The sequence below is a fragment of the Mesocricetus auratus genome, unplaced genomic scaffold, assembly GCF_017639785.1.
Source record: "Mesocricetus auratus isolate SY011 unplaced genomic scaffold, BCM_Maur_2.0 Super-Scaffold_2245, whole genome shotgun sequence".
NCBI lineage: Eukaryota > Metazoa > Chordata > Mammalia > Rodentia > Cricetidae > Mesocricetus > Mesocricetus auratus.
Window position 1 is genome coordinate 5,329,749 of NW_024429180.1, and position 71,808 is coordinate 5,401,556.

The window sequence follows — 71,808 nt, forward strand, 5'->3', positions numbered from 1 at the left end:
GGAGATTGGTGAATATGTATATAAACACTTTAACATAACAGATGGTGTGTACTAGGGAGAGAAAGATTAGTCCTTGTGTTGAAAGCTCAAAAATAGCAATATTCTGTTATTGTAGAGATTGCGGCACACAGTATTAACTTAAAACAAGTGGGAAGTGAAACAGACATTAATTATGGCCTCGATGGCAGCCCTGTTGGTTCCTTAGCCAGAGTCCGCATGCCTATGAACTCACTGACCTTTTCTCTTTTACTCTTTGTCCTTTCTTTGAGATTGGAAAATGTTACGCTCCCTATAGACCACATTACATGTGTATTTGAGCCCACAGGAACGGAAAAATACTTTCTTTACTGTCTAAAGGCCAATGTGTAAATGAATCAAGTGTTTGGTTTAGATGTCTTATGCCTTAAGCTTTCAAAACAATGTAGTCAGAAGAATGCTGAAAGTATTACAGAGTACTGTGTCGTCTAACATGGAAAATGTACAGAAAATGAAAATGGACCACATGGGAGATATTTAAAAAGACAAACGTCTTATTTCGACCTAAGACTGTGTAGTCCCAAATAACCTTTGCAGTTAGCCTGCAAAGCGCTTGGGGAATGGTTTCAGCTGAGAAGCAATCCCTTGTTTTCCCTAGGATTTGGCTCGCTGACACTTTCATTTAACTACCCATGACACACCCCTCATAAGTGTGAAAATGAAGTCAGCAAGGAGATAGCCTCTTCTGACTTACTCAGTGTAACGTCTTAATCGCAACTTGTCTATTGCAAAGTGCCCGTTCCTACCACGACAAACACTGGTCAAATGTACAAATTACAAATTCTGCTGGAAGATACCTTGTGTCCCACAACACGTTACTTGTGTGGTATGATTGTGGTCATGGTGGGGGGACAGAGGCTCCCCCACACACTCTCATCCCCACCCCAACCCCCAGTTGTTCCATAGGAGTGAAAAACCAGTTTGGCCAACTGAACGGGAGATTTGCAGGAATACTTCACTTGAGATCCGATTCACCTGCCAAAGAACACAGGCGTGCCTTTCAGCCCAGCTCAGGGACTGTCTAAGCATCACGTACGGTTTCTGTATACATTAGCTCCTTCCTAGAGCCCAGTGAGGCAGCAACGCTGTCAGTCGGCTGGGAAGAAGGGAAGCCCTAAACAAAACGGTGGCGTCTAAACAATGGCTCAGCAACCAGGTATCGCTACAAAGGCACCGGTGCCAAAACTAGTTATTAAAATCGAGATTCTGTGCTCTTCTCCCTGTTGTTAGTCGCTCTCCGTGTCCCGTGCAAGTTCTGTGACATCTGGAGTCTACTTAGTATAAAGAACCACAGGGTGACGAGAGTACCCAGGGGAACGAGCACTTTTATAGATGCTTCGCTATGCACACGAATGTATGTGTGTGTACCTCCATCTACACTCATTTTTTTTTTTACTTTGCTGTAAGTTGTAAGCACAACGGTTGCCTTATTTCACTCTCAACCTCCAAGGGTGAACCCACGCATCAGAATGCTTCCGTGGCCTGCTGAAGGCTGGAGCCTTTACCCTCATACCCCTCTCCAGGCACTCACTTGAAACCCTCCTTCCCAATCACGAGACGCCTTGGGGACATTTGGATTGGAGCGGTTCAGAGCAGAGCACCCTTCCTGCTGGAAATGCCTCTCCCTCTGGGATACTGGAAACCCCAGAGCTTGTAAGGTGGACGGGGGTGTGTTTTGTTGGTCTGTGAGCATCTGCTGGGCTTCAACACAGCCCTCTCACCCAGGATGGGTGCACATTTATGTGAGTGTTTATTCTGAGCAAGCCATTTTATTTTTCTGACTCACAACTGGAAGCTGTGCTTATAGATGGAGATATACAGAGGCGGGGGGGGGGGAATCTTTTAAAAAAAGCTATATATCTAGTTTTATGTTCTCTTCTCTTAAAATTGGATACATGATAAAGTGTGGTGATTCAGCCTCCCTTTAAGGCAGGTGATGTGGAAGATGGAGGACAGATTATGGACATCAGCAGAAAATTCCACCTCTCAATTCATCCTGCCCAGAGTCAGTTCTCTAACTACACAGTGGGGATGAGAATGGTCCATTGACAAGGCTTGTGAAGATTAAACACAATGGACACAGACATCTTGGGGGTGTTGTAGACACAAAAAGCAGATTGTGGTTGATGGGGGGAACGTCCCGTACACGTGCTTATCTTATTGGCTGTTGAATAAAGCACTGTCGGCCAATAGGGAAGCAAGACAGGTGGGACTAGGAGTCGAGGAGGATTCTGGGAAAGAGAGGCCCAGAGTCGCAGTGTAGGACACAGGAGAGGCAGCATGTGGACCCTTCCTCCGGTAAGCGAAGGCCACATGGAAATACTCAGATTAGCAATTATGGGTTTCATACTTAAGTCAGAGCTAGCCAGTAAGAAACCAAGCAAACGGCCAACAGCTTCATAATTAATATAGCATCCTGTGTGTTATTTGGGGGTTCAGACAGCTCAGCAGGGTCCAGGCGGCTGGCGGGAAATTGTATGTTACATGTGGTTGTGGCCATAGGCCCCTGAAGGTGCCTGACCTCTTCTGGATGCTGTTTGGTTTACTCATAGGTTTTCTTTTAATCTCCAAAAGAATATGAGCACATGTTCTGTTAAAATACCGCTTCTTAGATCTGGAGGTGAGGGTCAGTGGGTGTTTGCTGAGCTTGCAAGGATCCCTTGAGTCAACCCCCAGCATCACAAAATACCTGGCACGATGGTCAACTCACCCAGCTGGTCAAAAAAAAAAAACTGGAAAAAGAATTACTGATTAAAAATAAACTGACAGTAAGTGAATGTGGATGAAATCTTTTGGAAAATTTAAAATGGCAACAAGTGTTGGACTGCCAACACAGACAAGGTTAGTGCCAAGGGCTAGAGAAGGAAGAAACCCGAAGCAAGTGGGTGGGGCCAAGTGGGTGGGGCCAACGGAGAGGCCCAGCAAAGTCAGGAGAAGTGAGGTGCAAACTAGTTCAAAGGAGAGTGGGAAATCCTGCGGGTATGAGGCGACCGGAAGAGAGGGGAATCTTCCCGCAGCCCTGGGTTTTCTGTATCATAATTAATTCTTTTGAGATGTGTGTGTGCGCGTGCGCACGCGCACGCGTGTGTGTGTGTGTGTGTGTGTGTAAGAAAGAGAGACAGACAGAGACAAACACACACACACACACACACGTGTTGCTCACAGGTGAGAGTAGCTGGATTCATAGCTCAGTTCCATAGTCTACACGCTTTATTGAAAACTTGCCTCCTACCAAGACAACGCTCCGTGACTCGCATGGAGTGATCCATTCTATACCTACTAAGTGTAAGAGCGAACACACGGAACCCACATCAAGTCAATTCCAGCTAGCTGGGCTTAGACTTACTTTTCATGAGAATCACTTTCCTAAGTAGGAGTATTTGAACAGGTGCCCAGTGTCCCTACTTAATTTCAGCACACTGAGTAGATTATTTTGCAACAGGTGAACTGAAGTTCACTAGAGGACTTCGTCGTGAGATATGCTTCTCTTCTATGTCATAGTTCAGAGTACACACACACACACACACACACACACACACACACCAGAAGTTCTTTCAGCTACTCGGACATCTATGTCTTCCCGCTTTGAGTTCTGGCCACACTCTTGGCTAACACAGCTGACATGAAGGGCGAGGCTCAGCCAGGCAGAATTCAGCAGCCAAAGGTGAGGGAGCCAGACCTTCAGAATGGAGGCCAGGCAAAGAGCCACGTGGCACAATGTCGATCAATAGAAACAGGCGTATTTAAGTGACAAGAGCTAGATGGGAACAAGCCTAAGCTAAGGCCAAGCTTTCGTAACTAATAATAAGTCTCCATGGCATTACTTAGGGGCTCATGGTACAAACAAAGCCTGGCTACAGGGGATTTCCCCCCCCCCAGAGTTTCTCCGTGTAGCCCAGGCTGTCCGGGAACTCACTCTGCAGACCAGGCTGTCCTGGAACTCAGAGACCCGCCTGCCTCTGTCTCCCTCATGACAGGACTAAAGGTGTTTACCAACATACCCCGACTTAAATTTTCACTTGTATTAGCTGACCAAGACATAGAAACGGTTATGCTTAGATGTTAAATGCCAGCTTCCGGTCCCACTTGTTTTTGCTTGTGTCTGGCCACTCGGACCCTTGCAGCTGTCCTAAATGTTCTAGAGGTGTGTGTGCAGGAACCGGCTGATTGAGAAGACAGGCAATTGGAGACTGCCGAGCCACGGGGGAACTGGAGGCAGGGGACTGGCTGGGCAAGAGAGGGCCACGGCATGAAGTTCGTAGACTGGTGGTGACGTCTTGAGGCTGAAGAGGTTGGGATTTTCCTCTCTGCTAGGACGATTAAGAACTTGACTCTATAACCATCCTGGGGCCTTCATCCAGTGACTGATGGAAGCAGAGGCAAACACACAATTAATCGCTGAACTGAACCCGGGGAACCCAGTGACAGAGAGAGAGGAGTGATGAGCAAATTGGCAAAGAATGGGCTGGCAAAACCAGCAGAGACAGCTGATTTGAACAGGGGAGAGCTCTTGGACCCCAGACCGACAGTTGGGAGGCCAGCATGGGACTGATCCAGACCCCCTGAATGTGAGAGTCAGTGAGGAGGCCTGGGCTACCTATGGGGCCCTGGGCAGTGGATCAGTGTTTATCCCTCAAATACTAACAGACATCGTGTGTCCATAACACAAAGAGGGTTGCTCTCTCTGCCTGGACTCTTAGGGAAGTGCCTGGACCCTGCCCTGAGTGAAATGATAGACTCTAGACATCCCTTATGCGGAAGGAATTGGCAATAGGATGGGGGGGATGGCGGGGGGGGGGTGCTGGAGGAGGGGAGGGAGAGGGAACTGGGATAGACATGTAAAACAAGCTATTTAAAATAAAAAATATGAAAAAAAAGAACCGCCAAAGTGGCTGGGCAGTGGTGACACACGCCTTTGATCCCAGCACTCGGGAGGCAAAAGCAGGCGGATCTCTGTGAGTTCGAGACCAGCCTTGGTCTACAGAGCAAGTTCCAGGACAGGCTCCAAAGCCACAGAGAAACCCTGTCTCGAAAAACCAAAAAGAAAAAAAAAAGAAACACTGAAGTTTGTTTCACTCTTGCCCCCCAACTTTTGAAATAGCGTTGGTCATCCATTGAACCAGTCCAAAGTGTGTTTATCGTGTGGGTCTGCCGCTCTAGAATACTTCCACGCCAGGGGCAGGGGAAGCAGACACGCCCCTGCCCAAACGCAGCTCCCATTCCACGGGGGGGGGGGGCAGGTAAAACAAACGTTCCACTATTAGTTCATACATGCCAAAGAGAGGAACATCTGGTGGGGGCAGAGCTATGAAGTATGTGTGTAGAGGAGAGTGTTGGCTGTGGAAGCCATCCCAGGTGACCTTGGTAAAGACCGAAAGGAATGAAGGCCAAGTGTCTGTAGATCTCTTCAGGCAGAGCCTTCTAGGGAGAGGAGCACATCGTACCCGCCTGGGTAACACCGGAGTTGCCACGGGAGGGACCAGGAGAAGTACCACAGAGAGTGAGTGGAGGAGTGGGGGATGGGTGCAGAAGACACAAAATGAGGTGGTGCAGTGTGTGTGTGTGCCTCAGCACACGGTGGTCTACGTGTCTGTGTGTGTGTGTACAAGTACAGGTGGTCTCTGTGTCTGTGTGTGTGTGTACAAGTACAGGTGGTCTCTGTGTCTGTGTGTGTGTGCCTCAGCACACGGTGGTCTACGTGTCTGTGTGTGTGTGTACAAGTACAGGTGGTCTACGTGTCTGTGTGTGTGTGTACAAGTACAGGTGGTCTACGTGTCTGTGTGTGTGTGTACAAGTACAGGTGGTCTACGTGTCTGTGTGTGTGTGCCTCAGCACACGGTGGTCTACGTGTCTGTGTGTGTGTGCCTCAGCACACGGTGGTCTACGTGTCTGTGTGTGTGTGCCTCAGCACACGGTGGTCTACGTGTCTGTGTGTGTGTGCCTCAGCACACGGTGGTCTACGTGTCTGTGTGTGTGTGCCTCAGCACACGGTGGTCTACGTGTCTGTGTGTGTGTGTACAAGTACAGGTGGTCTCTGTGTCTGTGTGTGTGTGCATTAGCACACGGTGGTCTCTGTGTCTGTGTGTGTACAAGCACACGGGTGGTCTCTGTGTCTGTGTCTCTGTGTACAAGCACACGGGTGGTCTACGTGTCTGCGTCTGTGTGCATCAGCACACGGGTGGTCTATGTGTTTCATGTGTACAAGCACGCATCATGTCTGTGCATCTGCATGTATCTATGTACATGGGTCTCCATGTCTGTGTTGTTTACCTTTCTGTCACCACAAGCCTCTGTGCATGTGTTATGTGGTGTCTGCCTGTCTGTCTATGTGTCCATGTCTGTGCATGTGTATGGGAGCCTGCCATCTGTCTGTCTGTCTGTCTGTGTCCATGTATATGGGTGTCTGCCTGTCTGTCTGTGTCCATATGTGTCCATGCGTGTGGGTGTCTGTCTGTGTCCATGTGTGTGGGTGTGTGTATATACAGGTGTTGTTGGTTTTTGTTCTTTTGGCTTTTTTACTCTTTCACTCTCTGGGGAGCCTGCCACCCAGTTCCCAAATGAATCACTTGGATGGAGGCTTAACTTTACTTATAAACACCCAGTTTTCCTTACCTGGAATTATCGCATCTACCTTTTGCCTTTGGCCTTTGCTTTTCTTACTTCTGTATATTTTAATTTCACTCTTACTCCATGGCTGCCCCTCATGTCCTCCTGTTCTCGTTCTATCTTGCTCCTCCCTCTCTTCCAGAGTTCTTCTATTTACTCTCTCTGCCTTCCAGCCCCGCCTATCGTTGCCCCTGCCTTGCTATTGGCCGTTCAGCTCTTTATTAGACCATCAGGTGTTTTAGACAGGCAACGAATCACAGCTTCACAGAGTCAAAACAAATGCAGCGCAAACAAAAGCAGCACACCTTAACATCATTAAACAAATGTTCCAGAACACCAACAAATGAAACACACCTTTAAAATAATTTCCCACAGCACACAGACTTCCCACAGCTTGCACGGAGCCCCATAAACCCTAAACACACCGTTAGCTCTCACTCGGAGTGTGATGGAGACACTTTGACAACTATGGAGACGAGGAGGGGTGTCTGATGTGTTCTGCAACTACCCTAAAAGTTCCCTGAAGGGAGGCAGCACAGACTTAGAGACAGAGGGACAGAGAGCCTGCTGCAATAACCCAGCTAAAACGGATCAGTTGGTTAGTGGCGTGCGGAGATAATGGTCCAATTTTGATTTGGGGTGTGCTTTGAGGGTTAGGGCTGACAAGATGTGCCGAGCAGCTGTGACATTTGAGATGCGTGAAGGAGGACCATAGAGTTTGGTGTCAGCCCTGGGTGGGATGGCACTGCTGGCTAAGGGGGTAAACCCTTTAGAGGAGCAGTCTGGGTGCCATCCTGGGCTGAGCTCCTGACCCGCCGAGCGTGAGATCCCGGGAGACATGAGAGGAAGCGCCAGGAAGCAGGGTGAACCTCCAAGTACAAGGGCACATTTGGGCATGCCTGTGGTCGGTGTGTGAATCCATGGCGAGCCAGACATTCCAGAGCTGGCGGTGAAGCAGAGAAGGGAAGGTCCGTGTCCCTCTCCCAACTCACGGCCGAGGAGACAGGAGGAAACAGCGAGACGGTAAAGTAGCTGGGCAGGGGAAAGGTAGGAATCCTGGGACCACTTGAGGGACAAGGTCTAAGAAGAACCGTGTGGGGCCATGGTTGTGGCCAGCCCCTCGGGGAGAGACCCACAGCTGTGAAAGCAGAGAACCAGATACAGCTCACAACTGACCTTGACTAAAGCTGTCTCAAGAGAGAGGCACCAGGGTGCCCTTTGTGAATAGCTCAGAGAAATAGACCTTGGAGGAGGAGATGGCTCTTTTTAAAGGGAAGAAGTAAAAGATTTGGAGTGTGGCCAGGTGGTGGTGACTGCTCTTAATCCCAGCACTCAGGAGGCACAGGCAGGAAGATCTCTGATTTCAAGGCCAGCCCAGTCGAGAGAGAGAGAGAGAGAGAGAGAGAGAGAGAGAGAGAGAGAGAGAGAGAGAGAGAGAGAGAGACAGAGAGACAGAGAGACAGAGAGACAGAGAGACAGAGAGACAGAGAGACAGAGAGACAGAGAGACAGAGACAGAGACAGAGACAGAGACAGAGACAGAGACACAGAGACAGAGAGAGAGAGATTGAGAGAGAGAGAGAGTTCTAGGACAACCAGAGATATTACGTAGAGAAAACTCTGTCCTGGGGTCATGGAGACTGGGTGTGCATGCGTGCATGCGTGAGTGTGTGTGTCTGGGGGGGGCTTGAAAGAAAATGGCCCCCAGAGGGAGTGACGCACTTGTTGGGAAGTGTAGCCTTGTTGGAGAAAGTGTGTCACGGTGGAGGTGGACTTTGAAGTCTCTTTTGCCTAAGCTTCCCTCTGTGTCACAGTCAATTTCCTGTTGCCTGCAAGACGTAGGACCCTTAACTACCACTCCAGCACCACACCTGTCTGCACGCCACCATGCTCCTGCCGTGTTCCCATCAGGGTGATGGTGGGCTGAAACTCTGAAACTGTAAGCCACCCCAATTGAATGCTTTCCTTCGTAAGAGTTGCCATAGCCATGGTGTCTCTTCACAGCAATAGACACTTAAACTAGGACAGTGTGTGTGTGTGTGTGTGTGTGTGTGTGTGTGTGTGTGAGAGAGAGAGAGAGAGAGAGAGAGAGAGAGAGAGAGAGAGAGAGAGAGGTGAGGACCTTTTGCTATTCAATAATGTCTTTGTAATCATTTTTAAGAGGGTGCCCCTTTGTCTCCTGCCCCAGAGCATATACCTTGGAGACTGGAGGGCAGTCTCCTAAGGGCAGGGACAACAGGTAGCCATGCCTCTGGAACTGTCCCATCTGTCTCCTACAGAGGACTGTGGAAAATGGTTCACAAAATGCTTTTTCTTCTAAACCCTTGTCCACTTAACTTTGCACTAGGATGATTTAATTTGCTGTCATTTAAAAATAAATAAGACATACATTTCATTGTTCTAGAATGCTAGCGGTAGAAAGTACTCTTTATTTCATTTAGTATTTTCTGATGAGGAAACCAGAATCCAAAAGCAACTTATTAATAAACATTGTGTCATAAAATATATACTGAAGCCGGGCGCATGCCTTTAATCTCAGCACTCGGGAGGCAGAGGCAAGAGGCAGGTGAATCTCTGTGAGTTCAAGGCCAGCCTGGTGAACAGCCACCGCTCCGTGGATCAATCAGGTTTCTTTGCTAATATCTGACCCCCGAGCATTATTTATTAATAAAGCAATAAACAAAGCCACAATACTGCCGACTTCCCTTGAGCAGTGATGTGGAAGGGTTAGCCAAATGAAGCCCCAAGTTCCCATGGTCACCTTGGTCAAGGTGTCTCTTCACAGCCTTAATAACCCCAGCTGAGACGGTACCCAAGTCCAAATAGGAGGCGGGATTCCTAGGAGGCTGGGGATCCGCTTATCCTAGCATATGTAGCAGTGAACAGAGACTGTTAAACAGGGTAGGAGGTGAGGGCCTGCACCACGGGTCCCAGGAGGATGCATGGCTCCTTCCTGTGGAGTCAGAGCTGACTTGGTGAATGACTGAACAGTAACTATGAACGGGAAATAACAATATCAATAAAAATAGATAACAGTAGAGAAGAGACACACCTCTCTCTCTCTCTGTGGTTCCGAGCAATGGCTGTTCCTGCGAAGTGTTAAGGGAAACACCTCAAGAGCCAAGGTGGTGTCCTGTTTTTTTTTTTTGTCATGGCGACTATTATGAACACCACAGCTCCAGGACTTTGGGGAATTAGTCCGCCTAACAACAAATATGTCCTGTGCCAGCAACTTCCCGGCAGGACACGCAATTTGTCGGTCTATGTAATCCTCTGTTGTTTACACTGGCTTTTTTTTTTTTGCGCCACTAAGAACACTATATGAAAGATGACATTGTAATTCTTTTGGCGCGGCCAATATAGTGGCCCACAAAAGTTGGTGAAGCAGCATGAATGAAGCAGTCTGTCCTCCAGTTTCTAGAGCTCCCCTACTGTACAGGAGAAAAGCTAAGAACAGAATTCTGCTATGTCACGTCCACTTCCAGTGGAGTAAAAAAAAAATTAAAATATGAATACTACAGAATTTGATAGTCGCTGAGCTTAATTTTATTAATCAAAGGATAAGTGACTTAAATATTGGATGGAGCATTAAGTGTAAACTCTCAAAAAAAAAAAACCTCCTGTAATTGTCTAATCTTTATCCTTTGCAAATAGTCCTCTGTGAACAACCATTTTCAGCTTATAATCTTGTCATGAATACAGTGATTTATCATTTATACCTCAAATATACTCCTAACTCAGAAAGCATGGCTTGTCTTTTTTCTTTTGAAAAATTTTTGCTGACTTCTTGTTTGTTTGTTTGTTTATTGGGGACGTATGTATGACTTGACACACAGAGTGGAGTTCAGATGACAACCTGCGGACCCATTTCTTCCCTTCTGCCATGTGGTCTTTACCGATGGTGGAAATAGCTGGCCATGCTTGGCAGCAAGCATTGTAACCATCTTGGCAGACGGGAAAAGTAACTCGTTCTTTTCCCTCTTTATAGCTCTGTTTTTTGCAACGCGGATCCAGGTCCTAAGCCTGCTGCCCTGACCTCTGGGAACTCGCTCTGACCTCCTCTCCCGGAAGACCCACCACCACCACCACCACCACCACCACCAACACACACAGTTACTGTTTCGTCTGCCTGCTTTCTTACCGCTACCTCAGAGAGCATGACCTCCTCTCTTCTTACCCATCTCCTCCTCCCGCTGCCCAGGGCTCCAGCACGCCTGCTCTGTCAGTCCAGTAAGACTGTCTTTGAGTTTCTACCCATTTTGTTGTTGTTGCTGCTGCTGTTTTCAATTCTTTTAATTACAAGACTAAGAACCTGCAGGAGGGAGCCTTCTGCTCTCTGGTGACAAACGGAGTCACATAGTATCCATTGACAAAGGGAGTCACATAGTATCCATTTAGGAAGGCGTGATTTTGGGAGGTAACTTGCTGCTTGGAATCTGCCAGAAACAGCTATGTGGGAACTTCTCTTAAAGATCAGAGTTCAGAGGTTCCGGGTTGCAGTTTCCCGTACAACCTTTCCTATTTCGCCAGTGAGTTTTAGCTTCCAAGACACTTATGTAATACTCCATTTGTGTAAGGAAAAATCAAGCTAACTGGCCAATATTTCACATGTCCACAATTACACCTACTTAAATGGCGTTGATCTGCTCCCCAGAGCACCTGGAAAATTCTGGCTGACTGTTGATCTCAAGGCAGAAGTTTTTTGTTTTTGTTTTTGTTTTGTTTGAGACAGGGTCTCACAGCTCAGGCTGGCCTCAAACTCACTATGTAGCTGAAGGTAACCTTACACCTCCAAGTTATGGGCACGCACAACCACATCTGGCCTATGCCGAGCTGGGGACTGAACCAGGGGCTTTGTGAATGCTAGGCTAGAGCTCTATAGACAGAGCGCATTCCCAGTTGTGCAGAGGATTTCTACAAAGGATGGTGTTCAGAGTCCTACGCATGGTAACGTTTGCTTTGCCTACTCTTGGACAAGCGTGACTATGATTCCTTACAACCATAACATTTTTATTTTAATGGCCATGGCTCTGACTGTGACCTTGACCTCCAGACCCTTTGCAATATTTAATAAATGCGGCACACGTACTCCCAGTGCAATGTTTAATTTCTAGGGTAAAGGGGGACCATACTTGACTATGCTTCAGAATCACACTGGTTTTGAAGTGTGTGCATCCATACTCTAATGTGGATAATCTCTGTATACACGAAGTAGTGGCATTTGACATGCTATACATTCTTCGTTTGCTCTGGTAATTGTAAAGAAACAAACATGAATCCCATTTTTATACATGAAAAAATATAAATGGGAGTATTTTTTTTAATTTTTAGCCTAATGAGTGGAAATGGCACTGAGCTGATATTGTTTTTCTTTAAGGGTGTGTGTATGTGTGTGAGAGAGAGAGAGAGAGAGAGAGAGAGAGAGAGTGTGTGTGTGTGTGTGTGTGTGCGTGTGTGTATGTGTGTTATATACACAGTCATGTATGCGTATGTGCACATGGGTGTGGATGTGTATGGGCGTGTGTGGTGGGCAGTGGTCCATCCCGGGCATCTTCCTCTATTGCTCTCCATCTTATGTTTTGAGATAGGGTCTCTCACTGAACCTGGAGCCCGTTAAGGTGATGTGAGCGGCTAGCCACTGCGCCCTGGGCTCTGCATGTCTCTATCCTTCAGCTCTGGGTTGCAAACAGATGACGGCACCCGGCATTCGAGAGGGGTGCCGCGATCTGAATTCCGGTCCTCGGGCTTGTGCGTCTTAGTTTCTTCTCTTGCTGCTGCGGTACAGTACCCAACAGAAGCAATCCACCAGAGACTGGGTTTGTTTGGCTCAGGTTACAGCCAATCACGACAGAGAGGGAGCTGGCCGCAGTTCGTTCAGTCGGAAGTAAGGAGAGCCACGGATTTCTGCATGCTAGTTCCCAGTTTGTCCTCTCCATCCCACACAGTCCAGGCTTCCCTGCTCAGAGAGTGGTCCTGACCGCCATTCAGGCGGGTCATCTGCGTCAACTAACTTAATCAAGGCCGTCACTCAAAATCATTATCAGATGCTAAACTTAATCTGGAAAGTCCTTCCCAGATATGTGGTCCTCCCCAGGATTGGAACTTAGTGGACCTGAAATCTACCCCATCCCTTTCCCTGCCTTGTTATTAACCCTCAGCGGCTTGGTCGTGTTTCCCCTTTCTGGACAGGAAGGAGTATGAGAAGAGAAAAAGACAGGGCGTCTAAAGCTCTGGGGGCTCGCCCATGGCAGAGGAAGCAAACTGAGGGCAGGCTGCTTTCCTCTCGGCTTCAGAAAGGAAAACCGGAAGGAAAGGGAAGGGAGTGGCGGGGATGGAGGGGTCTGAGCACACATGAACAGACGAAAAGAGTTGGAGTCCTGGAGAAATCTCACAGCTCCATCAAGAGGCAGAATTGTGTTCCGCTAACCCCAGCTGGCCGTCCCTCCCAGCCTTGATCATGGCTTCATGTTACTCTTTAAATTTTACAGCAGGAACCCACAACCCATCACCCCAAGTTCCCTTCCCTCTAACAAGAAGGTACAAAAACGCAGAGTGAAGGGAGCTGGGTTTACTTTATGCACACGGCCCAATTTTCCTTAGCTTTAGTCCAGGGCACTGGCACCTATGTTTATTTTCTTGGTTGGGACCAAGCATTTTTAGAAGGCTCCTCAGCAGGCTAATGACAGAGCTCGATTCGGCACAGCTGTGGACTTCTCAGAGTGGCCCTGGGCTGCCAGCCACGCCTCCAGCACACCTGGTGTTCTAAATCACACACTCGTCAATGGCAGGGCCTTCCTGAGCCCATTGCCGCGAGGAAGTTTTATTAAGCATAACACGTATGAAAGAAGCAAACGCCCAAGCCTTGAGACTTAAAAAAAAAGCTGCTGGCTAACTCTTTTCAGTTCTAAACAAAAAAGTATTGCATCGAAGTAAGAGATTGGTGGTGCCCATGTCAGTAGGAAAAAATAAATCTCCCCCCTGCTCCTGCTGCTAAATAAACTCATCCCTCTCTCACCTGGGTCTAAAGCACCTGCACTCATATTCTAAAGCAAACGATCCAGACCCGCGGGAAGCAATGGGTGTTAGCGCTATAGGCGTGGCACGATCATACATCACAGGTAAGAAGAGCACCCCCCTTTAGGAACAATGCCCTCCCTCCCGCTGCCCACTTCTCTGTCTCTCTGGACAGGGTCTCAGAAAGACCAAACTACTGTTTATTTAAGCATGCTATGCCTGGTTGTATTTTGTGCCGGACAAGCACCGACCAAGAGCTCCATCCTCCATCCCTTATGTTTGGGCTTTTTAATTCGATTTTCGTCTTTAGAGTCAGGGTCTTACTATATGCAGTCCCATCGGGGGATCGTACTCCTTACGTGGCTCAGGCAGACCTCAAACTCACCACAATCCTGCTGTCTCAAGCCTCCTGAGCCTGGGAACACCGGCTGTTTCCCACCACGCCCAGCATCACTTTTAATCTGTCAGCCCATCGCTGGCCAGCATGCCACCTTCGTTTAGCATTTTTCCTTGTATTTCAGAGGATGCGGTTTGAGTGTGAAGTGTCTCAGTGGAGTCACATCTCTAGTTGACGGTGCTATGATAAAGCTTGAGGGGGACCTTGCTTGGGGAACCTTGGTGGATTCCATGACAGGTGAGGGTGACAGAGGCTGGGGACAAACACACCAGGGAGATTAAGAGCTCAGTGAGAAGTTTTATTAGGAATGGGGAAGGAAAGAGAAGAGAGGTAAACACACACACACAGAGAAACCCGACAAGCAGTTGGCCTCACTGGCTGGAGTGAGAAGCCGGTGAAAAAGGCTTATTCCCCTGGATGGGCGTCCCGTGTGCCCGCCATGCATGCTAGGTGGAGAAGCCTGACTTCAGAATTCAGACAAGTTACAGAAAGAAGGGAGACCCGGTAAAGGAAGACACGCAAGCCAACCCAAAACAGACAACAACAAAGAACAGCAGAAACGCAGCACCTTGGAATTCGGAGCTGCTGTTCTGTGAATTTTTACTTCAGTTCGTGCATTTTGTGTACAGGATTTGGTGAGATGAATTTCTGCTGAGCAAGGGATACTTATAGAACAGTGCTGCCATGAAGCAGGGTTTCCCTCTGCACGTCCTCCCAGGTCCATGGTTTGCAATTACGTCATGCCATCACCTTGACAAAATGGACACAAGTTGTGAAGCACAGCTGAGACTGGAATCTGCATTTCCCTCCTTTTTACCAGTCACAGAGCCGCCTGCGCTTCCCCTGAGACATGAACAGTCCTAGTGATGACACAGACACACACACAGACAGACCGGCAGACAGACGCACAGAGACACAGAGACACACAGATACACACAGAGATACACACACACAGGCAGACAGACACACATACACAGACACACAGAGAAATACACACAGACACATACACAGAAACACAGACATAGACACACAGACACACACACAGGTGTGTGTTTGGGGGAGACATCAACAAGCCCAGCCCTGAAAAATCTGATTTAGCTTTAACAACCGTATTCAAAATCTAAACTGGCCCACTTCATGGATGCTGTAAATTGTGCTGGAGTGGGAACAGCCAAAAGTAGGGTGATTGACACAACTGGTTTTTCTGTTTTCTGGTCCCCTCCCCCACTCTAGTGTTTCATTTAAAAGCACTCTATCTTAGTTTGATTTGGTTATCCCAAACAGAAACCCCTCAACGTCAGCCGCCCCGTCTCTCTGTCCCAGTTCCTTTCTGAATCCGTTCTACAGAAGCAAAGGGCTTTTAACGCTCACTCACACACAGCAGTGAGTTCTCACGCGCGTGTGCACACGTGAGTGCACTGAAGTGTAGCAGCGTCTCCAGAGTTTAAACGCTGTCAAGAGCAAAAAAAAAAAAAAAAAGCGAAATATTGCTACTATCTTTTCATGAGAAATTTGTGCCCTCTTAAATGTGTTTTTAAAAAAATGAACTTAAAGACTTAATGAACACTGTTCGGTTGCAAAGGCCGTGGGAATAGAGGACACGGAGCAGGTGTCAGCAGCGTTGTGGTGAAGACAGGGTTTACTGGGCTGACAAGCAAAGAGGTCAATACAAAGCAAAGGGAGTCCTGTGAAGGGTCCCAAATTACACTTCTGGGGCTTTGATTAAAAGGTGTTAGGGAACTGACTGTTTCCAACATCAAATTATAGTGTCTGCTGGGGCCAGCGGGGGCCCTAGAAAACAATGGCTTAAAAAACAAAGCAATAACCCCCCCCAAAGGGGATCTTCATCTCAAGGCCGTAACTTCGTGGGGGGGGTAGGGAGGGGCTGCCACTTGGGAGATCTTTCTGCTTGCACAAGGCAGATGGTATGAACTGGCTTTGGGGGGCCTGGGAGAGTACAGGAATGCATTTGGGAGATCCCCGGGGGAACGTTGCAAAGAGAGCTCTCCATTGTTCTTTTCCGAGCCTGATGGGTTTGCCTGTCAGCAGGATCCCCTGCCAGCCTGCTGCCCACTCGGCCCACCACTGTTGGGCTCCTGGTTGTCCCCTTGGCATCCGAGCACCGCCCAGGTGACAAGTGGCTTTGTGTTATCAGAGCGGGATTCATTCTCCTTATCTCCTGGGTGTCCTTGCTGCACCTCTTTGACCCCCTGCTGCGCCCTTCCTCCTTTACGAATACTTCCAGTAGCTTTCATGATCCTCCTTATATTTTCTTTTATATCCTGCGTCTATTTTGTAAATTCATAAAGTCTTTCAAATGCTCAAACTTCTTATTTCATTTTTATTTTATTTTATTTTTTTTGATATGGGGTTCTGTTAACTGAGGCTGGTCTCAAACTTGTGTGCCCTAGAATGACCTTGAACCCATGAACCTCCCAAGTGCTCACGGTTACAGCTGTGTGGTACCGGCCAGCTCCGGAAAATGGTATCTTCAGCATCAACACGAACAGAGGAGGCAAGGGGTGCAAAAGGAAACCAACACTAGGAAAGTTAAATAGAATCAACTGGCTAAATCCCATTCCAGAGGCACGGTACCCAAATGATCTCTCTGGTTGACCAAGTAATTACGGGCTGGATCTACGGCTCTCGCATAACAGGGCTGCTGTCCTCTGAGGGTGTGGAACAAAGAGCCCTATCTGCTCGTGTTTAGGGTGTGTGTGTCCTTTCAGAAGCAGACACACACCCTGCTTGAATGCAGTACAGAAGAGAGCAGATTAAGGATCTGTTGTCAAGTCTCACTAGAAAGCTATTCTGTGGGGGGCTGGAGAGATGGCTTCTGGAGAGATGGCTCAGAGGTTAAGAGCACTGACTGTTCTTCCAGAGGTCCTGAGTTCAATTCCCAGTAACCACATGGTGGCTCACAACCATCTACAATTCAATCTGGTGCCCTCTTCTGGCATGTAGGCAGAACACTATATATGCAATAAATAAATAAATCTTAAAAAAAAAAAGCTATTCTGTGTACTGCACGGGAGAGCCATGTAGTCAAAGAAACCAGTTATTTCTCTTTAAAAGAAAGCAAAACAAAACAAAAACCTATGCCGTTTTTCTTTGGATGAGTTACTTTTCTAGTACTGCGTTGGTGGTGCACGCCTTTAATCCCAGCACTCGGGAGGCAGAGGCAGGTGGATCTCTGTGAGTTCGAGACCAGCCTGGACTACCAAGCGAGTTCCAGGACAGCTTCCAAAGCCACAGAGAAACCCTGTCTCGAAAAAAAAGAAAAGAAAATGGCAAAGGCTGCTTATAAACAGGAAGAGTTTATTTGGGCTTATGGTTCCCGAGAGATGAGTCTGTCACGGCGAGGCAGCACGGCAAAAAACAGGTCTAATGGCTGGAGCGGAACACTGAGAACTCCCTTCTTACACCACAGCGCAGAACGGGGTGTTGTCTAATTGTCTCCTGGGAAAATCAAGAGTCTGTGACTTTAAAATAGGAAACACTTTCTATTTCAGGGATTCAACTTCCATATTGCTAACTAAATGCACGGCCATCCTCAACTGGAAGTTAACTACGGCACTGCAATTGTGTCCCAGGTTAAATTCTCTTCTGTTTCGTTGATTAAGAAAGATGGCCCATTTCCTCTTACTGGCTTCTAGCACGGTTGAGTAAGCAAAGACCTTTCCTTAGGACTTAGTGTGTGAACTTAGCTTCCTTTATATTTCATTTGAGAAGACAGAAAAATAATTCTTTGGCTCTCCCTGTTATAATAGGCCATTGTAAAACCCAGTGTTATGTTAGGGAAGTACTTTGGTGGATAAAATAATAATAAAAGTACGTGCAGGTGACAGTGGATATAAACAAGGATTGTGTTTGTTTTCACATGTGTGTGGCAGGGGTCATCTTCTGGGTAAAAACTCACTGTAAACTCACTCTCCTTTAGGCCATTTCTGTGTTCCCTGTGCTAGAATGAAGCCCGAGAGCAATGCCCCTTTCCTGAATGTTCCTAGGCAGCTGGGCGGGGAAGGAGGCTGTGAATCCACCTTGGCAACCGCTCCCGAGCTGGCCCTCTTGCGTGGATCTGCCTGCTTGACTCTCTGGTAATTCAACACTCCGTTTCCTTCCGGTAGAGATCGCATGACTGCCTAAAACATGCCCCTGTGTCTTTGTCTCACGCCACTCATAAAACCTGCGATTAAACAAAGGTCTCTCACATCTTCGGTCACCTCCCCAAATAAACAGCAGCTCTGGAAATGTCAGAGGGCGTTCGGCGCACAGGAAGTGGGCTCTGTGAATCCAACCGCAGCCCTTCATTCATTCCTTTCTCGGGGGTGGGGAGGGCAACGCCCTGCCCGTGCCCCAACCCACAAACAGGAGAAACAACTACAGGTGCATGGAGTTGTGAGCCTGATTGATTGTACACTTCCCGGTCCGTGTGGGTGAGCACGAAAAACCATTATGTGCAAAGAGCTGGATGGTCTGGTATGTGGGATTTATTCACCACCCTGATACCTTCCTTCAAGTCAACGATGATCAACGCTGTGTTTTAAATAATGAAAGGTGATCTTCCAGAACAGCAGCGTTGAGTTTGAGGCTGGGATAACTAATGAGATTTTCTTCACTATTTTTTTCCCCTGGACTATACCCTCTTTGTGGTCCAACCTGGCCTCAAACTTGGGATCCTCCTGCTTCTACCTCTTGAGTGCACGGACCGCCGTGGCCAGCTCTTACCACCACTATTAAAGGCAACACCAAACAGCCGGGTCTTTTAACATTGACTTGTTTGCCTACTTGTGTGAGCACAATTTCGCCCTGGTAGCACGTGTATGGAGGTCAGCGAACAACGTGAAGGAGTGGAGTTTTCTCCTTCCACCCTGTGGAGTCCCAGGGTCGGACTCCACGGCCAGGAACTGGCGGCGAGTGACTTTTTTTTTTTTTACCTAATGAGCCATTTTGCCATCTGAAATCAATTGTATCTATACATAAGCTAGTTCTCAGGGAAACCTATAAACTACCGAGCTAAGGAGTAATGTTAAACTCCGAGTCACTGGAAATTATTGTAAAACCGACTTGCAGTCGGAAAGAGATGTGCTTGTCTGTAAACTCTGGAGGTACGCAGGGCTTCTTCAGTGAGACTCAGTGTGGTGTCACAGGGGAGCTGTGAGAGGGGGCTGGTTATTGGTGTCCTACAGAAAGCTTTTGGAAATGGAAAATGACCCACGTGTGCATGAATGCACCTTATTGAAGCCAAACATAATAAAAGTTACGGGAAAGTCAGGTGGCTAAGCCATTCCAGCCTGGAGGCAGACTTGTGTGGATGCGAAAGACTGGAGTTCCGGGTGCCCTTGACCACGCACACGGAATCGCATGCTAATAAGGCCGGCGGTTCAGAATCCCTTCTCAGCCCCGTTTTCTGCGTTACGTGGCGCATTCCTTTGTAGGAACCATGCTTAGACGTTGCAGTTGGTTGGATATCTCACTTCCTGTGAGAACTATTCCATGAGACCCAGCAGAAACTGTTGGAGGGGAGGAAAGCATGGTTAGCTTACCGAGAGACCCGAGAGACTTCAGGAAAGCAAGAAGACAGCTGGGGGGTTTCTGTGAGTTTTTCTTCTGACCTCTCTCAAGACAGGGGTCTCAGGTAGCCCACGCTTACCCCCAACTTCCTACCCAGCCAAGGGTGAACTTAAACTCCTGGCCCTGCTGCCCCCAGTTCTGCAAGGTCAGCTTTACATCGGGGTGGGCATGTGCTCGACACACTGACCCCTGACCCCCAGCCCCAGCCCTTCCTGGTTATTTTGTAGATTTACTTTTTAAAAAATTTTATTTATTATGTACACATGTATGCCTGCATGACAGAAGAGGGCGCCAGGTCTCATACAGATGGCTGTGAGCCACCATGTGGTTGCTGGGAACTGAACTCAAGACCTCTAGAAGAGCAGTCAGTGTTCTTAACCCCTGAGCTGTCTCTCCAGCCCCCCCTTATCTTTTTTCACTTAAACTTTTATAGGTGATGGCATTCATCTGTCTGATCACATACTATTAAGAAAAAAACAAAACCTGCTTGTAGGAAGTCGTGTCCTACATACCTGGCTAGTTCTACCTTTAAAAACAAACAAACAAACAAACAAACAGAAACCTTCAAGTGCAGTTCTCTTTCAGAAAGGGACCAGCCTCCTTTAATGAGCCCTCACCCCCGTCACATGCACTGGCAGCGTGTCCACGTTCCCGAGCCAAGCCATCTGGGCTCTGTTCTGGCCCTCAGAGTCACTTGGTGTGGTGACTTGGTGTTGTCTCCTTAACTCGGTGCTGACCATGTACTAAACAAACTCGTTTTGTTTTGTTAACTACCCATTTAATGAAATGTGCTGTTAGTGCAGGTCCATATCCCTGGTGGCCGCCTTCCTGTGGCATCTGCCCTGGATTCTGCTACCACAAGCCCCAACCCTGACAATGGTCGTGGTCCCCTTCCTCAGTTAGCATCGTTCAACGTCACTGTCAGTTCTTTGGGAAAAGGAAGCCAGCACGCTTCTCCACAGTCGTGGAGTTACTACTCCACGTTACTAGTGTCCTATGTGAAGTTTATTTTTGGCAGGTGCTTAGCTGGTTCACCTGGTCTTGTTCGCTGCAGCCTGTATCCATCCATCTACCTCTGTTTGCCCTATTGCATGTGAAAGCCAATTCTATTCAGCGCCACGGTTGGTATGTGACCCACTTGTAAATGTTGGCATTGCAGGATGATAATACAGTCACAGAGAAAGGAAATGGTTGGATTTAAATATGGGATTGGCTGTAAATTCACCAGGAAGCATCCTCCCAGGTTTCAGCAGCGGGTACATTTCCAATCATGTTGGGTCCCAGCCCCCACGGATCTCTGTGCGTTGCTTGTCAGCCGATATCCACAGGTGCATCCTGCTCTCCAGTCCTGGCTGACTGCCCCCGGCCTTGCCACACTGACATCAACAGCTAGCACGAGGAAAACACGAGCTCTTACACCTGGGGTTTCTCCACTGTGCTATAAGTCTGTACATAAGGCTGCTCACTGCTTGCAATAAAGACAGACAGACACAGACATTCTCTTAGCACAAACGGCTGGACATCTTGTCTTTAAATATCCAGATACATTAGACTCGCTTGTGGCACGGACGCCACACAATCATACAATCTCTGGGTGACTGTGGATCTTAATGGCCAGTAGCTCAGGACACATCCAATTCAACTGTAGCATGAATTAGAAAGCCACTTCCCCTACGAAATATCACTATTCCCTGGATTGAGCTGCTGGAGCTAACACTGACTGAAGGTTTGCGTTGCCTCTGGGTACACAGAAGTACAGTTGGCCACAAGATGATGCGCGTGGACCACAGACTGTTGTTTCTTAGGCCGGAACCCTGAAGAGAAGGTGGACTTCAGGCATGAGTCCACTCTGGTTCCCTCCTGACAGGCTATCCAAAAAGAGAGTGCATAAGCTACTGCTCACACTAACGCACAAGACCACCAAGAGTAATCAACCCCCAACACCGAAGTAATATCAAGGTACAGTAAGTCTATGCCCTGTTTTCAGTGGTGTGCTGATAAATGGTGTTAGCGATTGGCCTCGGGGGTAGGGTTAGGGAGTAGGGTAGGTAGAGGCATTCCTGGTTGCTGACCTGACCTTGTTTCTGTGGGGTTAAGAAGCTTCCAACTTGAAGCCCCCTGCTTGGCAGGGTTTCTGAAGTGAGACCATCAGCTCCTGAGACCCGAGGCAAGACAGTGCCCGCATGCCCGTGTAACTCTCCCACACAGGATTGCTCATTCTCTCTGTGGCTCCCACAGATGCTGTCTATCTGTGGATTTAGCCTCTAATGCACATGAGTGGGAAGGCTGATTCTCGTTAACATAGTTGTTATCCAATAAACATTTACCTATTAATGTTAGCAGTTTATTCCAAGGACAGCCTTTTCATTTTCTTAGCTTCCTTAAAAATCTTATTGGGTGTGTGTGTGTGAAATCCCTGTGTTTTATTACTTTTAAAAGCCAGAAAGTCAAACGAGGGAGAGTGTCTTGTAAGAAAGTCACTGGAGAAGAAAGTACTAGAAGTATGTATGCGGTATCATACGCCAGGAAATAGAATGTGTTTGCAGTTTGAATCCTGCAGGAGAAATCATATATGTGTTTATTCATCACAGAACCCATCCCGGCTTTTGCTATACAAAGTGTCAAATTTCTCCCTCATCCCTGGGCCTGGCAGAGAGCAATTACACAGATTATTTGGTGAGAAAAAGCAGTGTAGAAGACCTTGGCTATGAATAATAAAGGCTATTCCCACACGGCAGGACAGCTCCAAGTTCGAGTGTGTAAGCATCAGATATGGGTGAGTGTGCTGGACGGTTTGTGTCGGCTTGACACAGGGTGGAGTCATCCGAAAGGAGGGAACTTAAGGTTGAGAAATTCCTAAGATCCAGCTGTAGGGTGCTTCCTTAATTAGTGTTTGATGAGGAGCCCAGCCCACGGTGGGCGGGGCCATCCCTGGGCTGGTGGTCCTGGGTTCTACAAGAAAGGAGCCTGAGCAAACCAGTGAGCAGCTCCCCTCCATGGTCTCTGCATCAGCTCCTGCCTCCGGGTTCCTGCCCTGCTTGAGTTCCTGTCCTGACCTCCTTTGGTGATGAAGAGTGCTGTGGAAGTTGTGAGTCAAATAAACTTCCTTCTCAGTTTGCTTTTGGTTACCGAAGGGACAGGAACCCCAAATAAGACAATTTGGCACCAGGATAGTGGGGGATTACGATGACAGGCCTGACTGTGTTGTGTTAGGTGCGGGGGACTGTGGAAGGACTCTGGAACTTTGTGTAAGGAGCTTGGAAGATAAGAATGTGAAGGGCGGTTCCGGAAGACAAGACGGAGGCCTGGCCTGTGAAGTTTCAGCGCGGGAGGTGCAAAGACCCTCAGGGCCATTCGTTATTTTGAATTGAGATCCCGAGGTTCTGGTCGGCTGGGGCTGTCGAGTCAGCTGTGGTTAATGAGAACCCAGAACTGCTAAAGCTGAACTCTGCTTTGCTGGGGTGCTCCATGCTGGTCAGCTGGAGCTGAGAAATTAGCGGTGACTAAGAAGAGACCAGCGTCACCGAGGTGAAATCTTCTGGGAAGTGTTTCCTGAGAGCCCAGAGAAGCTGTGTTCCAGAGGCAGCTAAGGTTGCACCTCCTGCTGGCAGGAGAGTTTGGTCGTGTGTGAGTGTCACCCAGGTGATTCTAGTTTTGGAGGTATGAAGACCCCAGCATTTTGGAGATGCCAGCGCCACGGCCCGGCCAAGCACAGCAGCACGGGCAGCAGTGGAGTGGAGCCCCCCCCCCGCCCCCCCCAGCCTAGAAGATGAGATGCTCTGCGTGCTGTAGAGGGCGGAGCTGGAGAAGTGAGGCAGACCCCTGGGAGGAGCAGAGATGATCGTGAGTGAATCCCAGATGTAGCGCAGAGTTATTTACACTGTTTTTTCTGTTTTTGTTTTGTTTTGTTTTTGTTTGTTTGTTTGTTTTGAGACTGGGCTTCCCTGTGTAACTTTGGAGGCTGTCCTGGAACTCGCTCTTGTACACCAGGCTGGCCTCAAACTCACAGAGATCTGCCTGCCTCTGCCTCTTGAGTGCTGGGATTAAAGGCGTGTGCCACCAATGCCTGGCTATTTACACTTTTTGTTTTGCTGTTTTTTTCAGATTGTGAAAGCTCTGGTTCTTACCTTTTAAACTAAGAAAGTACTTAACTTATTTTGACTTTACAGAATCCCATAGTTCAGAGACTTTAAATGTTTTTTTTAAGCGATTTTGGGGTTTTACAGAGAATTTGGATTTTAAATGAAATGATTTTTTTTTAAAGAGACAACTTTTGAAGTGTATGAGTTGGTAAGGCTGATGGGACTTTTTAAGGTTATAAAATGCTTTGTGTTGAGATGTCTATCGATGTACAATCTTGGGGATGAACAAGAAGGGAAGGTTGTGACTTAACGGTGACACGCTGTTTGTCAAGCTGACAAAGGGTCAGTTGTGCTGGATAGTTTTACGTCGACTTCGACACAAGCTAGGATTATCTGAAAGGAGGAAACTTAACTGAGAAAATGCTTCCATAAGATCTAGGTGTAGGCAAACCCGAAAGGCATCTCCTTAATTAGCGTTTAATGGAGGGCCCGGCACATCGTGGGTGGTGCCATCCTGGGCTAGGTGGTCCTGGGTTCTATAAGAGAGCAGGCTGAACAAGCTCTGGGGAGCAGGCCAGTGAACAGCTCCCCTCCATGGCCTCTGCATCAGCTCCCGCCTCCGGGTTCCCGCCCTGTTTGAGTTCGTGTCCTGACTTCCTTTGACAATGACCACTGCTGTGGAAAGTGTGAGCCCAATAAGCCCTTCCCTTCCCGACTTGCTTCTGGCCACTGAAGCAATGGAAACCCTCACTAAGACCGTGAGGTATTAACGGAGAGACCCAGAATGGGCTGGAGAAATAGATCACCCTGGTGCCCAGTGCCCTACCTTAAAGACCAGAGTTCTCAGGTGCCATCTAACCTCCCCCATGTTCTCTCTTTTCTACAGTCCTCATTTTACAAACTATCCATCTCAAGCTGGCATCAGCAAGCCCCCAAACATCCGCTTGTCTCTACATATAGAGAATTAACCCAGCCCAGCTCAGACTCTTCCTCCTCCCGTAGGTTCGGGGGATTGTCTCACCAGTTTGAAGAGCGGTCTTAACACAAACCTTTCCCTAGCTCCGTGTGGGTCTCAAGTGTGGGGGGGAGGCCTCCACCCCTGCCCCCTCCCTTCTGCAGTGCTGTGGAACACTGCTTCACAAAGAAACGCTTGTGTGGAAGCCGGGTACCCAACATCGCTGCTATTGTGAGCGTGCACAGGTCTGTCTCTGGCATTGCTCCTCTCTCTCCTCTGCTCCCTGCCATTCTAACACAGAGTTGGCTTTTTTTCTCTAAAGGAAATCCCACTAAAGCTTCGGTAGGTAAATGATACTAATCTGTGTTTCCAGCGCCTGCCTCTGCTGACTACAGGCTTTGGTTCGTACAGCTGGGCGACTTTTGGATGTGTGAGGAGATTGGACAAGGTTCTTGTAAAACTGGTTGTCAAATCTTAAATTCTGCAGATGTTCCAAGAACCTTTGAGATTAAAAAGGAAAAAGTTTGCAGCAATGCTGAAAGGTTTATTTCTGGAAAATTTCTATGCCTGACAAATAAATTTACTCGGAGCATATTTTAGTATTAGGTACTTTACATACTCTGGGTCTTTTTAGCACGTTGACAGTTTTCTGATTACCATTGATTCATACTTGGGGGACTGAGGCCGGAATAATTTGCTTCGGATAAGATTTGATAAACAAACAACCAAAATGCTTAAAAGTCGGTGTGACAGAAGTGTGGAGACTGCTCCAAGCTCCAGGCCAGCTGGATTCTCACAATGAATTCCAGGCCAGTCAGGGGGAGAGGGAGAGGGAGAGAGACAGAGAGGGACAGGGAGAGAGGGGGAGAGAGACAGGGACAGGATTCTTAACAGAATCGTGTAATTTGCACTGGTTTAGAAGTCATGGCCAATTACAAAGTTCTGCAAGAAGGAGGAGTAAGGAATGAGATTACAAATCCTAAAGTGAGCTCAGAGGGCTCAGGGACATCACAGGCTTCCTGAGAGGAGATGCTGGTGGCCATGTGGGTTGACCGGCAAAGGCAAGAGTGACCAGGAAATGTCACAGGTAGAGATGCCCAGTTTCCTCCTCTGTGAAATGTCCTAGGACATAAGTCAGGCTAAGTGGGTAGTACATGTCAGCTGTCTGATCTCCATCTCAGAAACAGTGACGTGCCACCACCTGCACACCGAAAAGCTTACACGTTTCCCCAGTGTCAGTTTTGAGATGCAACCAACAGTGTGTTGGCAGTTTGGGGGTCACCTGAGGTAGAAGTATTTACACCACATGGATGGGCAAACACAAACGCGAGGACTCTGTGCCCCCCCAACCCTGGTCACTGGAAGATGGGCTCTGGAGAGTAATGGAAAAACAGTCATAGTTAACGCGTGAGAAAGGTTGACTACACTTGTGGAGGAAGAATAGGTAACGAGACAAGAAAGAGTCTACAGCAAGAAACAGTTATGACCCTCAAGAAGCGCCAGCAGTCACCCAGGACCCGTTGTGAAGATTTGTAGAGACACCCCAGATCATCTCATCTGTGTCTTAGGAGGAAGCAGAGTTGCTTAGTGCTATCTGAGTCTCTAAGATACTAAGCATCTGGTTATTGGGGCTGGAGAGACAGTTCAGGGCCTAGGAGCACTTGGTGCGCTTACAAGAGATCTAGCTTTGACTCCCAGCACCACACAACAATCTGACATTCCCAAGTACTCATGTGGTGCATATTCAGACACATAAAATGCATCCTAAAAAAAAAAACTGGTTCCGCTTTTACATTATTGTCAAACTAAAATAATGATCATACTACTTTTGCTATTTGGCCAATCTTATTTCTCTGTTCTTGGTTGCCCTCCGTCCATGCCAGTTACAATTTGGGCATCCAATCGGGTACCCAGCTGCTTCCCTCACCGCAAAGCAGACACGGTACCCTCTCGCATCCTCTCTCCTTTGCACATCATCTCATCAAAGCTTGATCTGTGTTAACATCCAGGCAGTTGCTTGTTATGGAGTCGATTGTCTCCATAACAATCGCTGGGGCCTCCCATAGCTTGGGGACACAGAGGGGACACAGACATTGCATGCATTATGGGGGGGGGACGCAGTACGTGTCTATTTTGCTGCGCATCTCAGAGATGCCGGGGACTAGAGAGATGGAGCAGTTTGAGGCAGGCCAGCCTAACAGCGTTGCTGGTGAAGAGCGGCGACGCGGAGTGGAGGAAGAGGGCTGTCTCAGACAAGGATGCTGAGGGTGGCACAGGCCAGGACCGCTTCGGGAAAGCAGCGTGACTAGCGCCGCCGCCGAGGCACGGGAAGCCGCCAGTAAAGCCAAGGGGCGTTTGCAAGCTCGGGAAAGTGATAGACAAGGGGGAGCGCTGTCTCGCATCACTTCCATGATTTCTCAGTAATTCAGGCTTATCTAATTTTAAATGACAATGAAATAGTTACTAACAGCGCAGATGAAACTCCAGTTTTGGGGGCCTTGAACTGGTGAGAATTTCCAAGAATAGTTAGCGGTGATTTACGCAGATCCCATTTTCAGCGCTGGCCAAACAGAAGGCCCCCATAATTGCTAATTGTGACTAGTGACATCCTTTCGTATACAATCCGCACATTTCCAAAGGCTCACTTTTTAACTTTATATTACCCGTGTGTGGATACTTGGCTCCTATGCAAGTCTGTGTACCAACTCTATACCTGGGGCCCCGCAGAGGCCAAATCGGGTGTTAGGTCCTTCAGAATTAAGAGTCACAGGCAGTTATGAGCTGTCATTCCGGGCCTGGGAATTGAACCTGGGACATCTGGGAAGGGTAGCCAGTGCTCTTAACCACTGAGTCACTTCTCCAGCCCCTACCAAAGACGTCTTAAAATGCACCACCCAGCATCCATAGATGAAGGGTCAACCAAATATGGTATCTGCATGCTGTGGACTATAACACAACTCGGATGACCCTTGAGGACATGATGCTATGCGAAAGGCCATTCCCAGCAGCATTTTCCTGTGTTGGTCCCACTGTTGAGCATAACTGAGACCTAGGCAAATTCATGGAGGCAGAAGGAGAAAAATGGCAGGGCATCTAGGGAAGTTTTTCACGGGATCAGAATTTCTGTTTTGTGAGGTTAAAAAAAAAACTTCTGGAGATTGGTCGCACAGAGGTGTAAAATCCTTCACACTCTATAAACTCCAAACTGGTTGCTGTGATGAATTCGTTACCTTTCTTGCTGCTACAGCCAGATTCCTGACTAGCAGCGACATCGGGGGAGAAGTTTAAGGGGCACAGTTTGCCATGGCAGGGAAGGCCCCAGGAGTGTAAGGAGGTTGGCCACGCTGTGCCTGTCTCCAGGAAGCAGAGACAGATGGATGCAGATGCTCAGCTCACTTCCCCCTTTTCATCCAGTTAGAGAACCCCCAACCCACGGGGTGCTACTGCTTCCATTGGGGTGGGTCTCCCCTCTTCAAACCTTTCTAGAAGCACCCCATACGGACAGTCCTGCATGTCCCCTGGGTGACTCTGAAGGCAGTCAAGTTCACGGTGAGGCTAAGCCGCCACGGGTGGTAGATTTTACATTACTTGTTATTTTTAACTTCATTACCCTTGATTTTTTTTATATACAAAGAAAAGAATTCATGACCTTCCTTTATACTATGTCCCTGTCTATTGTGGAAGCTCCTAAGTTATTATTCTCCTCAAGTGTTTTCTACTGAGTTGCTGCTTGGAAAGAATGTGAGGTAATGAGGATGCCGAGAGTGTGCGGTAATGAGAAGGTGGAGTTTGGCACAGCAGCTCCCAGGTGGATTCTATGAGACCATAACGAGGAGGTGCTGGTGATGCCGGGAGCAAGAGCTGGAGGGGCACTCTCCGGAGAAGGGCTGCCTCTGGCCGGAACTTCGACCTTGCAGACAATAAAGACCCACCTCCATCGCTCTCCAAGTGCCCCAAGGATCTGCAATGAAGGAGCTGTGGCTTTTGCTCCCCTGCCCTGAAGTTAACAGGCTGGGAATGTTTGGCCCTGGGTGGCATTAAAAAAAAAAGCTGCTTGAGTTCTAGTCCTTTCTCTCCTAGTTTTAAAAGCACATTCATTCCCATCTGACGCCACCCCTATTTGCTTAACCTTGAGGAGTGACAGAATCCCCCCTTTTTTTCCTTTTGAAGACTGCCTTCCCTTCTGTTTGACTTTTTATTCTTCAGAATTCCTCTTCCTAGTACTCAGGGGACTGCTTCCTTTTGAGAGAAAACTGTTTGGCTGGCAACTTATTCTCCGATTGTGAAAGTACCAAACAGAAATGTGTTGCGTTTCCTGGCTGGTCAGTCCCTTGAGGTTAAACAAAGGGACCCCTGGAGCCCTGGAACTTGCAGGGGACAGTTCACTCAACTTCCACTGCCCTGGGATTAGTTGGTGAAGCAGGCAGGTGTGTGTCACTGCCACACTCACCCAAAGACAATTCTGTCGTGGGTCTGGAATGGGAGAATGGTGCAGGGGAGGCAGGCCAGTCAGCCTCTGTCCTGATGCAGCTCCTTCCAGAACATCAGCTCTCTGCCAGGGCTGGGGGACTGGCAGCGAGTTTTGGTCTCGATATCAGTGGCCACCTGTGCCTTTCGGTTTGACCGCACTGCTTCCGGTCCTCGGCATGCACTTGCTATGTCTGTCTTGGGGTCTTCTCTGCATGTCAAGCTACCCTCTAGGAGCCTGTGACTTCGAGCCAGCCTTGACCCTGATGTGAGTGTGACATTCCCCATGCCACCCACAGAAAGCAAACCTTGCCGGAAATCACAGTGAATGTGTTTACCCGACAGCTGATACAGTGCGTTAACCGTGCAGTTATTAAATGATTGCATTTCCCAAGTACAGGCGATGCTACCCGAGTTGGCTCTGTCTTACGTCGCAGTACCTACGCACGCCGCCTTCACGGAAACCCTGTGAGATGGGCGCTGCTTTCCTGCCGAGGAAAAGCAAAACTGGCATGCAGAAGCCAAGAGGCTGGGAGGTGTGGAAGATGGGCAGAAGGAGGATTGAGACTGATAGTGTGTTTTTGTTTGTTTGCTTTTGGCTCTAGCGTTCAGATTCCAGGGTTTCACCAGAGAATAGTTAGTGTCTATGCACACGGGTGACTCCCGACCAGAGTGCTTGCTTTCTGGTGGGATGTAAACATCCAGTAGGCTTAGAAAGTTGAAGACATGAAGGTTTGGTAACTGAGATCAAGAGAAGGGGGAGGGAGAGGGGGAGAGAGAGAGAGAGAGAGAGAGAGAGAGAGAGAGAGAGAGAGAGAGAGAGAGAGAGAGAGAGAGAGAGAGAGAGAGATTCTGAGAAGGACAGACATAGGCTATATCAAAAGTTTAGCGGTAAGCACCATTAAAGGGAAGAGAGAAACCCAGGGATATGCAGTAGCTGGAGAATACAGGAGAAGGGGAGGCGGTCAGGAGGCTGTCCCTGGGCTGAGTGTGGCGAGAGGTAGCATCTAAGGAGCAGAGATTGGGGCTTGCTCTGGGTGGGTGGGTGGATGGGTGGAAGCTCGGATTCTGAGAATAGAAAGGGGCTGCAGAGATAAATGGCTCCAGGACTATGAGCCTCAATCATTTACCAACAATAGTGTGGATCTTTATAAGAAAACCTCCACATGGAGAAACAAACCTTTGATGCTTTTTTTTTACTTAATGCAAACCGCAAACTTGTCTGATACCAATAAGTGTCCATTTGGATCGAAATGCACGAGGCTTTACGCATGCTGCTCAGAGCAAACAGCACGTTTCCGAGTTGCTACACTGACTTGTGATTGGCAACTGCACACAAACTGTATTTGCTAGTCGCCAAACCCCAAGTGAATGTAGCAGCTGATCACTAGCGCCATCTATAGGTAGAATGCAGCATGGCGGTGTCACATGGATTGTGGGGAGGAGGGTGTTAAGAACAGGTTCATGTTCCCCGCGGTTGTTTATATTTCTCGTGTGGAGGTGAGAGGACAGCTTCCCTTACACCATGAGGCTTCATGGTGAGTCAGGCTGAAGAACAGAGACAAATGCACTCACTCTCTTTTATCTCAGGGATGCACGCTACAGCGTGTGAAGACTTTGACATGCGTTAAGTGGGAAAATGACTCAGGGTGCCAAATACCGAGTGCCCCATTTACATGAAGAACATAGCAGTGTTCACCGTGGAATGGACGCTGTTAGGATCTGGGTGTCCGGAGAAGCAGGAAGCTGCAGTCAACACCAGGTACAGAGTTTTAAACTTCAAGTCTTAGGGATGGGTGATGGTGTTGGTTATAAACTCTGTGTGTGCATGCGCATGTGTGCATGTGTGTGTGCGTGCATGAGAGAGAGAGTTTAGCACTACTAAATATGCAATTTAAAATGGAAAATGCTATGTATATTCTGTAGCAATGGAAAATCATAACCACAGTGGCTCAGGGTACAGATATGACAATATTTGTCACACACACACACACACACACACACACACACACACGCACCAGAACTTAACTTGTCCTTATTTTTATGTCTTTAAAATCCTCCAGTCTGAGAGATGGTTCAGCGGGTAAAGGCACATTTGCTGCCAACAGTGAAGAGTGAGTTCAAACCCCAGGGCCCTCTGGTGGAAAGGGGGAACCAGCTCCCACAAGTTGTTCTCTGGGCTCAGGGGAGAGGTCCAGGACAGACGGAGTCCTGTCTGCACACTGAAAATTACTCTACTCTGAATTCCCATCCCAGGAGCCACAGGTGCTGGCTGGGTCAACATGTTACACATTGTTCAGAGGGGACAGAGGCCAGGACAACACTGCCGTGTCTCATGATTTTGCACACGTTTGTACACATGGAGAGGAACAAGGAAGACAGGAGGGGAAGGGGTTAGGTCACAGAGAACAACATAGCTAACCCTCTGGGTCAGAAAATTTGGGAAGGGAAGGGAGAGAGGCAGGAGGTCAGCTCTCTCTTTCCTGGAGCGCCAGAGTCCAGGGCCCCTCACCTGCCAGCAAGGACCGTGACTATATATGGCCCATGACTATATATGGCCCATGACTATATATGGCCCATGACTATATATGGCCCGTGACTATATATGGCCCGTGACTATATATGGCCCGTGACTATATATGGCCCGTGACTATATATGGCCCGTGACTATATATGGCCCGTCTTTCACTGGGCACCTCCTAGCTTCATTCACATTCTCGGTCCAGGCTCATGGATGTTAGTACCTGGTCTGTTGGCTGATTTTCAAACTCATCCGAAGGACCACCTGCAGCACAAACTCACAAGTGTTTGTTTCAGGGGCAAACAGACATGTCCCAGCAGCTGTGTCTTGGAATCAGAATTTGCATTCCCGCATGTTTCCTGGCAGTCTTCAGAACAGCAGGCACACTTGTGACTGGGCGGGGTGGTTTGAAGACCGTCCCTACCCTTAGGCTCCTAAGTTTGGACATTTGGTCGCCAGTGGGTGGCGCTGTTTGGGAAGGATTAGGAGGCGTGGCCTCGTGTGTCCCTGGGGATGGACTCTGAGGCTTGAGGTTCCCAGTGTGCTCTCTGTTTCTTCTTGTGTGTGTGTAGCTCCAACTGTGAATTGTCAGCTGGTCCCCTGCCTTTGCTTTGCCGTCATGGACTCCTAGCTAATCCCCTGAAACTGTAAGCCCCAATTAAACACTTCCTCTTGTAAGTTGCCTTAGACACGGTGTCTTGTCACAGCAACAGAAAAGAGGTTAACTGAAAGACTGAGGCAGAGTGGATAAAAATAAGTCTTCCTCGGTGGGCGGAGCTTCAGGGAAGAGGCCAGGGAGCCAGCCCCGGGGAAAGGGAGCAGGCTGGGAGCATCTGCACCATCTGGGCTCAGCATAGCCTGGGAACTGGTTTTCGGGAAACTTTTGGCCTGGGCAAAAGTAGGGCAGCTGGACAAAGGTACCCTTCCACCGAGTGTGCGTCTTTTTTGGGGGTGGGGGTTGGGGGGGTGGGGGTTGGGGGGGGTGGGGGCTGCCCTTCAGACGGATGTGCCCGAGTCAGTGTGAAATAGAGAGCAAGATGAACTCCAGGGAGCTGGAGGGAGCGCGGACAGGATGCTCAGTGCTCAGTATGTGGTCAGGCTGAGGTCAGATCCTGGAGCGGGTGAGACCTCCTGGAGTCCTGTACAGACCATGCGGCCTGATGTGGGGCGGTTAACCTTACGAGGGAGATGGGCTTTCCAGAGCCGTCTAAGCATGTGTTGGAGCGAAGCATGAGGATCGAGCAAAAGCCAGCCTTGCCACTCTTGGCGCTGTGACACAGCTTGCACTTGGCTGCAGCGGAAGTGAGACGAAACCCGTGTCCGTAACCCCCAAGCGCAGGAAGCCACTGGGGCCAGAGCCATGCTTGGCCAGTGGCTTTTAAGTCCCCCTGAGAGGATCTGTAAGGGAGAGACTCCTGAAGTCACAAGCCCCAGCCGCGCCTGTCACACGTCTAAGGATGTCCCCAACCTGGACCTCCACCAAAGAGCTAAACTTGGAAAACAAAAAACAAAACCCTCCTGTGACGGTCATGCCATACCCAAAGGCACCGCTAGGGGGCAGCAGAACACAAGCATCCTTGTGATGCCTGCAGAAAAAGCTTGCCCATGTGGCTCCCTCAGCCAAAAACTAGGCGGGAAGGACTCCAGCCTTCCTGCCTGCCCTCCGATCCACACACTAGCTCCTGCTTTCAAATCACCTCGTGGTGGTTCTACTCTGTCCCTGGGTCTTTTATATCTCCTATAACAGAAAACGCTGAGTTCTGAAACTCGGCTGTGTGTGCCCTGGGCTGGTTCCACGGTGTTGGCTTTCATTGCTAGATGATTCCTCGAGGAAGCCTCCCTCACCGGTATCACCGTCTTCCTGGTTGCGTCCCTAATTCGCACCTTGAGCTTAGTGGGCTGTGGCAGGGCAGGGTTTCTCTGTTTGGGCCCCAGAGGTCACAGCGGCAAGTTGCAGGTGTTATGCTGCCTTTTGAGAGAATGAATGAAAGCTGTGTGAGAGCGCTCCGAATGTGGAATCCAGCCCTGGTTTCTGCCTCCGCCCACTGTGAGGACTTGATCGGACGATGAGTCCAGAGAGACAACTGTTGCGGAATTTTGCCATGAGCCAATGCACACTCAAGCCTTCTCATGACCATAGCAGCACCTTCCTGTGTTGTCACCTATGTGAGGGCCCACCCTGCTCCTCACACATCCCGTGGAGTCCTGGTTACTCTGCAGACTTCCGGTCTCTTCAGATCTCCAGCCTCTGTGGTCTGAATGTTTATGTACGACCAAAATCCTGTACGCTGACAGCCCGACTTCAAAGGTGATGGTATTGTGAGGTGGGACCTTGGGACTGATTAGATCAGGACAAGGAGCTCCTGTGAATGAGATCGGTGTCCTCACGAAGAGCAGCCCCGAGAGCTGCTTCATCCCTCTACCACACGGGGACACTGGTCAGGGCGCATCCGTGAGGGCAAGAATCAGGCTCTCGCCAGACGCCGAGTTTGCTAGCATTCTGGGGCATTCTGTTAGACCAGCCTGAACAGATTAAGAAGCCAGCCGAGACTCCCCTCCCCCACCCCTGAGCTCCGGATGGCCCTGACTAAACGCTTATAGGACATCCTCGCCTCGTCAACCTACCCAAGGTGGCATCTAACATGCCAACAGTCAAGTCCGCCATGTCTCACACCTCCCAAGCCACCCATTTCCCTCATCTTTCCTATTGCCACGGCTCCTAGGGGGAAGAGGTGATCTCAGGGATGCTATGGAACACACTGACAGAGATTCGAGACGAGAAGCCAGGACCATGGGCATGCTCCAGGGGAATCTGTCATCCCAGGTCCTGTCCCAGAAGGACCACAGTGTCCCGGTCCTGATGGGCAGAGGCAGATGGGATTCCAGGGACTCTGGCTTGCACGGGTGGCCCATGGAGCTTGGGAAACAAGGGGATCGGGTCCTGGCATGGTCGACTGAGATGCTACCCTGGTCACTTTCCCCAGATAGACTTGTTACAGATCCTGGGTTCTCACCTTTATACCAAGGTCATTTCTCCTCCCAGAGCAATTCCATAGTCACAGGACCCTTTCCTGCCTCTCATTCCCTCACTGCCCCCACCGTGTCTAAAACACGGGGAGGGAACCCAGGGCTGGGAGGGTTCTTCACCACATTCTGATCTAAGCTGGACATCAAATGTGAGCTCCCGCCCGCTGCCCTGATCATGTGTGAGCCCTCTACCGTGTGATGTGAGAGGTGTGTGTGTGTGCCTCGACTCCTTTGCAGATAGGACCCACTTCACCGTCTCTGAAGCCAAAACCCAACACCTCCACTGAGATCCGTGATTTAGACTTCTATATAATGAGTACTTTCTGGCCCAACTGGGTCCTGCCACCCTTGAGAGTCCCAAATAAACACACAAGACTTATAAAACTCTTGGCCGGTGGGTGGCTTGGGCTTCTTATCGGCTAGCTCTGTCTTAATTATCAACCCTTTTCTATTTATGCATTTCCACATGGTCTTGGCTTACTGGAGAACGCCTTTCGAATCCCCTTTTTCCCGGGCTCTACATGATGACTCCGTCTGCCTACATTTCCCAGAATTCTCTGCATCTCCTAGTCCCGCCTAGCTCCCTGAGTCTACTGATCATGGTGGTGTTTTTTTCATCAATAAGAGAAACCTATACACAGAAGGACATCCCCCTCCCAACACTCCTAGAACCCCAGGATGCTCTAAGCCACACCCCTAGGACCCCAGGTTGCTCTAAACCACACCCCTTCTTCATCAGCCTGGCCCTGACAAGCCCAAGATGACATCAGCTCTCACTTGAATCACTGAATGGACCCACCATCACCCAACCATTGTGCCCCCTACCAGACCGATCCAAAAGCAAATCCAGATCACCGTTTCTTCCTCCAACTTGCACCGCCTTCTCATTCTCTGCTCTTCGGTCCTCTTACCTGCTCTGTCATGTGACTTCCTCCTGGGTCCCGGAGAGACGAGAGACGGGAGCCTCCCTAGCGTTCCGAGTGTGTAGCTCCTTCCTCTTGGACTGTGTCTTACGCTGCCGGAGGCCCTTAGGCCACTCTTCTCCATGCTTGTGGCAACCTCTTCTGTCTTGCTTAGACCCCTTGATCTACGGCTTTCGGCTGCTTTAGTTTCTGTTTCCATGCTCACCGAAGGTAAGGGTACAGTTGGGCCCTAGGACATCTTTTGGGCTCACCAGAGCTGTTCCAAGTTGGGTCCCTGGACCACCAGTGTCAGCACCACCTGGGAAACTTGGCATACCAAGTTTACGGTCCCAGCCCAGCCCTGCCTATTCAGAGCTCTAGGAACAAAGCTAGGGACTGTTCTCTCAAGCACTGTAGGCAATCCCGATGCGTGTTCAACCAGAGGCTTGCTGGCAGAAACAAATGGGAGCCGAGTAAATGTGACATAATGGGATTTGCTGTTGTTTGCCATAGTCGGAATTACTGGGTTGATTATCTCCTGAGAATAGAGCCTGGGTCCTGACCTCATCACTCGGCATGCAGACTGCCTGGGGTGTGCATCACCCGTCCCCTCCTTGGCTCCTGTTGCATCGTATAATCATTAATATGCAAGTTTCAGATTGTAACCTGAGGAGGAAACCCAATGACCAGAGAGAGACCTTGATTTTTCCAAGTGCCATGGCCAGGGCTTTCAGGATGGGCTATGTTGCTCTGATGCCGGCTTCTCATCCCACATTCTCAAGATGAAAACAGTCGCCAAGGGAATTGGCCCCTGGATGCTTAGTGTCATTGAATTCCCTATAGTGGCACGTATCCTATTCTAAGATTCTAAGAGTCTGAAGGTGTCAGTGTGTTCCTGGAGCTTTTGATTGGTTGATTTTTTTAGTCCTCAGCTCTTACTGCTGTTGGGATTTACTGTCTCAAAAAGAAAGACAGGATGGTGGTGCATATCTTTAATCCAGGCACTTGAGAGACAGAGGTAAATGGATCTCTGAGTTCAAGGCCAGCCTAGTCTACTGTCTTAGGGTTTTTATTGCTGTGAAGAGACACCATAACCCCAGCAACTGGGTTTTTTATTTTTTTGAGACAGAGTTTCTCTATGTATCTTTGGAGCCTGAACTGGACTCACTCTGTAGATCAGAGATCCTCCTGCCTCTTACAGTATCAGAGGTTCAGTCCCTCATGGTGGGGAGCATGGTGGCCTGCAGGCAGCTGTGTTGGAGAGGTAGCTGGGAGTCCTACATCTTTCAGGCAACAGGAAGACACCTGGCTCACTTGTTGGTATCCTGGAGCACAGGGAACCTCAAAGCCGTCCCCACAGTGACATGCTTCCTCCAACAAGGCCACACCCACTCCAATAAAGCCACACCTCCTAACAGTGCCACTCCCTTTGGAGGCCATTTTGTTTCAAACCACCACATTCTATCTAGTAGGTTCCAGAGCAGTTAGGGCTACCCAGTAAGCTCCTGTCTTAAAAAGAATGGGAGGATGATGATGAGGAAGATAAGAAGAGCCTTATTTGGTGAGGGCCATTTAATATGGATGGATTTCTTCCTGTGTCTTTTACCATGCAAGCCCTTCATTGGCATCCAGTAAATAGTGGGCTCTGTTCACTCAGTGAAAAACTCTGAAACGCCATTTAAGAAGCTCCCACTGTTTCCTGTAGGACTGAAAGCTTACACACCCTTCCTTCTGCCGTATCAAAAGTTCTTGCAAGCACTTTTAGAGGGTGCTGTGACAAGCCAGTCACCCTGATTCCTGCCTTCCTCTCCTGCTTCATCTGAGATGCTTTATTTCCAACCTGTGTTCCAGAATGTCTCTCTTTCTTGCTCTTGCGTTTACAAAATCCTCTTTTCACTTACACTCTCTGACCCGTCTTTCCCTGGCCTGAAAATTCCCACCCCCTCTTTTCCCGCCCGATGTAACCCATATAGCAGGTCTGCAGAGATTGTCCCTTTGTGTGGGAGATTCCCCCTTCTGCCTGAGGTTGGGGCTTTACCCTGTCCTTCCCGTGACCTTGGTCACCACCTTCTCCGTGACCCTGTCACTCTCCAGAACCCTTCTCAGAGGCTGGCCAACACAGGGCTCAAGTGTCCGGCGGCTAGCTTGGATGAACCACCTCACCCAACTGAAGCGACCAACTTTCCAAATTGCAAATTTATTCCCTTGCTTTCCTTTTGCCCCTGGGCTAAGGATTCAGTACCTTGAATGGAGAGAGCACATCAACAAAAGGATGAGCACATTTCAGAGAGCAGAGGGCTACCCAGAGAAAGGAGGAAAGAAAAGAACACGGAGGCAGAGACCTGCATGGCCAGCAGGAGGCCGTAATTTCTACAGCATCCGAGTGTCCACTAGGAGGAGGACCCCTGAGATAGCAGCACCCTGGAGACTCCGATGGGGGCTTGCTCTGCCTTCTCCTCTGCTGTGTTGAGCCTCTGTAGACAAGGTTATAAAGAGGAGCTGACCCCTGACTTGGAGGACAGAGGGATTACAGGTTGTGTTTCTTCATGTAAGAATAAAACAAGCACAAAAAAAAAAAAAGAGAAAAGAATAAAACAAGCCACATTAACTGGGATATCACACAAATAATGGAAACAACTTCTCACCCAATCACAGTCTTGCAAACCATGGCAATGACCTTGAGCTCATCATCCAACCTCTGCAGGATTCTCCTCATCAGATTGTGGCCAGCATTCCCTAGTCTTCAGTCTTCCCCTCGGCGGCCATTTCCATATCCGTTGGAGATAATTGTTGGTAAACCCCCTGTGCTGGAAAGTTTTATGCCAACTTGAAACAAGCTAGAGTCATCTGAGAGGTGGGAGCCTTAATTCTGTAATACTGGGCAGTAGGTGAGCCTGTAGGACATTTTCTAAATTAGTGATTGATGCGGGAGAGCCCAGCCCATCATGGTGACGTCACCCTTGGGCAGGTGGTCCTGAGTGGGATAAAGCAGGCTGCACAAGCCAGGAGGAGCAAGCCATCGTGCAGCATCCTCCATGGCCTCTGCATCAGCTCCCAACTCCAGGTTCCCTCCTAGTCTGAGTTCCTGCCGTGGCTTCCCTCAAGCCATGTCCTGTTGTTTTGTCACAGAAAAAGAAACTCTAAGACACCCTGTGTAGGCCAGTCCATAGTGTGAGATAGTATTTTGCTGAATTACAGAAATGGACACAGATGACATAACAATTAGGAGAGCATGACTGTTATTTTAAATATTATGCTTTTTTTTAAAAATAAAAGATAATATGATGGCCTTAAATTTTTAAAACAGTCTCCAATTTTTTTATTACATATCCTGGCTCACATTTTATCTGGATAATTAAGAAGACAGTAAAATATCTTGCTATACACTCAGCCAATTATTAAAATAGTAACTGGTCAAATGCCCCACAGGCCTTTCTTAAATCAGCTGAGTCATGAGATTAATGTCTCAGAACCGCCCCCTTTACCACTGAACCAGGCCGTGCCCTTCAGGGTTGACACCAAGCAGGGGTGATCAAAGCGGGTGGCCTCCAAGGTCCAGGTCCCCTCTACCCATCCGTGACCCCAGCACGTTGCCCTTTTCACGAGTGAAACGGTCTCCCTGCCCACTGTATAACTTATCAACAGCGGGGGAGGGGCACTTGCTAAATATAGACTCTGAAGCCGAAGTCCAGGCTGCAAGGCAGCTCTCTGTCTGCAGCCTCCCCTGAATTAGCAGAAACTGGAGTTAATAAGTAGCTGGATGGTAACGCCAGGAGCAGCTGGTCATGACCTTGCGTGCCACAGCAGCACCGCTTCCAATGTTGGCTGAAGTTTCTGCAGGTCATGTGACTCTGGACTTTGGGTGTGCTACTATTTTTAAACCACAGAATGGTCTTGGACGGTCAGCGTGGGGTCCGTGCCAAGGTGGGGAGGGGTGGATAAAAGAAAAGGAAGTGAATCTTTAAAAAGCTTGTAAAGAAATCATTTTTTTTCCTTAGTAATTATCTTTTTGTGTGTGTGTGTGATTTTCCCTGATAAAGTTTCAAGCGTTCATGAAACCACAGTATCTTCTCCAGAAAGCAAAAATTGCAGTGCAGGAAAGAGATTAAAAAAAAAAAGTCACATCAAGGAACACTCGATCTTACACCGCAGTGTCTCACAAACACTGTTTCCTGCTGTCAGGAGCAGGGCTCCACGGAGAAACGTCTGCTTTCATACGAAGCATGAGGCAGGACCACCTTGTCATGTGACCGCCTTGTCACATAAACCAGCTGTTGCTGTAGCATGCCCTGACTGCAAACAGCTCAGGGGAGGAGAGGCTCTATGTGGATCACAGTTTCCAAGTCACAGTCTGTCACTGAGGGTAAGTCAAGGCAGGAACTCAAGTAGCTAGTCACATCACATCCACAGTCAAGAACGTAAACCAGTGGATTGTTACACACACACACACACACATACACACACACACTCATACACACACGCACACACACTCACGCACACACTCACACACTCACACACACACTCACACACTCACACACACACACACACACACTCACACTATGTTGCTTCTACCAAGCTAGCTTTCTTCACTTTTAAAACAGTTCAGGAACCAGTCCAGGAAAATGGTGCAGCCCATAGGAGGTTGAACCAATTAACAATTGAAATGATTCCCAAAGACATGCCCGCCCCATGCAGAGGAACTCCCTGGCTGAGCCTCCTCACACGTAACTCTAGATGTGCCAAGTTGGCATTTAAAACCAACCACTGTACCCACTTACCAAAGACAGGAACACAAGCAAATAGCAACTGCAAAGACCATGGAACTAAACTATTAAAAAATTCCCTCTGCTTGGTGATGCATTCTCACAATAACAGCTCTTAGGAAGCTGAGGCAAGAAAACCATGGGTTTCAGTCCTGTTTAGGCTAAATCATGAGTTTCAGGCAGCCTTGAGTACACACTGAGTCTTTGTCTCAAAAAGAAAAGAAAAGAAAACAAAACAAAAGATCCCTAAACAAAGTCTATGAGTTCCTACATTTCCCCAAACCATTAAGCCACATACAGGTATACACATACACACACACACACACATACACGTGTGCACACGCATGCCCACACACACACACACACGAGTGCCAGCACACACATGCACACACGAGTGCCAGCACACACATGCACATGCACACACACACTTCTTAAAATGTGTGTGTATGTGTATGGTATGTACTGCATGGGTGTTGGAACACACATATGTGGATGTGAGAACATGTATGCCTGTGTATGAGGGTTGGCATTGGATGTTGTCCTCCACTGCTCTCCATTCACTAAGTCAGCATGTCTTGCAGAATGCGGAGCTCACTGATTCTGGCTGGTGTAGCTGGCCAGCATAGCCTGGGTGATGTTCTGCCTCTGAATGCTGGCACCAATATTGCAAACAGGCCACCATGCCCACAGGGCTTCTCGTGTGGATTTGAGGAACCCAAACTCCAGTCCTCCAGGTTGCACAGCAAACATTTTATCCACTTGTCAGCTACCCGGATCGTAACATCACCCTAGGCTGGGATGCTGGGACCCATTTCAGTACTCCGAAAGTTGGAAAGTGAACATAATTGTGTGCTATGCCCGTCCTCTGCAGAACCGTACTGAAGTTATTATTGAGTGGCAGCCAATAGCTTATGAAACAAACTTACTTCTTTAGAAGAATCCAAGATAGGAAATGCAAAAGGAACAGTAGAACGAGAATAACACTATTTTACAACTTCAAATCAAATGATGAAGACAAATTGGTCTTATGTATGCATAATACATATATAGTACGCTGTAGGGGTGAGCCCCACAAAGCTATCCACCATAAGGGCGGGGATAAGGAAATTTAGCACAGGTGAAGATAAAAGGAAGTGAAAGAGAAACGAATCCCTCTTTCCCTTCTTCTCATCTCCTGGATTGTAAGCCTGCCTCGCTTCTGACTCCCCAGCCTTTGCGTGTAAGTTCTTATTCTGGTAAATAAATATACTATCTTCCGTATTGCATTGACCTCAATCAACAGCACGCATGTCTGGGCACCTTCTCTCCCCTGGCCCCTCTGCTTCTATCCTGACTTCAAACATGAACCTTAGGACAGCAACGGTCCAGGAGGAGTGATTTCTCCTTGTAGGTCTGCGCCCACGAGCGAGAACAATCTTAAAATGCAGAGAGAGGGTGCTTAGGTTGGCATTTGCTCTGCTGCAGACGGGCGGTGCCCCGTTCGGATGCGTGTTCGCATCCGCGACTTCCCTGAGCCCTCTTAGAGGACGTGGAGTAGTGCCGAGGAGGACATGAGGAGAAGGAGTCGGAGACCCGGGGGGAACAAAGGACAGATGCCGAAGGTAGCTGAGAGCCTGGGGCGAGTTGAGTGAAGAAACGAGGAAGGGGGGGTGCGGGAAGGCAGTGAGTTAATCTACTTGCAGTGGCCATAGCCAGCGTAGTTTTATATTCAAAGGGGGCAGGATTAAATTTTAACTCCCAAAGGAGGGTGAGATGGCTCAGCGGGTAAAAGGTGCTCACTCGCCACGCAAGCCAGCTGACCTGAGCCCGAGAGGAGAGACCCAACTACGCAAGCGTGTCCCCTGACCCCCGTACGTGTGCCCTGGCATACGCACCCACACACTTACACACGTCACCCGCACACAATAATAACTCCTAATTTTTAGTCACTTAGCTGTTTTTTTCTTTTTTAATGCTTATGAACAATTGCCTACACGCATTCGAGGGTGCCAGGTGGGTGCAGTGCGTGTGGAGGCCGGGAGGAGGCGTGAGACCCAGTAGGGCTGGAGTTAGCAGATGCTTGACACTTACTGTGTCGGGAACAGAACTTGGGGTCCTCTGCAAGAGCAGCCGGGGCTCTTAACCACTGAGCCATCTCTCCAGCCGCTCATAATTTTTCTTTAAATAAAAAAAGTAACCCCCTTGAGGGTCTAGGCTCTGCCCTGGATGAAATGACAGACTCTGGAGGTCTACCAATGAGGGGCCTCACCCTCCTTGGGCATCCGAGTGGAGATTGGATGGGGGACTGGGGGACCTGGTGGGGAGGGCGGGGGAGGAGGGGAAGGAGAGGGAGCTGGGATTGACACGTGAAACAAGATTGTTTCTAAGCTAAATAAAAAAAATAATTTAAAAAAAAGTAACCCCCAGCGATACACATTTTTTTTTTTTGCCTGTGTTCTCTCCGTAAATAAAAGCCTACCCCGCCTTATTTGTTCCCATCCCGATTTGGTCCGAGGCAGTCTTTTTGCTGGGCTGTGTGGTATCTGTTTTTATGATCACGCCAGAGACTTCCTGCTAAGTCATCTCGAAATCAAACTTTGCTTGCACTGCGAGTGTTGCTTAGTAATTAAATTAAAATCCCAGGAAGCTTTGGATTAGAGGGATCTTCCTTCAAGCAAATCCAGGTTAGTAAGACGCTGTGACCTGTCTGGGTTAGAACTCCCTCATCCAAAACATCCGGAGCACTGGCTGGATTAATTTGCAACACACTGGGAGATTTTGGGTCCAATTTGCTAGAGATTTTCTTTCTGCTCCCGTTTCTCTTTTCAATTCAAGTCAATATGCATTTATTCAACTCCTTTATTGAAGATGATATGAAAAGTGTTACTAAGTCCAAAGAATAAAGAAAATGGCAGATAAAATGCAAGAAGAGGGAGAAGTGTAATGAGTGAATAAATATGTTCACTCATGAATAAAAAATATATTCATGAATAAATAAATTCACCCATCCAACAAATGAACTCACAGAGCCCTTATTTTTACTCGTCACTGGGTTATTATGCAGTATAGAGGGAAACATAAAGAAGTGTTTCTGTTTTGGGAGAATTTTGAATTTAATTTATTTTTATATGAAATACCAATTAAATAATCTGAATTCAATTTATATAATCAAAAACTTCTAAAAGAAATAAGCCCAGAACAGTTTCTTCTCACTTTCAAAAGATATGGACTAGGGTTGGTGAACATATCTGCAGGTAAACATTTGCACCAAGCCTGATGACCTGAGATTCATCCCAGAGACCCTAACAGTGGAAGGAGAAATTCAATTCCTCCAAGGTGTCCTCTGACCCCCACACACATGACACGTGGGTGTGCACATGCACACGCACGCGCGCGCGCACACATGCAATGTAATTAAATATATGCAATTAAACTTATTAATTTGTTTTCTTGAGATGGGGTTTCTCTCTCTCTATGTGGCTCTGGCTGACCTGGAACTTGCTCTGTAGTGAGACTGGCCTTGAACCTACAGAGATCAGCCTGACTCTGCCTCCCAGTTGTTGGGATAGAAGCTGTAAACCACCATGCCCAGCTAAAACATTTTAAAAGAGAAGATATGGAATATTTTCTTTTGGAAAATGCTAATAAAATATGCTGTGATCAGGCAGAATCCAGGCCGCAGAAAAGATAATTTTTAAATCAAATTTTCTGATAGGGGTTATTGGAAACACAGGTATGCTTTTTGTTTTGATTGTATCAGGTATACTTTTCTCCTTGGGAACTATATCCTGTGTGCTTTTCTTTTTTATTGTATCTGTTGTGCTTTTCTCTTTGATTGTATCTAGTGTGCTTTTCTCCTTGGCATTAAATAAACTTTTGTAGTTTCAGAGAGATTAGTTACCAACAGCATTTAATGAGAAAAACCAAGCATTCATAGATTTTAAAAAAACACATCGGGAATATTTCTTTCTAGTCTGTCCAAAACCCCAGCTTCAGCTCTTGGGTCATCAAACTTCAGTTCTCTGAGACTCGGTGAAACTACCCAGGCCAGATTGACCCACACCTTGATCCCATCATTAGGGAAGCAGAGGTGGGCAGGTCTCTGAGTTCAAAGCCAGCCTGGTCTATAGAGTGAGTGAGTTCTAGGACAGCCAGGGCTTCACAGAGAAGCCCTGTCTCAAAAAGCCAAAACAAACAGACAAAAAAGATTTAGTGAACATGGTTGAACAGTTGTCCTTGTTGTATGAATGTGCATCCTTTGAGTATATGCCTAAGAGTGGAATTGCTGGATCTTGAGGTAGACTGATCCCCATTTTCCTGCGGAATCTCCATACTGATTTCCAAAGTGGCTGTACGAGTTGGCACTCCCACCAGCAGTGGAGGAGTGTTCCCCTCTCTCCACATCCTCTCCAGCATAAAATGTCATTGGTGTTTTTGATTTTAGCCATCCTGACAGGAGTGAGATGGTATCTCAGAGTTGTTTTGATTTGCATTTCCCTGATGGCTAACAATGTTGAACACTTTCTTAAGTGTCTCTCAGGCATTTTAGAATCCTCTATTGAGAATTCTCTATTTAGTTCTGTACCCCACTTTTTAATTGTATTATTTGTTATTTTGATGACTAGCTTCTTGAGTTCATTGTATATTTTGGAAATCAGCCCTCTGTCAGATGTTGTGTTAATGAATATCTTTTCCCATTCTGTGGGCTGCCTTTTTGTCTTGTTGACTGTGTCCATTGCCTTACAGAACTTCTCAGTCTCAGGAGGTCCCATTTATTAATTGTTGATCTCAGTGTCTGTGCTACTGGAGTTATGTTCAGGAAGCAGTCTCCTATACCAATTTGGTCAAGGGTACCACCCACTTTCTCTTCTAAGAGGTTCAGTAGGCTGGATTTATGTTGAGGTCTTTGATCCATTTGAACTTGAGTTTTGTGCATGGAGATAGACATAGATCTATCTGCAGTCTTTTACATGTCAACATCTAGTTATGCCAGCACCATTTGCTGAAGATGCTTTCTTTTTTCCATTGTGTAATTTTAGCTTCTTTGTCAAAAATCAGGTGTTCATAGGTATTTTGGGTTAGTATCAGGGTCTTCAATTGGATTCTATTGGTCTACCTGTCTGTTTTTGTGCTAATATCAAGCTGTTTTCATTACTGTAAGTCTGTAATAGAGCTTGAAGTCAGGGATGGTATGCCTCCAGAAATTCCTTTATTGTACAGAGTTGTTTTGGCTATCCTGAGTCTTTTGTTTTTCAATATAAACTTGAGTATCATCCTTTCAAATTCTGTGAAGAATTGTGCTGGGTTTCACTGCATCTGTAGATTTCTTTTGGTAAGACTGCCATTTTTGCTATTTTGATTCTACTTATCCAAGTGCATGATTGACCATCTGGGGATTTCCGCACAAAACTTTAATTTACTGCTCTTGCAGCCTTCAAACTAGAACTTAACTGTGAGGAGGGTTGGGAGCACGCATCACACCTCCACAGAATAATTTTAAAATCGCAAGCTGCTCATGGAGTTCAGCAGTGCTTTGCCATCAGTATCTCGTCAGATTCACACATTTTCGTCAGTCATTTCCTGACAGGGTCCAGGATGTGGACATTACCCCTCTCCCTGCCTCCATCCGGCCTACCTGCGTGGCACCTTGGTTACCACCATCCCCTATTTGCTGGGAGAGGTGTGTCAGGGACTGCCCGGACACAGTACGCGCATGAAACCGAGTGGTCAGCTAGAGGAAGGACGGTGGGTTTGGGAGACGGATGTTGCCGCTGTTAAAACAGAAGCCAAACTGGCCGGGCATTGGTGGCGCACGCCTTTAATCCCAGCACTCGGGAGGCAGAGGCAGGCGGATCTCTGTGAGTTCGAGGCCAGGCTGGACCGACAGCCTCAAAAACAATACAGAGAAACCCCGTCTCGAAAAACCAAATAAAAAAAAACAAAAACAAAAACAGAAGCTAAACTGTAGCCCAGCTGAGAAGAATGTCTGGTTTCCTCCCTGTACATAGGGAGCAGCAGAGAGTTAGTGAGGAGGGGTGACCAGGGGAGCTCAGAGATTGCAGGACTCCTAGGAAAGCCTGCGGCGTCACCCTAGACCCCATCAGGACTTGGACATAAGGGCAAAACTCACGGCAGTACCCCCGGAGACTACTTCAGTAGATGGCACACTTTTGCACGTGCACACACACGGAAGAGAGGTTAAAGGGTCAGAAAAGCAGTGCACACAGTCTGAGAACCAACATTTGTAAGCAGTCATGTTGGTGGTGGGGTACCTAGGAATGGAGGTTAATAGTGACAGCCATTTACAGGTCTTCCACAAAGCTAAAGGCAAGTTGGTGAGTCTGCGTAATTAAGGAAGGAAGAGGGGAGCTAAGAAAACCCTGACAGGAAGCCGCCCCAGAGAGGAAGCAGTTTGGCATTGGAAAATTGTTGTCCCTTCCCATCTCAAGCAAGACAAGAAAGGACACCATTTCCCAGCCAGTCCTGCACAGCCATGGGCTGTGACAGAGATAACCTGCTTGGTCCTACTCTGCCTCGAGAAACCTGCAGCTGGTAGTTTGGTCTGAGGGCAGAGAATGGCACCACACGTTCACCTTGCACTTCGTAGACGTGATCTTAGCGAGTGGAAACTGGGTTCCTGGTAGAAAGGTCCACGTGTCCTGGCCATCTCTGAAATCCTGCAGATGAAGGGCCAGGGAGCCCATTTTCTGCTGATCGTGGTCACGCATGGCTGAGACCAACTGCCACATCCATATCTGACAGAGTCATTAATTACCAGGACAGGGACTTAGTCCAGAGTCCCTCCGAAGAGAGCAAGGGCTTATTCTGCCCAGGAAATCAGTTAGTCTAGCTACCCACTGTCTGCATCTTTGGAGTCACATGGCTGAGTCTTGCTACCCACTGTCTTTATCTTTGGAATCACATGGCTGAGTCTAGCTAACCACCATCTGTATCTTTGGAATCACATGACTGAGTCTAGGTAACCACTTTAGACTCACATGCAGATTTTTCAGAGGGCTGTTTCCTGCAGCCCAGACAGAACGGTGTGGATGAGCCTGAGATTTTCATGTTAATGTCCGAATGAAAAGTTCTATAAAACGAAGACCCGAAAGGAAACCAGGGACCAGTGGGTGTCACGGGTATTTATTTATAGGGTATAGCTCGGAGATTTCTGTCAGAAGCAAATCCCAGGTGTGTTCTAGAATAGGTGATTAGAGAGATGGTGTCTGAGGCCAGAAACGAAAGGTCCCACTGAGGCACGTGCCACAGGACACTTCCTCTCTGCTAGGTAAGCGTGAGTCCTTCTTATCTACCATGCTGTCTACGCTTTTGCACAGGAAGGTAGATATGGGACTGTGTCTGTCTGGAGAGAATCCACAGTGCCTCTGTAGGAGTGTGGCTTGGATAAGGTTTGAGTGTGTCCCCAAAGACGCTTTGGTCCCCGCGGGGTGGCGCTGACACCTTTAAGGCTGTGTGTTTGAAAGCTCACTGGAGGGTCCATCCTTGTTACCATTGGTCCGGTAGATTGGGCTGGGCCCCAGAGGAGGGAGCTGGTTACAATTAAAAGGGAAGGCCGGGCCCACCTGTGGCCTCTGGTTTCCGCCCTCACCGTGTGACCTCTTCTGCCGATAGCTGGTCCCATTTCTGTGTTTCCACAAGTGGCGCAGAGGCCCTCGCCGGAGGCTGAGTGTGCAGCCGGCCTTGCTGAGGGTGCTGGCTCATAACTGTAATCGCGGTGCTCCAGAGGCTGAGGCAGGAGGATTATTACTGCAAGTTTGCGGACGGAGTAGGCCACACATGGAGGTGAGTCTGTCTTACCTCGGGGTCTAGCCTCTCAGACTGTGAGTTAAGTGTTTCTCCATCCTTTGTGGTGCGGTGTGCATGTTAGCTAGCATTCGGGCGTTATGCTAGCCGTGTCACCTGGCAAGGCGTGTTTGCCAGCGCTCAGGCAAACATCCAGGCCGCCTCAGTGCGAGGCCACGCATGCACTTGACGGTATTCAGGCAAATACTTCGCCTCAGCCCCGGGGGCCCTGCCATGGGACTGTGTGGCCGTGAAAAGCTCCGTGCACATGCGCAAAAAGCCCCCTTTAAAAGCAAGCGCCTCCTGCCCCTCGCTCTCCTCTCCCGAACCAACTGCACGGCTTCCTCTTTTGCCTCCATCAATAAACTACCACATGGATTTGTTGCATTCTGTGATTCCTTCTCAAGGCCGCTAAACTACAGCAGTATGTGCCGCAACCATCCTGCCTGAAACCAAGACACACACACAGCACAGAGGTCTGCGGCCGGGTTCAGCCAGGAGAATGGGCATCAGCTGACCCCCAGGTTCTTAACCGCGCAGCCGAGTCAGTTCTGTGGGACAGAAATCTCAAGACAGGAACTGTTTGGGGATTGCTGGGCGTGTAAAGAAAGCTGGCTGGAATCAGATAGGAAAACAGCCTCCGGTGCCCCATCTGCTTCACCCAAACTCTACAGTCCGTGTTCAGGAGAAAAGTCGCTCTCCTCCCAGGATAGCCAGTCTGGGTGTATTCCTGGTTTATATTTGGTACTTACAAATAAATGTCAACCAACAGTAAGTAATTCATGAAAAGCAAGACAGCTGTTTGTATCGCCTTCCGCATGGCTTAGCCCTGCGCCTGGATTTGGGGACAGTCACTCTGTTCCCCCAGCAGAGGTTAGGTGGCACATGCTGTGGGTTTCGTAGGAACCTCAAAATGCCAAGCTACACCTTGAGAACTATTATTTCTTACATTGATCCTGACACCTAATTGTAGCCTGAGAACTTGTTACAGTGGCCACGCCTTTTGGGCGTGGTTGCAGGTGCAGACGTGACCCATTGAAGGGGAGGTTTGGGGGAGGGGACGAGAGCCCCTTGGGTCGTGGAGAGCACTGGAGATGCAGTGTCTGCATCCTTCAAGCAGGGAAGCCAACAGTCATTCACTGTTACCAGTGTAATTCCATCCCCGATAAAACACCATTTATCATTTATACTGGGTGTGGAGAACTCATAATTGGAGAACTTGAGATCATGGTGTGTGCTAGGGAATACTACTGTACAAGGTCAAGGGGCTAGAGTTTAGTGTGGCCAGTTTTCTCCCTCTCACCAGTCGCCAAACCCCCAGCAGGAGTCCTCACACACCCCTTCATTTCTCACGAGCCACGAACACATCAGGTCTGCCTCCAGGAGTCTGCCTAGACTCCCACTGCCATCATAGGAAACCCTGAAAACCTTCCCATAGCCAAATCCCATCGGGAACTCAAAACTTACCCTGTTCTTGCAGCCTTAGCTTTGGAGACGGTCCTGGAACTCGCTCTGTAGACCAGGCTGTCCTCCAACTCACAGAGAACTGCCCGCCTCTGCCTCCCGAGTGCTGGGATTAAAGGCGTGCGCCACCACCGCCCGGCCTGTCTCCAATCTTATAGATGTGCTCTGGCCACTCCCTGGGGCGTGTGGCTCCCTCCTGCTTTTAGGCCTTGGCTTGTGGGTGCCAGGCATTACTCTTGTCACCCATTAGCGCATGTCACCCCTGCAGTAGACGACACTCCCATTCTACAGACAGGGAGTTCAAGATTCCAGGGCTCTGTCCCAAGTCATGCAGAACTTGTCGGGCTAGGTAGTCCCCTTCGACTGAGGTGCCTCCTCCCTCGTCCTCCCAGACGTCTGCCGTCTTTCCAGATGATTGTAGCATCAGCTCTTCTGGGAGTTGTGTTCCCTGTACTTAACTGTGCTGCAGCTCTAACCATTCTGGGCTGGTCTCTGCCTCGCTCTGCAGCTCTAACCATTCTGGGCTGGTCTCTGCCTCGCTCTGCAGCTCTAATCATTCTGGGCTGGTCTCTGCCTCGCTCTGCAGCTCTAACCATTCTGGGCTGGTCTCTGCCTCGCTCTGCAGCTCTAACCATTCTGGGCTGGTCTCTGCCTCGCTCTGCAGCTCTAACCATTCTGGGCCCTGTCCCGTTCTCCAGTGAAACACAGAGTATGCAGTCTGACGGTACTCCAGTGATTGCTTTGATGACAGGACACGCTAACGAACCAACAAATTAAACCCCCACAAGATCCTTTTGCGTCTGTAACACGGCGACACTGCTACTTGTCAACCTTTGGTAGTCAAATTTTGCCTGTATTACAAACAAAAACAAAAACAAAAAAACAAAAAAAAAAAACTAACAAAGGCTCAACTGTAGAGCAGCTGGCTAATTACCTCAAGATGGATTAAGCGTGAGGCAGTTTTCTGTAATGAGCATTATCGTGTAACGCGTAGGTGCGAGACGTCTGAGAATGAACGCGTGCTATGTTTTCTTGTGAAGCGTCCCTCGAGGAGATGGGAGAGGCGGCTCGCCCTGCAGAATGCTTGTTGTGCAAGTGTGAGGACCAGTGCTTGGTTCCCAGTGTCCAAGTAAGCCCGTGGTGGCATGCACCTGTAAGCCCACTGCTGGGAGGCAGAGGCAGGAGGATTCTTGGGACCCACTGCTGACCTCTGACCCTCACTCCCATGCATCTCTCTGCACACACGTGAAATGTACTTACATATGCATGAGCATGCACACACATACATGCCCGTACACACAGAAACATTTTTTAGAGTTGTGTTTAAAGTTGAGCATCTTCCCTTTATGATGAGACTTTGTCTGTGATGGGTTAGGTGACAGCACTGTGCTCACTCCGTAGAAGTGACTGGACAATGCACAGGGAGTGAGGAATCCCAGGGAAGTTAAGCATGAGCTTTCTTTACACGCAATGATTGGCCAGCAATAAAGCTGCTGCAAGTTAGATGTGTGTTTCATGCCTCTCGGCGGGATGGGACAGTGACGCTCTGCCCAGCTGATGCCTGCGCAAACACTCAGGGTCTGGAGATGACACGGTGTCTGTATTTCTCAGCTGCTGGGTCCTCTATGCTGTAGTTACCGGAAACCTCTGCTGACTAGGTGAAGGACACCCCTTCCCCAGAGCTAACCCTCTCGCACACATGGTCTCTGCAGGCATGCTTACAAACCAGCCAATCAGAAACCATTCCCCAAGTGCTCCTTATCCGACTCTCACACCTCAAGCTCCTAACTGCTAGGGACTAGACAACCCTGGCCCGAGAGCTTGCTAGAACCACTTAAACTAGTCTATACAAAAAGTGCTGGAGCCAATGGCTCTGTCCAGCACAGTTGTTTCCTGAAGAGACACGAGTCCAGGCTCTGCTCCTCTCTCCCGCCCCTTTGTTAATCTCAGACTTCCCACAAGGCCTTGCTGGTGTTCCTGCATCCTTAGGATCTGTGAGTATGAAGTCTCTCCATTACACATTACAGGCATTTGTGTGCCAAGTGTCTTACCGGGGCTGATTAGGGCGATCCCAGGATATTTGAAAAAATGTTATGCGACTACGTCACATAATAAGAATCCTTGTCTCGGTCTCTCCTACAAGAGGAGCTGCAGGGACCAGAGGCATTGGCTCCCATGCGGCTTTGAGGTAAAGCAGCTCCTAAAGCCTTGGTTGGAAACACCTTCTTACAGTTGAGATGTAGAGTTTCAGAGGACTAAAGGGGTCTTCATAGCAGTGGTGGCCACCACTTAGTGGCGATCCTTCTCTCTGTCAGGCAGAGTAACCATGCATTTTTCCCATGTTATGTCAAGTAATCACCATATACCAAGGACACTGAAGGCTGGAGAGATGGCTCAGTGAGTAAAATCTCGCTGTTTAAGTTCAAGACCTGAGCTTGAATCCCCAGAGCCTACATAGAAGCCAGAGGCACTGTGCTGGTCGGTAGCCCCAACACTCCTGCGGGGAGTTGGGAAACTGAGGCAGGAGGTTCCCCGGGAGCTCAGGAGCCAGCTTGCCTGGTGTGTGTGGCAGAATAAAATGCAAAGAGCTTTTCTCAAGGCAAGAGGTGAGGATTGACACCTCAGGCTATCCTTTGACCACCACATGCCTACCATATAGGCATGCTTGCATTCACACACCAGAATACACACACGTGCATGGGTACACACACACACACACTCACACTCATGCACACATACACACACTCATACACTTATGCACACATACACACACACGCACACACACACACACACACCAATGTTCAGGGAGAGTAAGATATTCATGAAATGTGCAGTCTTACAGAATTGTAGATCCAAGCTTTTAATGGAGACTTTCTAAAGCTTCTAGAGAAAAAGAGGCCCCGGACCCATGAGAGATTCTGTAGATGGTGAGATTGTGTATTTCTAGGAAGTTCCCAGGGCACATAGGTGTTGTCTACCCATGGGCCACACATTGGTAAAACATGGCGCTCTGTAAATCCTATCATAAACGCACACAAAAATCACATGTTTTTCTGTTTCCTAAGCATTTTCCTGGATTCCAGCATCTTTGCCAAGGCTTGGTGACGTGAACAGAGACCCTTGCGACATAGACTAAATGTTGGAAATCTCACTCCGTCCCGACTGGCCATCTCCTGCCACAAAATGAGGCTTCCAGTAGCAGGACTGGATTGTATTGAATTGAGTTCTTGGCCCAGAGGACCCCATGGAAATCCCCAAACAACACAAGCTGTTGCTAAAACAAATGTTTGCTCTCCACAAACTGAGAGTGGGCTCCATCGCTGAGGGAAACACACACCCAAGCCATTGAACATGGAGATGTCAAGCTGGCGCCTCACACAGAGACTTTATCCCTACGTTCTAGTCTCTCTGGTGTGGGAAGGTGCCCTCCAGGCTACCAGGAGAGGAACACAAACACCAGTCCAGGCATAAAACCTTTGACCTACAATCGGTCCTGCCTGCAAGACGTGCTGGGGAGATGGTGACATAGAAATTGTGGGCGTAACCAACCAATATCTGATATGACTTAAAGCCCACTCCATGAGATGGAACCCATACTTGACACTGTGTGACTAAGAACCAGAAACTGGACAGGCAAGAGGCCCAGGGCAAAACCAAATGCTAATGGTCTTTGACAAAATAGTATCAATAAAGTGACTTCTAATGATGTTCTGCCATACTCAGAGATCAGTGCCTTGTTCAGTCACCATCAGAGAAGGTTCCCTCAGGCGGGCAGATAGGAACAGATAGAATGCAGCTAGACTTTACACAGGAAGAGCATCCTTGGAATACTCAGCCCTGAATGGGCCATCTTCACCAAATCTCTCTGCTCAGAGCTCGGGGAGCCCCGGGGAAGAGGACGGAGGAGGCCAGCAATGCAGCGCCTTGAAGCTCTTGAACTGGACTTTGGTTTGCGAGATGATTTCAGCTTGTAAAGATCTGATGTGAAGCCTCCGCCAGTGTATTCAGGAATCACTGAGGCTGGCTGTGGCTCTGTGTAGCGAAGGTTTGATATAAAAATGGAACCACGGTGTTTGGGGGAACTGTTTAGCTCTGTGGTGATTCTGTCCTGTGAAAATTCGATGCAAAAAATCTATAGCTTTGAAGATGTAACCACTCTTTGGATGTGGAGAATACATAGTTATTGTAGAGTATGGGCCATTTCCAACAACAGTCCTGAAAACACACACACGCACACACACAGACACCCACACACAGGCACATAGGCACACATGCACACTCACACTTCTTCCTGGAAAGCACTAGAGATATCTGCACTCAATTCTTGTGCGACCTGAAAGAAGTTCCAAATTTCTTGCTTCAAATTCAGTAACTAGTTCATCATTATTAACCTAAAGCACTCTGGTGGTCATGGCGTCTCTCCTGGAACACCCTGCATGCAGGAAGGGATGATATTGGTGACTTGGGGTAGCAAGAGCAAGAACACTAACATCTTTTCGAGCATTTTTCCTGCTGTTGTGTTTTGTTTCGGGGGCAGCTTCATCCGGGTGAAAGCTAAGAAAGATTGTCTTGAGTTGTAAAAATAGGGTTAGATAATTTTTTAATTTAAAATGGTGATTTCCTTCCTTGGCATCTTTGCTCAGCTCATGCTTCGGGCATCTGTGGGCACTGTTTCCTGCGTCTCCGCTGTTTGCTGCAGTAGAAACAAAGGGAAAGCAGCCAGCTCTTCCAGCTGCGGCCCTGATGCGGTCAGGAAACCTAAAGCTTCTGTGGAGATCGGAATCAATGCTAAAATCTGGGAGTGTACATATCCCTTACGTAAAGGGCATCGTATTTGCATGTGACGTATGTGTGTGCGTCTTCCCCTGGACTTCAAATCACCTGTGGACGGTCACAACCCTCACGTTGAGAATGGTGCTCTGCAGTAACTGAATCTTTGCTTAGTGCTCCCCGCTTGCACGTGAGTTGGGATCCCGTCTACCCTCGTTCCTTCCTCTCCAATTCCTCCCCCACTTTTCCACTCAGCTTTACAAGTTTGCAGTCTCTCGCTCTCAAGACCTGCATCCCTGAAGAAAACTGTCTCTTTCCGGCGGCTATCAACTATGAGTAGCTCCTCAGCTAGGGGTGGGACATCACGAGCCCTTCCCCCACCCGTGCTGGCACTTTGACTGGCTCGATCTGGTGCCTACAGTCCCAGGCACTGTGCGAGCATGCGGGCCACTGGGCTGCCGTTTCCAGCAAACACTGATTCAATACAGACGCCCACTGCTTCGGGCCCTTACAGTCTTTCGGGGTCTCTTCTGCAGGGATCCCTGAGCCTTGAGGCTGGGTAGGTGTGATACGGTAAGGCCTAAGTCCTACTTACTCTGTGGACATTGACCCGTCATCTCAGAATCAGTCACCGTTTCCTAGAAAAAGAGCTTCTCCTATGAGTGCTGAGAGATGCACTAGTCCAGAGGTATAAAGAACTGAAATTTTGAGACATGGTATCACTGTGTAGCCTAAGATGACCTCAAACTCATGACAATCCTCCTGCCTCAGCCTCCTGAGTGCTGGGATTATAGGCACGAACCACCACACCTGACCACCTGTTGTGTTCTGATGGGAACACCGTGAGCCAAAGTTCTCCAACCACCTCGCGTGCAAAGATTTAGAATAGATTGTTTTCATCATCAAGAAGCAAGGTCAACTTAAAAAACAAAGTTTCAGGGGCCTATGAGACGTCTTGGCAGGTAAAATCGTTTGCCGTAGAAGGCTGATGCCCTATCTTAGGTCCCCAAAACCAGTAAAAGAAGAGAGAAGGCTGATACCCTATCTTAGGTGCCCCAAAGCCAGTAAAGGAGGACAGAGTGAATTGACTCTAGAAAGACTTCTTTGGCTTCCACACATATGCTTTGGCATGTGTGTACCTGCACACATGTACACACGGGCATGCGCGTGCACACACACACACAACTGTGTATACACATGTTTATGGTAATGATGATGATAAATGTTTCAATATTTTAAAAATAAGTTTCAAGGCTAGATTATTGCTGGGACCACCATCAACCCTGTTTAGTGGTAGCATTCCTAGCTGTGTGTTTTCTAAGCTGCATTTGGGAAGGAGCCACCGAAGTCCTACAGAGATCTGTCGCGTTTCTTTAAGTCACTTGGGGGCTGAGATTGAGCATGTCATGTGTCTTTCTCAGTGACTAGGTTTCATTACAGACTAAAACACAATTAGCTGAAACATTTGTTTAAATATGCATATACATATGATATATATATATATATATGTATTCAGTTAAGAACAAAGAAACAGAGCTACCCGCATGCAGAGACAGGCTAAGAGGATGCATGGAGGCATGCAGAGAAGCCATGTCTGCACTCACGCCTCTCCCTTAGTCTCCCTCCCCGTTCCAAGAGAAGTTTTCTATTGAGGAAGCCAGGACTGACTAGGAAGACAGCAGTGATCCCTCTAAGAGACTCTAAGAAAGCACATGCTTCTACCAAGGGCGTTTGCCTGGGCTGACCACGCTTGGGCGTACCCATGGCTTGTTCTAAGCCATCTCCTGGCTTTACCCCTCGACTCTCACTAGGGTCTAATGTTGCTCAGACCTGATACAAAGCCCCGTAAAATATTATGCTTTAGTTACTTCTAGTTGAATCTTCCTTCTTTCCTTCCTCCCTTCTTCCCTTCCTCCCTTCCTTTCTCCCTTCCTTCCTTTGTTCCTTCCTTCGTTCCTTTCTTCCTTTCTCAACCCCCCACCCATGAAGCCAAGGTACAGCTCTGCCACTTGATTGTGAAAAGACTGTATTTATCAGAACTTAGGCAGAGTTTTTTAACTCGATAAGCTTACATCATAGGCATATTTGCAGATGTATACACTTTTCAGCAAGGAGAGACAGGTGGAGGTTATTAAAAAAAACTATAAAGCAAATGACAGTTATTCCTCTGGAGATCTCTAAAGTGGGAAAATGGCCTTTAAAACCAAAAAGCCAACCAAGTAAAACTGTCCTCTTTAGGATCCAGAGTCCTGAAGAAGAAGGCGACACACGTCCAAAAGGGACATTCATGGCATTTCCTTTCAGTTTAACTAACGCTTGTGGCACTGTTGTTCTTATCACTAAATGTGACTCTAGAAAAGAAAACATGAGACCACTCTGACATTCCAATTGTTTCCTTCATTCAGTGATGTCCTTGAGGTGGGAGACTCAAAATCAGGGAAAGACCTTTCAACACAGGACAGAGCCCCTGTGAGGGTTTCTCTCTGACTCATGGAATATTAACACCGGGTCTTAAGCCAAGGCAATTGTTTCCCGCCCTTCCCGTCGGGGGGTCTACTCCTGGCCTCAGCCAGGTCTACTAGACCCGTAAGGTTATTCTCAATGTCCCCTTGTGCAAATCAGTCATTTAATTCTGCATCCATCATATGCAAATGCGGCACTAAGACATCAAGATCGAGCGGGCCGCCGTCAGCCAGCATCTCACTGACACAGCTCAGGGAGAGGGAGGTAGCTAGCGTTCTGCCCCAGCCCCAGACACAGCCCTGGTACTCACCTTCTACCTTGAAGATGGTGAAATGAGGCCTGCAGTGGAAGGAGCCCAAGGCGTTACCTGCGCAGTTCATCCACAGACCCTGGTAGACCCAAGTGGCGGTGATTACGGATGAGGCACGGGTGGTCACTTTCCACTCGTTGGACGTAGTGGCAGCAACGAGAGCACCAAACCCTCCGATGCCACACATCAGAGCCGGGATCTGTGCCCTGGACATGTCGCTCAGCCTTGTCCGCTGTCACAGTCCAGACAGAAATACTTTGTTGGTCTAGGCATGCAGCTGTCGGGCAGAAGACCCACAAAAGTTACAACCAGCCCATGCGGGTAGGTGACAACGGTTCATGGTCCGATGGCTGGAAGGGCTGGGACTTAGGATGAAGGGCGTCTTAGAAACAGCCTGGAATAATCTTTCTCATCCTCTACTGAGATACCAATATTTTGCAGATGAATTTTAAAAGGTTTTGGTACTGCAGGTATTTTTTTGTTAGCATCCAAGTTAATGCTTAATTTCCTGTTAGCTTGGAGTTAGTGAACCATGCAAGATCAGATATTACAAAGTACAGATTATACAGTAACATTTAAAGTCTCCTCATTTGACCAGTTTCTTTACGTTTACGTGATCTCGAGTCTTTACATAAATGGAGTCATGCCGGGCAGATGATCCCGTGACCTTTTTTGGGCACGGTGTTGTATAAATGATTTATCTGTGACTGTGAGTATAGCTATCACTCATCAGACAGCTGGATATGCTGTTTTAATAAATGCATAAGTGCCACAATTCACGCACTTTCTCTGAGATGGATATGGTTCCCATTTCCCTCCTCAGTAACGATTAGCCAAGCACAATCACTACTGTGCATCTGGCCTCGTGCACCTGAGTGGGGCTCCCTGGGAATAGCTTAGAAGAGGACACATTCTTTGTAGATGATTGTGAATTGCCCTCCTGGGTAAATCCAGCACACGTCAGTTCTCACAAGGAACAAGCCTCCTTGTTCTGATTCCTAATACTTGGTGTTGTGGAGCTGAGAATTTTAAAGTTCTAGACAATTTGATGGAGATTCAAAAAACATCTCACGATCATAAATTTATGTTTGCCACTGTGGACGAGGTTGGGGCATGTTTTGGGAGATCGATGATGAACCATGGTTTTTGTTAATCTGTTGCATTATGTGTGTGTATGTATGTGTGTGCATGTGTGTATGTATGTTTATGTGTGTGTGCATGTGTGTATGTATGTTTATGTGTGTGTGCATGTGTGTATATGTATATATGTATGTGTGTATTTACGTGTATATATGTGTGTGCATGTGTGTATTTGTGTATATATGTGTGTACATGTGTGTATATGTGTATATATGTGTGTGCATGTGTGTATATGTGTATATGTATATATACATGTGTGTATGTATGTATATATGTATATGTGTGTGCATGTATGTATTTATGTGCATGTGTGTATTTATATGTATGCTCTTGCACTAGCACATGTCACAGCACTCATGTAGAGTTCAGAGGACAAATCTTTTTGTGGTTTTTTTTGGGGGGGTGGGGAATGGGTATTGGTTTTTCGAGACAGGGTTTCTCTGTGTAGCCTTGGCTGTCCTGGAACTTTCTCTGTAGACCAGACTGGCTTTGAAATCAGAGATCCTCCAGTCTCCGCCTCCCCAGTGCTGGGATTAAAGGCGTGCGTCACCACACCCAGCCAGGGGTACAGCCTGAAGCATGGGCTTCTACCTGAGTTGTCCCGCCGGCCCTTATTTCTTATGTTTTTTGAAGTGGGATTTTTTTTTTTACAGTTCCATTTGAATTAGTCAGAAGCTACAAATTACTTGAATTGTGTAATGGTGAGAATTTTGCTGTGTCCAACTTACCACATAAAATCAATTCTCTTGATGGGCTTAAACATTAGCAACGCCTCTATCGTACATTATTTCTTGATTTCTATCTTACTTGATGTTTAGCCTCAGGAATTGGAGTTTTAGCCTTATAGATGTCAGCCCACGATATTGACTGCTGCTGTCATTTACGGTTTCCTTTCTCCATCTCCCTCACCACGTCTACACGCTGTGGTTTTATTTTCCTTCTTCCTAAAGCCCATTCCTTTAGTGAGGAACCGTTGGTATTTACGGGTCTCAGTTTCTGTCGTATTAAACCTCTGTTATCGGTTTATTTTGTACATAGCTTTCCTGAGTATGAACAAAAATTCTCTCTGTACCAAACTCTGCTTAGGCTTCTCTGAGTTCCCTTTCAGATGCACCTCACCTTTGAACTCTCCTGTTTATCTCCACCCACCACACCCACTCTGGTGGAGTCTGCGTGACAAGCCTAAAAACTTGGTCGCAGGCCTGAGGCAAAAGTTTCATGGAAACTGATCTCCTGGAGGTCCCTGGCGTCCATGTCAAGCATGTGTTCCAGATTTGTCTAGCAATAACCCGGTGGATATTTCTGTACCCTATCTTTCTTAGTATTCATTTCTTCTGTATGCCTCAGCATCCAATCTGATTTAAGGGCCAGTAAAATTGGATGTTCCTCCTCTGGCCACCACTGACGTTCCAACTTCCTTGCCAGAAACAAAACTCACAAAATCAGGGGCCGATGGTGGGATCCTCCAATAAATAGGGAATCTCCCCAAATGCTTAAGATAATGCTTAGGATAAGGCTGGTCTCCTTCCTTATACTGGAACTTTTATTTATTTATTTATTTATTTTTGGTTTTTCAAGACAGGGTTTCTCTGTATTGTTTTGGAGGCTGTCCTGGAACTCACTCTGTAGACCAGGCTGACCTCAAACTCACAGAGATCCGCCTGCCTCTGCCTCCTGAGTGCTGGGATTAAAGGCATGTGCTATCAACACTACCAACGCCCAGTGTACTGGAATTCATGATGAAGAAGATAATAGGTGGATAAACATAGGAGGAGAACTCATGCTGTACCACACCCTGAATTCCATGGAAAGGTTTGCTAGAGCAAGACCCCCTTGGTGTCTGTTATCCAAGGCACAGCAAAATAGTATACTCAGAAAGTTAGAGAAGGCAGGCCAATGGTGGGTTAAGTACTGGACCAAGGATTGGGACTATGTCCGGGGCACATGCCCATAAGACAGGGAAGCAATTCTAAGACTAGGTTGATCTCAGACAGAGCTGATGTTATCCGTAAGAAGGGGAAGCAATTCTAAGAATGGGTTGATCTCAGACAGAGCTGATGTTATCCGTAAGAAGGGGAAGCAATTCTATGAATGGGTTGATCTCAGACAGAGCTGATGTTATCGTGTTGCAAGCACCGTCTGGCTCCTGCCAGTTCTCATGAGTTTGATTTTCTATTTTGAACTTCTAGCCTCATGTGCCGATTTTGCTAACTTCAATGTGCCTTGACGTAGGTGCAAAACTAACTTCCTTACTTCCTCATGTCCTGATGACAAAAGTCTGGTGCGTGCTTTGAGAAACTGCACTCAGATCCAGCACTCTCTCGTATCCGTGTCTGTCTGTCACTCGCCGACGACGCTTTGCCCACCTGAGTACGGGATCCCTGATTCTCCCCGGGTTGAGGGTCCCCGACTGTGTCTGCCCTGGGATCCACCCTGTCTAATTTTAGTATCTTTTAAGTCAGGTTACCCAGAATCCTCCACCCTTGATACCTACTCACTCTCACTATCTGTGATTTCTGTATTCTGGCTGCCCCGCCCTGTTGGATCAGCCTGGACTACATTTAGCAAAGGTTGTATCCTAATCTCCAATGGTGGCTAACCTTCATTGTCAATTTGGCTGGGTTTAGGATACCCTAGGAGACACACTTCCGGGTAAGGTCATCTCTGAGGACACGTCCTGGAAGGATTACCTGCAGAGGAAAGACAATCCCACTCGGAACACAAGGGGAAGAAAGCCAGAAGAGTGCCAGCCTAGGAGCTGAGTGCCAGCCTCTCCCCACCACCACACTCTCCGCACTGAGGCCATAACCCCTCGAGCTGCTCACCAAATAAGACTTTGTCCTTTTGGTCCTGTAAGCAGCTTTGCTGGGTATTTTGCTACTTTTGTTTTGTTTTTGTAATTTTTCATTCTTTGCTTTCTGGCTACGCATTCTCACATGCCAAAGTTACATTCACCATTGACCCTGATGTCTCCCTCCACCTCAAAACTCCACCGTGGGGGTACCTGTGTCTACTGAAAAAGCCCTTCCCTGACCTTGAACAAAGTGCTTTGTTGGTGAGTGCTAAGGAACCGTATTTTTCTTTAGTAGCGTACAGTCGTGAGTAGACAGGGCTTTTGAGATTCACTCTTTTTTTGCCTCCAATCAGACGCAAACATCAGATTTGCCATATCTTTGTTAATCTGTGTTTTTCCTCCATCTGGTTATATGAACCTTTTACCAGGGCCTGGAGAGATGGCTCAGTGGTTAAGAGCACACACGGGGCTGCTCTCCCAAGCCTGGGCTCCATTCCCAGCAACCTCAAGGTAGCTCTCAACTCTGGAGCTGCAATTCCAGGGGGGAGTCTGATGCCCTCTTCTGGCTCCTGCCGGTACTGTGTGCATGTAGTGCATAGATAATACATGAAGGCAAGCTACCGATACACTTCAAATAAAAGTAAATATAAATAAATCAGAGGGGAGGGCGGAGGGAGGGAGGGAGGGAGAGAATTAATCTTTTAGCTCTTGGTGATCTCACTTTTCTTCTCCCATCCTTTTAAAATTATCTTTATGTTCTGGAATACTTTTGTTTGGCTTTTGGAGACAAGATATCTCTGTAACAGAGTCCTGGCTGTCCTGGAACTCCTTTTATAGACCAGGTTGGCCTCAAACTCACAGATATCTTCCTGCTGGGATTAAATGCCGCCATGCCAGAAGCATTTTCTAGAATACTTTTTAATTCCTGACTCAGCCCCTCTAACATTATCTATCGCTGGGAAATTAGAGATTTTCTTTTTTGTTGTTTAAAACCTGGGGGCTGTGGATACAATTCATGTACTTAGCTCGCTTGGATGAGATCTTAGCTTTCTTCTTTTTTTTTTTCTTTTTTCCCTTTTTGATTTTTCAAGACAGGATTTCTCTGTGTAGCCTTGGTTATCCTGGAACTCACTCTGTAGACCAGACTGATCTTGAACTCACAGAGATCCTCCTGCCTCTGCTTCCCGAGTGCTGGGATCAAAGGCGTGCACTGCCGCTGCCCTTGAATGAGGTCTTAAAGGGAGGCAGAAATGTTGACTTCATGTCCCCTTAGGTACCCAGGATGAGCTGGCAGCTGGGGTGGGACTGTGGCGTGTTTAAATGAGGTTGAACTGAAGGCACCCTGAAAATTGGAGAAAGGAACTTCTGAGAGGTATAGGGTCGTCATCTTTCTGAGGCACTGATTTCACGTCTTAACCCTTAGTGACTCACTGGTGGGTGAGATGTACCCCGTGCCAGACTGGACGGGGCCAGTTGTTGGAACGGAAACTCTAAAATCAACTTTAAAAGTCAAATCCCAGGACAGGATTGCTGGGTCATTTGATAGTCCTGTAGTTTAATCCGCAGAAACTTCTTCCTTCACGGGTTCATTTACATTTCTTCCTGCTGACTTTGTTCCACCACCCCCCTTCTCTAAGACAGTTTTGTCCCAGGCTGGCCTCAAGGTCTCTCTGTATAGCCCAACCCCTACCTCAACCTTCCTGATGGTGCTGTTACTGGTATGTGAGCCATCATGTCTGACTTTATTTTCACTCCTAAGCATGGATTTGTCTGTCTGTTTGGAATTCACTATACTCCCTTAACTTATAATTCCCATCTTTCAACTGTGACACTCATTAGTCTCTCTCTTTTAACTTTTCCCTGTTAACTCTGCTAAGACTTATACGTTTTCTAGACTTATACATTAGCGTTTTCCATCCCGTTGTCTCTCCATGCAGCATCCTGGGAAGTTTTCCAGATGTACATCCTAATGTATTGACTTCTTTTTGTTTTAGCTATGTTTAGTCTGCTGGCATAGAGGCTGCAGTATTCCGGTACCCCCCCTATATCTGTTTTGTTTTGAGAAAGGGGCTCACTATGTAGCCCAGGCTGGTCTTGAACTCACGGTCCTGAGGCTCATGCTGCTGGGGTTACCAACACTTGCCCACATGTTTAGGGGCATTTTTGAGCCAAGACTACAAAACTGCAGTTTTCTCTATCGATGCAACCAATGTGAATTCTGGTCCTAACCCAGTTCCTGGTGGGAATTCTCAAGGGAATCCCGTCTTTACCCGGAAGGATAGTGGTGGCGACCGCGATGGAGATGATAAAGCCTTACGCCCAGTGTTTCCTGTTGCGAACTTTGCTATGGATGGAAACAGCTTTATGAAGTCTTCCTCCAGCCTCGAGCCTTGTAAGACTCTGTAGCCATGCATCTCTCTGTACTGCTATGGGGAACGGAAGTCCCTGCTGGCTTGCAGTTTTGGCTAGGCCAGCGGGCCAGCAAACCCCTAGGATCTGCCCATCACTCACGCACGCCCCCCCGTGCTAGGGTTCCGTGCATACTGCCAAGCTGAGCTTTTACGTGGGTGCTGGGGACCCAGACTCAAGTCCTTATGTTTGTCTGACAGGCATCTCACCTAGCAAACCACTTCCCCAGCACCAAAAGCTCATTTCTTACCGAGATCCAGACACTGAGATACAAACCTGAAAAAAACAAACCACCAGGTGGATGTCTCCAAACGTTTGGGCCCCAGGGTGGCTTCCTGTGTTCACCTTTTACTGGGGTGGGGGGGAGGGGATAAAATCATTCCTCTGGTAGTATTCAGCCAGACTTGGTTCACCAGCTCGGTGTGAAGATCACTAAAAGATCAAATTTAAAATGTGTTTTTGATGCCCTATCCAGTTTCCCGGCCTTCAGAAGGTAATTGTGGGGGCAATCAGTTGGCCTTTAATCACACACACACTCACACAAATAATAAAAGGGGAAAAGAATTAAGCCCAGGAAGGACATTACATTTTAAATGTTTAAATTACAGAACACAAGCGCTCTGCGTTTGCACTGGGGGGTGGGGTAAGGGGGGGAATGGGGGCTGGGGGGGCTGGAGGGAGCTGTAATTTAATTACAGTCTTCCTCAGAAAGCCGGGGAAAACAGGCGAGCTTTTCCGGGTTAATACGTTTTATCGTATCGCAGCAAAGAAATCGTGAACGTCTGAGGTGAAGGATATAGCAATCATCCTAACGTAATTTTCCACATCGTCACCCTGTGCCCCGCAAATACATAAACATATACGGTCGGCGAGAAGCAGCAGCGGGTGGGGGGACGCTCACCCCGCCACGCTAGCACTCGGGAGGTAGAGGCAGGGGAGATCAGGAGTTCAAGGCCGTCTTCAGCTGCAGCCGGCTTGGGCTTCCAGAAGCTGGGGCAGCAGGCAGCCTTCTAAAAGTGACAACGGAAAGGAGTCCCTGGTGAGAACTGCCAGCCGTTCGGACGCACGCACGCGCGTGGCGCGCCCGCTGCTGCAGCGAGAACTGACTTAAGGGATAAAAAGAACACCTTAGCTTTCAGCTGGCCGGGCTGGGAGCGCCAGGAACAGCAAAAAACCAAGATGACCAAGCTTGAATGCAGGAGAGGGCAGGGGCCCTCTCCCAAAGCCCTGAACCCATACCGAAGGCTCTAGCCTCCATCCAGGCATCCTTGCTCCTAGCGCTGTTAAAAAAAAAAACCAAAAAGCCAAAGACAGCTTCTAACAAGGCCTTTGCCTATTTTAGGAAAGAGACCCCTGACCATGCCCAAGACAAGCAGTGAACTAATGAAAAACTTAAAGCTACTCACGCCCCAGTTAGCTGTGAAAACAAAGAAAAGTTAGTTAATTAATAGTACTGGAGACACTTGCCGGGTCAGAGGCCGGCAGCTAGCAGACAGTCAAAGTCAATGACTAACAAAGCTAGAGCCAGAGACGGGGGTGGGGGGTCAACGCCCTCCCCCCCCCCGGGGGGTTGCAGCCCAAGGACAAAGTGTGGCCCTTTCCCTGAGCGGGGAAGGTGGAGCGCAGAACCCGCGCTAAATAAACGCCATCTACTGCCATTGGGACGGGGATCGCCTCATGCAGGCAGACACACGTGGCCCTCTTGTTTCAGGGATTTTTTGGGGGTGGGGAACTGGAGGACACTGGTCGTGTTGCTGTTTTACAACCACACAACGCCAGGTCACAGACTCATCAAGTTTCAGGGTTCTGTCCTGCGCGGCTCACACTGCCACCTGCCTGTGCACAGGAACCAGCTCTCAGCTAGCTATGCCCAGAGCACCGGAAGGAAGAAAGGCCGGAGACTTTGGATAGGTAGGATCAACACAGGAAAAATGGCAACCTTGCCAAAAGCAATCTACAGATTCAATGCAATCCCCATCAAAATCCCAGCACAATTCTTCACAGACCTTGAAAGAACTATTCTCAACTTCATATGGACAAACAAAAGACCCAGGATAACCAAAAAAACCCTGTTCAACAAAGCAACATCTGGAGGCATCACCATCCTTGACTTCAAGCTCTATTACAGAGCTGTAGTCCTGAAAACAGCTTGGTATTGGCACAAAAATAGACAGGTAGACCAATGGAATCAAATTGAAAACCCTGATATTAACCCACACATGTATGAACATCTGATCTTTGACAAAGAAGCTAAAAATATACAATGGAAAAAAGAATGCATCTCCAACAAATGGTGCTGGCATAACTGGATACTGGCAAGTAGAAGAATGCGGATCGATCCATGTCTATTGCCATGCACAAAACTTAAGTCCAAATGGATCAAAGACCTCAGCATAAATCCAGCCCCACTGAGCCTCTTAGAAGAGAAAGTGGGTGGTACCCTTGAACAAATTGGTACAGGAGACTGCTTCCTGAACATAACACCAGTAGCACAGACACTGAGATTGACAATTAATAAATGGGACCTCCTGAAACTGAGAAGCTTCTGTAAGGCAAAGGACACAGTCAGCAAGACAAAAAGGCAGCCCACAGAATGGGAAAAAATATTCACTAATCCCACATCTGACAGAGGGTTGATCTCCAAAATTTACAAAGAACTCAAGAAGCAAGTCTCCAAAACACCAAAGGATCCAATTAAAAAGTGGGCTGCAGAACTAAATAGAGAATTCTCAATAGAGGAGTCTAAAATGGCTGAGAGGCACTTGAGAAAGTGCTCAACATCCTTAGCCATTAGGGAAATGCAAATCAAAACAACTCTGAGATACCATCTTACTCCTGTCAGAATGGCTAAAATCAAAAAACACCAAGGACAGTTTATGCTGGAGAGGATGTGGTGAAAGGGGAACACTCCTCCACTGCTGGTGGGAGTGGCAACTCGTACAGCTGCTTTGGAAATCAATATGGAGATTCCTCAGAAAAATGGGAGTCAGTCTACCACAAGACCCAGCAACTCCACTCTTAGGCATACACCCAAAAAATGCACATTCATACAACAAGGACATCTATTCCACTATGTTCATAGCAGCATTATATGTAATAGCCAGAACCTTGAAACAACCTAGATGCTCCTCAGCTGAAGAATGGACAGAGAAAATATGGTACATTTACACAACAGAGTACTATTCAGCAGAAAAAAACAATGGAATCCTGAGATTTACAGGCAAATGGATGGCACTAGAAGAAACCATCCTGAGTGAGATAACCCAGTCACAAAAAGACAAACATGGTATGTACTCACTCATATATGGATTTTAGACAAGGATCAGGGGAGTGTTAGCATACAATCCTACTGCCAGAGAGTCTGGGAAACAGAACCTTCATCCAGTGACTGATGAAAGCAGAGACAGACACCCACAGCTAAACACTGAACTGAACTCCTGGAACGCAGTGACAGAGAGGGAGGAGTGATGAGGAAAGGGGTCAAGACTGGGCTGGTGAAACCCAGAGAAACAGTTGACCTGACAAGGGTTAGTTCTTGGACCCCAGACTGATGACTGGGATTCCAGCATGGGACTGATCCAGACCTCCTGAATGTGGGTGTCAGTGAGGAGGCCTAGGCAATCTATGGGGCCTCGGGTGGTAGATCAGTATTTATCCCTGGCATACAAATGGATTTTGGGTGCCCATCCCACAATGAGGGATGGACTCTCAGACTGGACTCTTGGGGGAGGGCCTAGGCCCTGCCCTGAACAAAATGACAGACTCTGGAGATCTCCATGAAGGGCCTCACCCTCCCTGGGAACAGAGTGGAGATTGGGTTGGGGGTGCTGGGGAGGAGGGGAGGAGAGGGAGCTGGGATTGACACATGAAGCAAGCTTGTTTCCAATTTAAATTAAAAAAATATTTTAAAAAAAGAGCCGGGCGGTGGTGGCTCATGCCTTTAATCCCAGCACTCAGGAGGCAGAGGCAGACGAATCTCTGTGAGTTCGAGGCCGGGCTGGACCAATAGCCTCCAAAACAATACAGAGAAACCCTGTCTCGTAAAACTGAGAGAGAGAGAGAGAGAGAGAGAGAGAGAGAGAGAGAGAGAGAGAGAGAGAGGAGGGTAAAGAGGGAGGGAGGAAGGAAGGACTAGCCAGGACAGTGCTCAGAGGTGACCATCAGAGGGCGAGCTTCAGATTTCCCCGGCAGTGGAACTCGGAGGAGCTCTCCTGGTCCACACTTTCCCATCTCCCACCATTGGTGCATCGCCCTTCCCAGGGATATGGGTCCCTCCTCCTGCTTCTCCCTCCCTCCCTCCCTCCCTCCCTCCCTCCCTCCCTCCCTCCCTCCCTCCCTCCCTCCCTCCCTCCCTCCCTCCCTCCCTTTTCTCCTCTTGCTTCTTCCTCACTTCTGGCAAGTGTTGCGTGGGCCACGGGCTCGATGGCGGTGTCCTCTGTCCACGTGAAGCTGCGCTCTAGTTTGTCCCTTCCGTGCCCTCAGCAGCCAACACTCATTCTCTCCACACCTCACCCTCGGTCCCTCTGTCCACAGCACGAGCACCTTCCTCCTCTTCCTCTTCCTCCTCCTCTTCCTTTTCTTCTTTTTCTCCCTCTTCTTCTCCCTCCTCTTCCTCTTCTCCCTCTTCCTCTTCTTCCTCCTCTTCCTCTTCCTCTTCCTCCTCTTCCTCTTCTTTTTTTCTCCCTCTTCCTCTTCCTCCTCCTCCTCTTCTCCCTCTTCCTTTTCTTCTTCCTCTTCCTCCTCCTCTTCTCCCTCTTCCTCCTCTCCCTCTTCCTTTTCTTCTTCCTCTTACTTTCTCTCTTCCTCTTCCTATTATGATTATGATTATTGATTATATGGGCATCTCACATCATGGACCCCAGTAACACTCATTTCTCACTCCTCCCATGTCGTTCACCTACAGTTGTGACCTCCCCTCCCCCCCAAAAAAGAAAAATTAAAATAAAAAATCCAAGTCCAATTTATGTGGTCTACATGCTTGCTGGAGCATGGTCAACCTCTCAGCAGCCTGCCCTAGAACAGAGACCCGAACCCTTCCCTGCCCACTCAACTGTGGAGAGGAACCCCAGCGTTCTTACATCTTTTAAGAGCTCTCGTCCCTGGCTTCCTGTTGGGGGGAGTGGTCATGGTAAGGGTTCATTCTGATGTTGTCTCCCCATCCCTTTGTGTTTCCCATTCCCCTTCTTGCTGTGACAAGAAGGAACCTAAGGGAGGGTTTACTTGACTCCCGTTTGAGTGGACACAGCCCATCATGGTGAGGAAGGCATGGCAGCCGGGAGGGAGCTGTCACACGGCACCTGTAGCCAGGGTACAGTGAGAGCTTTCTTTCCCCGTCTTTCTGAGCCCAAATCAGGGGACATCTCCACCCACCATCAGTATACACCTTCCCTCCTTAGATAAACCTTTCTGAAAACAACCTCACAGAGAAGCCCAAAGGTGTGTCTGCATGGTGATTCTAAACCCGGGCAAACCGACGATGAATGTTAACCATACTCTGAACTCATCAGGAACATGCATGTTTATTTGTGGGCATGCTTTATCAACTTATAAAATGTGATACTGCATCACATGTCTCATCCTGTTTTGCGTTTTCTTGGCTCCCTATTCAATTGAGACTTCTCCGCTACTCTCTGAGTAGGGAACCAATCTAATCCACTGCTGCTAGGAGGCACGGCACTTCCCGTAGTGAACACCCAGCAGTTTTTCTGTACATATCCCCTATGAGGGATGTGGGAACGCCTCCAGGAACACTACAGTAAACATGGCTGCCTGTCACATGTGGACTTGCAGGGATATCTAATGAATGGAACGAATTTCTGGCTTCAAGGTCTGCATTCCCTGCACTTAATTCACCACGCTGCCACGATGCCGTTCCGTCCCATCCACACTCCAGCCACAGATCAGTAACATTTCTATGTAGCCACAGATCCCTACCAACACTTAGAATTAAGTCAACTTTCGCTTTTTAATCGATATAATAGATGTAAAGTAATATTCATATTGCTTCAGTTCATATTTATCTGAAGACTGGAATTAGGCATCTAGTTGTGTGCACTTTAATTCTTTAGCTTTTCTCTTCTACTTTTATCCACTTCCTTGGGCAGCAGATATACTCTGAGCACTCTGAATGTCTGGGTTGTAGCCACCCTTGTCACTTCTGACTGTTGCCGATGTCCTCAGATGGCCCCTAGCTCCGGGATCCTTTGATTCTGATGGACTCTAATTCCTCGGCGTTCTGTTTAAGAAATTGTTTCTGTCTGCAGGACAACAATATCTCCTGTTTCCCTTCGTAGTCCATGGCCCCTCATTCACAGTTCTGGGATCCCTTATGGTAAAGTTTACCAAATCTGGTACTGTATCCATCAGCTGGAACCAGGTGGCACTCTGTACCAGGGCAGTGGGAAGAGATGTTGATTATGGACTCTATCAACTAAGAGCAGAGTTGTAGAGAGATGTCTTTTCCTTGCTAGCCGCTTTGGTTTTTTGCCACCAGTTGCCTGGGCTCTGCTGCATTGTAGTCCCCAAATAACACACAAGACGCTGTATTAATTATGAAGCTGTTGGCCTTGCTTGTTTCTTACTGGCTAGCTCTGACTTAAGTATTTAACCCATAATTGTTATTCTAAGTGTTTCTCTTACCAGAGAAAAGTTCTAGACATCTTACTTCTCTGGCGGGCTACATGGTGACTCCCTGTGTTTCTTCTACCCAGAGTCCTCCTGGACTCCTAGTCCCACCTATCTTGCTTCCCTATTGGCCAACAGTGATTTATTGACATATACACAGGATTTCCCCATCACAGAGTGGCTCTCCCATCCTTGGTACCCCTGACATTGGGGATCGGGCATTCTCTCTGGAGTGTTACAGGGTATCTGTCAGCATGTCTGCTCCATGTCAGCATCTTCTTACACCCTGACAGCCATGCCAGCTGTCAATGTTTCTACAGAATTACATTCTACTTAGGACCACTGGTGTATGAGCCCAAATGAGAGAATTCAGGGACTCAGGGTGGTCCCAGCTGCAAGTCACAGGGATGAGGGAAGGAAGTGGTCTCTGAACCAGGTGACACAGAGGTTTATAGAGAGAAAACAAAACAAAGCAGCTGCCTTCAAGACCTCATCCTTCCACAGAGGGAATGATTTATGATTTGTGGATGGTTGGATGGATAGATAGATAGATGATTTATGGATAGATGGATAGAAAGATAGATGATAGATAGATAGATGATTTATGGATAGATAGATGATAGATAGATAGATTTTTTTATGGATGGATGGATAGATAGATGATAGATGATTTATGGGTAGATAGATGATAGATAGATGATAGATAGATAGATGATAGATAGATATATAGATAGATAGATGATAGATGATAAATAGATAGATTATTTATGGAGAGCCAATTCCCTAAACACTGTCTTCTGACTTCCACAGTGCTCTGTGGCACACTGGCTCACACAGTAGATAAAACTACATATATAATGCTACACTCATCGGCTTGCTTGAGTCAAGAAGGCTGACATATGTAGCACATGTTGGTAGAGTGCTTGCTGAACCAGGATGGCGGCACATGCCTGTAGTCCTCTCAGGAAGTGGAGACCCGGAGAATCATAAGGCCATGGTCATCCTTGGCTACACAGTGAGGTCAAGGGAAGCCTGGGGTATACAAAGTCCTGTCTTTACATAAGAAAGAAGTCTGCTTAAGGGTTTAGTAATGGGGGATGTCCGTCTGCATATATGTTTTTCTTATTGGTTGATGAGTAAAACACTGTTTGGCCAATTACCAGTAGAGGCAGGAAGATAGGCATGGCTAGGAGATGAAGAGAATTCTGGGAAAGGTAGGCAGAGGGAGACCGAGAAGAAGGGGTCATGTAGGAACCGGGAGGATAGGACACGCCAGGCGTTCTCTGGTAAGATAAGGCCATGTAGAAACACATAGATTAGTAGTTACAGGCCAATCATTAAGACAGAGCCAGCCAAGAAGAAGCTCTAGCCATCGGCCAACAGTTTTATAATTAATATGGCATCCGGTGCTTATTTGGAGCTGAAAGGCGGCTGCAGGGACAAGGCAGGAAAGAAAAAACTCCAGCGACAGTTTAGCTCAGCGTGGAGCCCTTACCTAGCATGACGGAGGCCTGGGTTGGATTCCAGTGCTGAGGACAGCAGGAGTTAGACTGAGAAACAGCAAGTTGCTGAAGGAAGAGTGTTGTCCATGCTCCTTCAGGTCTCTTAAGGGAACAAATCCCGTGACTGTGACACCTGCTCAGCCACCTGTTCCGGTTGATTCAAGGTGAACTGTCCAGTAAGTCCTTGCTTCCTACTTTCCAGCGGGT

General features: G+C 48.0%; 2 long non-coding RNA genes across 5 annotated transcripts; both read left to right on the forward strand.

The window, feature by feature from the left end:
- Positions 1-7,042: 7,042 nt before the first annotated feature.
- Positions 7,043-11,729, forward strand: LOC110342721. 3 transcript variants are annotated; one of them, XR_002384878.1, is made up of 2 exons: positions 7,043-7,689; positions 10,630-11,729. It is a non-coding gene; the product is annotated as an uncharacterized LOC110342721 (long non-coding RNA). The 3 variants fall into 3 exon arrangements; XR_002384879.1 differs by having other exon boundaries at positions 7,043-7,665; XR_002384877.2 differs by lacking the exon at positions 7,043-7,689 and adding an exon at positions 8,344-8,580.
- Positions 11,730-22,607: 10,878 nt separating this feature from the next.
- LOC110342720 lies at positions 22,608-53,744 on the forward strand. 2 transcript variants are annotated; one of them, XR_002384874.2, is made up of 3 exons: positions 22,608-22,714; positions 30,721-30,892; positions 52,655-53,744. It is a non-coding gene; the product is annotated as an uncharacterized LOC110342720 (long non-coding RNA). The 2 variants fall into 2 exon arrangements; XR_002384876.2 differs by lacking the exon at positions 22,608-22,714 and having other exon boundaries at positions 30,577-30,892.
- Positions 53,745-71,808: the final 18,064 nt, after the last annotated feature.